The sequence below is a fragment of the Rutilus rutilus genome (genome assembly GCF_951802725.1).
Source record: "Rutilus rutilus genome assembly, chromosome: 1".
In the NCBI taxonomy this organism is placed as follows: Eukaryota; Metazoa; Chordata; class Actinopteri; order Cypriniformes; family Leuciscidae; genus Rutilus; species Rutilus rutilus.
Window position 1 is genome coordinate 13,276,452 of NC_140209.1, and position 60,948 is coordinate 13,337,399.

General features: G+C 38.3%; 2 protein-coding genes across 4 annotated transcripts; one reads left to right on the forward strand and one right to left on the reverse strand.

Moving 5' to 3' along the window:
• Nucleotides 1-18,173: 18,173 nt before the first annotated feature.
• On the forward strand, nucleotides 18,174-31,879 carry LOC311294077 (uncharacterized protein). 3 transcript variants are annotated; one of them, XM_084414739.1, is made up of 3 exons: nucleotides 18,174-18,288; nucleotides 23,281-23,569; nucleotides 24,090-25,955. In XM_084414739.1, the coding sequence occupies exon 3, from the start codon at nucleotides 24,106-24,108 to the stop codon at nucleotides 25,375-25,377; it is 1,272 nt and encodes a 423-aa protein (XP_084270865.1). In that variant the 5' UTR covers nucleotides 18,174-18,288; nucleotides 23,281-23,569; nucleotides 24,090-24,105; the 3' UTR covers nucleotides 25,378-25,955. The 3 variants fall into 3 exon arrangements, with proteins under 3 accessions (XP_084270865.1, XP_084270864.1, XP_084270866.1); XM_084414738.1 differs by having other exon boundaries at nucleotides 24,101-25,955; XM_084414740.1 differs by lacking the exons at nucleotides 23,281-23,569; nucleotides 24,090-25,955 and adding an exon at nucleotides 30,333-31,879 and having other exon boundaries at nucleotides 18,189-18,288.
• Nucleotides 31,880-43,329: 11,450 nt separating this feature from the next.
• Nucleotides 43,330-45,321, reverse strand: LOC311304134 (zinc finger BED domain-containing protein 5; the record flags this gene model as incomplete). The annotated part of the gene is made up of 1 exon (XM_084430994.1): nucleotides 43,330-45,321. The coding sequence occupies one exon, from the start codon at nucleotides 45,319-45,321 to the stop codon at nucleotides 43,330-43,332; it is 1,992 nt and encodes a 663-aa protein (XP_084287120.1).
• Nucleotides 45,322-60,948: the final 15,627 nt, after the last annotated feature.

Here is a 60,948-nt window from a genome sequence, read left to right on the forward strand (position 1 = left end):
GCTTTTAGACAAGCAGATGAGATGCCGTCTGGGCCTGAAGCTTTCCTAGTCTTCTGTTTTTTGAAGACTCTGCTCACGTCCTCCACACAGACCTTAAGCTCAGGTTGGATGGCAGAAGGGGGGAGGAGAGGGGTTGCAGGAGGTGATGGTGGATGTGTGAAGTGCACATCAGGGCGGGTGTGAGTCTGGGCTTCTCAAACCTGCAATCTGTTATGCTAACATTATTTAACCTATGTTTTGACTTTTTTTACAAAAGATATTTTAAACATTAAAATGGACAGTTTACTTGCATTGAATGTGTTTTCCTATGTGTCCTAACTGTCACAGTGTCTGGTGGTTCCCTGGGTTAAACACTAGAGGTCCTCAGTTTTCACGGTGTCTATGCATTCTCACTACAATTCCCATGATCCTGTCTGTCACTGATTGTTCATTGCCTTACAGCTGTTTCTCGTCACCTTGTTAGCACTTGTGTATATATACCCTGTCTGTTTCAGTGTTTGTCACGGAGTCCTTGTCTATTGTCCCCACACTTCTGTTGTTAATTCGAGCCTGTTTCTAGTGTTTATCTTTTATGTTTTTGGATTGCCTTTTGGATTTTGACCTTTGCCTGGACTGGTTGTGAGTACGGATTACCCTTTAATAAAACACTGCTTTTGAATCTCTAATTCCCTGTGTGTGTCATGGCACTAACATATTTAGTGTTTTGTAAACATTTAATAAAAATTGTAGTATAAAAAAACTATACATACATTTATCATCATGATTTTAGAACTGGGTTCTCATAATAAACCCACTGGAATAAAAAGTTTTAACTTTTATAATTTACACGTTATGTAATTAAGTGCAGAAATGAAAGTAATCTTACCTGAAACTGATATTACAGTAGCCAGTCTTAACAGTTTACGTGATTTGGCTCTTCTTGTTGATTTCATTTTTTTATTTCTTCGCAGAACACACCGAACACATCTACATCCATTATCGGTGCGCAAAAAGCAGAAACTTGAATACCGACGCGATAGCGAGAGATTGTACGGTAGTTCATGTTGACCAAAACACATAAGAAAAATCACAGACATTCGCATTCGGAAGGGATTAGATTTCTCTGAGGACCGCCGAGTTTGACGAAAAACAGTAGGTAATTTTCTCTGGAATTTTTACAGAGGTCGTGTGAGAAAAAGACAGACATGGCAGATTCGGACAGGATTAAAATCTCAAAGTACGTCTGTGAAACAGAAATTTCTCTAGCATCCCCCTGTGAAACTAGTCCCATCCGAATAGGGCTTTAGTTACTGATATATTTTTGATTTTGGCAGATCATCTCCTCCAACCAATCTGCAGTTCAGTCAGAGAAGCTCCGCCCACAGCAGTCATATGGACAGTGAAGCTCCTCCCACAGCATTTACATCATCAATGAAGCTCCTCCCACTGTAATTCCTGAATAAATGCTGTAAATTCCCATCAGCTTCAAGTGAAGACGAGCATCAGAGCATCAGGAAGAGCTGAAATCTGCAAAGACTGAGTTTATTAAAGAGGACAGTGAGAACATGAGTGATCCAGAACCCTGCAGAATGAAACACACACAAGATCCTGAAGAACAAAGAGGTTGGTGTTTATTCTTCATTCATTCATGATGCTGAAGAACATTCATGTTAGAAACATTCAAGCACTTCATCACATTTAGATAAACAGTTCAACAATGAAATAGGTACTGAATTTTCAACAAATGTTCAGTAGAGGGAGGTTTCAGAAACTTTCATATTGATTGTCAACATAAGGGTCAAACTAAGGATAATTTTAGCTCTGGTTTATGGTTCACATTTTTTTTTTTTTTTTTTTTTTGCAACCATGTTGGAATATACCAAATGTTATTATGAATTCCAAAAACCAAATGAATTACCAAAATGTTGGATATTTCTCAGTATAGTGAGAGTAAACTGTATCAAGTAAATAAACTTTCCATGGCTGACAGGGTTGTAAGTGTAACTTAAGCAAACATGATTTATAGTTGCTGATAAAGTTGTATTTTACATAAATTATAGACGTTATTCTAATTTTATTTCTTAATAATAACTTTGATAACAGGGTTGATGAATGTGATAAACACGCTACATTTTCTGTCAAAACTGAGACAATGGATTGAGATTATTTGTTGTCCTCCCATCATGCAGCAGAAAGAGTCCAGATGATGTCACTTCCTGAGTGTCACAGGTTTAAGAAAAACGCTGTTTTTAAAATGAAGAAAATCTTCTTTTTTTTGTATCCTTTATTTTGCCAGGAAAATGACAAAACAAAAGCTACTTAAAACATGCACAGGTTTCCTCTATATTGGTCCATGTCAGAAGTAACAGGTTGAGTGAAACATGTAGGACACAGATAAATTGGTAACGCTTTAGATTATAGCCCGTAAAGTACAAGTAATTATGACGAATTTACAAACGAATTCTGTAATTATAGTGTACCTATAAAGTCCTTACTTGTAAGTATAAGCAAACAATATGTAAAGTATTGGGAATAAAGGGGGAACAACTAGGAGATTTGACAAATTATTTATACTGTAAGGATATTAGAACTTTTTAGAATTTAAATCTCAATAATTATATTAAAACATTTAAATTCAACACTAGTTAAAGTTTCTACGGACACTTTAAACTTGAACTATAACAGAGAGAAATTCACTTGATCTTGAGTTTCTGGTGTCCCACATTCACATTAAAAAGTATTTAGTAAAATAAATACAGAAGAATGGAATATATTTGTGTTTTAAAAGTAATAATTGGAAGTAGAGATGCACGGATGGGCTATTATTTCATCCGCAATCGCATCACAAAACTCATCATCCGTCCGCCATCCATCCGCACCAACGTTTTTGACCAATTTTCAAAACCACGCCCGCCATCCGCTGATTGGGCGATGCAAGGCGCTGCTGATGACAGCCGCGAGACTAGAAAGCTCTTACCTCAGAATATCAGCAGTGAACTGCCTGTAAATCTAATAAATAGCAGTGAAAATAAATGTAATAACCTGATTGCTTATTAAATCAGTATATTGTTTGTGTTTACAAGTTAAATAACACTGGGGTGTTAAATGTTTTTTTCTACATGGTAATGTACATTATTTCATGTTTTGATGGTAAAACATATATGTTAAAATATTAAGGAATTTCATAGTTTAGTTGTAAGTTAAAAACAAATCTGTATTATTCTGTTTATTCCATGGTGATGCTTTGTGTGCGCTTCGCTAGATGGAAAGCGTAGAAGAAGAGACATTGCCGGAAGCGTAGAAAGGGAAAAAAAATAGAGAATACGGGAAGGGAAGGAGAGAGATGGCGTGTCGCGCTGGTGCATGAAGGTGACACGTGCACGAGAGAAAGAGAAAATATTATATAGCTCAGTGACTTTAGGCCTGGATAACTTACCTCTCGTTTCTGTGGACTGCGGTGGAGTTTACTAACGACCCGTACCGCGAGAGAGTGAGCTGAGTGGCGTTGCTAGGCCAGAACTGAACTAGCTGAGTGAAGCTAACGCTACTGAGTCGGAAGGATCAGCCTCGTCAGAAGTCGGACGGTGAGGAGAGACGGTGTTGCCGCCCGGAGGATCAGCACTCATCTGCGTTGAGGACAACGGGACAGAGAGAGGTTCTGCGTGCAACAAGCTTGCTCATCTGATCGTGAGGACAAGGTTCTTTTCATTCCTGACTGGTAGGATTATTGCTTTCAATTTGTTTCCAATGGATAAGAGCTCCAACGCGCGCCAACGTTTCTAAAAACTAAAGAGTGCACTCTATAAAAAAAATAACTGGTTCAAACTATTTCTTTTCTCTAAAAACTGTATTGTTTTTTTCATTGTTCGATCTTTGAATACAGTAGACTAACAAGTCTGAACCGCAGTTATTGTGTGTGTGTTAATCATTTCATCATTTAAGTGGGCTACACTGTAAAAATACCAATTCTTATTTTTACTAGTGACATTTTCACATTGGTTTATTCATTGATTATTATTTCGGGGAAACCTCTTATTATCAGATTTGTAAGTGAGTATCATATTTTATCCTAGACACAGGTTTTATACATTGGAATGTCTCTTTTGCCATAGGAATGATTCAGTAAGGGTGGCAGAAGGGTTACATAAATAAATAGCCTAAATTAAATGCACTTCGGCAAACCTGACCTTATCTGATAGGCTACTGTACAATAATTTCATTGTAGCCTAATAGAAAACGCATTTTGGCACATCATTTCAACATGCTGCTATTTAGCCTACTACTAATGAATGCCTATTTCACTTTATTTTTTAGCAAATAGATAGAAAGCTCAAATAAAATAACAAGTCATGTACATTATAGGCTAATTAACTCTATGCACTGTCATGTCAGGGTGACGACTATAGGACAAGCCTGTTCTGAAGACTCCCGTTAATCTTGAATGCACGGGAAGAGAGCAGAGAGCGCGTCGTTTTCAAGCACAGTGCAATTGATTTTATACCAACAACAGGCCTAACAATCATATAATAAACTATAGAGCCTCGATATTAAAGAAACGCCGACTCTATTCATTCCGAAATTCGATGAAATTCCACCGCACAACAGTGCATGTTCACATTTGTAATTCTCAATAAAATGGTCGGAAAACTGTGCCCATTAATTAGATGTGCAAGGCAAGCAGGTAAGTATTTGAGGTTGTTATGGTCCATAACTAGTCTTACCTGCTTGCCTTGCACAGCTAATTAATGGGCACAGTTTTCCGACTATTTTCGTATTTATTTATTTTTGCCGTGGATTTTATTGAGCTTGTAGAAATCGGAAACAATTTTTCATTTGATTGTTTCAACCACCCGCCACCCGCCCGAATTTAATTAAAATATTATTTTTCGTCACGTCATCCGCCCGATCCGCGGCTGTAACCGCCAACTGCGCATCTCTAATTGGAAGATCAATGTACCTCATTCATGGAAGGTTTCAGGGATAATAATTTAAAAATGCATCAAAATTATCATAATATTTAACAGCAGTTGTCTATTACTGAATTATTTTGATGTACTGAAAATAAAAATGTATTTCTTTCATTTCAGACCTGATGGAAGTGAAGGAGGAGAGTGAAGAACTGAGTGAAGTGAAGGAGGAGAGAGAAGAACTGAGTGAAGTGAAGGAGGAGAGTGAAGAACTGAGTGAAGTGAAGGAGGAGAGTGAAGAACTGAGTGAAGTGAAGGAGGAGAGTGATAAACTGAGTGAAGTGAAGGAGGAGAGAGAAGAACTGAGTGAAGTGAAGGAGGAGAGTGAAGAACTGAGTGAAGTGAAGGAGGAGAGTGAAGAACTGAGTGAAGTGAAGGAGGAGAGTGAAGAACTGAGTGAAGTGAAGGAGGAGAGAGAAGAACTGAGTGAAGTGAAGGAGGAGAGTGAAGAACTGAGTGAAGTGAAGGAGGAGAGTGAAGAACTGAGTGAAGTGAAGGAGGAGAGTGAAGAACTGAGTGAAGTGAAGGAGGAACATCATGTCAAACCTGGAGAAAAACCTTTGAGTCGCTCAAAGACTAAAAAGACATTTTTAAAGAAAACAAGAGTCAAGAAATCTTTCACCTGCACTCAGTGTGGAAAGAGTTACACAACCAAACAGCATCTTCATGTTCACATGAGAGTTCATTCAGGAGAGAAGCCGTTCACATGCGATCAGTGTGGAAAGAGTTTCACAATCAAACAAAGTCTTCATGTTCACATGAGAGTTCACACCGGAGAGAAGCCCCACACATGTGATCAGTGTGGGAAAACATTTATTGTGTCGTCACACCTTAAGAGACACAAGAGGATCCACACTGGAGAGAAACCTTATGCATGCAATCAGTGTGGGAAACGTTTCCCATTCAAAGAAAGTCTTGATGTTCACATGAGGATCCACACCGGAGAGAAGCCGTACACATGTGATCAGTGTGGGAAAACATTTCTTAGTACATCACACCTGAAGTCACACCTGACAGTTCATACAAAGGAGAAGCCGCATTCATGTTCTGTGTGTGGAAAGAGTTTTTCATCGCTGCAATATTTGCATATACATCAGAAAATCCACACTGATGTCAGAGAGTACATGTGCTTTGAGTGTGGAAAGTCTTTTATTTCAGCGTGCAGTTTAAAAGAGCACCAGAGAATTCACACTGGAGAAAAACCTTACAAGTGTTCACACTGTGACAAGAGATTCAGTCGGTCAAAAAGTCTGAAAACACATGAGAGGATCCACACTGGAGAAAAGCCTTACAATTGTTCACACTGTGACAAGAGATTTGGTCAGTCATCATCTCTGAAAAGACATGAGAGGATCCACAGCAGAGAGAACCCAAACACGTGTGATCAGTGTGGAACAAGTTTCTCTTTTAAAACTCACCTGAAGCGACACATGAAGATCCATACAGTATAGACACCACTTAAGCTGCGTTTACACTGCAAGTCTTAATGCATAACTGATGGTTAGACCTTATATTTTTATATCTTTAAAATGATTTATAATTCACGTCAAGTGGTTATGATTACTTGCCAGAATTGATGTTAACCACTGTCACAGATGTTTTGCAGTGTGAAATCTGAACCGATATAGACCGGAAAATAAAGGTCATTTTCGTTTGATATTTTATAGAGATGCACTGATGTCAAGTCACCTTCATTTATATAGCGCTTTTAACAATATCGATTGTTTCAAAGCAGCTTTACAGTGATAATAGGAAATTAAAGTAACAGAGATTGTTTTGGCTTTACAGCCGCTCTAGAATAAAGTCATTGTCCAGCTAGTTATTTTTTTATTTATTCACTTCCGTTGCAAAGATCATTAGTTATTAACTTGTTTTAACTAAAAAGAGAAACTTTTAATGTGCTCTGGCTGTTCATTTGCACAACAACGGTGTTTGGTGGCTTGAGAACGCAAACTTTGAAATAGGTTCCTTTATTTTTGATCACATTTTACAGTATACCATATTTTATATAGTTTTGAATACATATAACCTACATTTAATGTACTATATACATGTAACAGGGCGGATATCCGCCGTCTATAATCAATGGGGGAATAAACCCGCTCAAGTTGTTCAATTAAATGAAAGTATAGGCACTGGTGAGGTACACGGTCTCTTTATTTCTTTAAAAGAAATCTACACAACATGTGTAAAAAGCATTAGTTGAAACAAATACCAAACAAAATAACCTTCACAAACAAGAAAAAGGGCCACAATACGGAGGGGGGGCAGATTGATTAGGTTAGACAATTATTGGACTGGAAGTAACAGTCTCCGCTATTTAAGTGCAACCCGGGAAAATTGTAACACACGTGCCAAATGTAATACACAACCATCAAATCAATCAAAGGATAGTGCTATCACTGCATCACACCAACTCCTAATAAGGGAGATATGGGCGCATCCAGTACCAGGCCCCCTAAATGGCCAAAAAAAAAAAAAAACCCTTTGGGAATCCCTTCAGCATCAGCGCTCCTGAAGTCACGTGTAACTTAGTCCAATCCTGATTGGTGCAATGCCATCCCATGACGTGTGCCAGCGGAATGCGGAAGCTATAAAGAGAGCCGGCATCACAGCTGCTTTCAACCCTCTGATGACTGAAGCAAGCCACTCTCAGGTGTACAGAAGCATGGCAGAGGGACGCAGCGTCTCGTTCCCTTCTCAGGGAACCATGGTTACATGAGTAACCTGAGACGTTCCCTTTCGAGGGCACTTGCGCTGCGTTGCTATGATGACACTTTGGGGAATGATATGCCCACTTCGCCATGCTGACAAAAGTCTATCCCGGTGTGAAATGAGGCACACCTCAGGACATAATTGGTTGAGATCCCGGAGTCGCCGGAAGGTCCAGGCTGTAAAATCTTACAAAGGTGTGTGGTGAGGACCACCACGCCGCATCACACACGTATATCTTGGACTGATGCCCCCGACCACAGAGCCTTTGAAGAAGCCATGCATCGAGTAGAATGAGCTCTAACTGACAGAGGTGAGGGCAGCCCGCTCACCTCATAAGCCATAGAGATGGCCTCAACAATCCATCTGCTTACGGTCTGTTTAGTAGCTGGGCAGCCCTTCTTAGGGGGCCCGGAGCATACCAAGAGCTGGTCAGTTTTTCTCCACTGGGATGTCTTCCTAACATATATCTCAAGAGCTCTAACCGGGCAAAGAAACATGAGCTTCTCTTTGTCCGCCAACACCTGAGGAGGATGTTGCGCAAAATCTTGCGCTGACATGGTGCTCCTAGCACAGGGCCTTGGGCTAAGAACCAAGTTTTCTTCCACGTGACCAAGGAACGAAGGCACCTGCGCATAACCTAGTGACTATTTTTAAAAACTCATTCTCTGTGCGATGTCGGTCAGTTCCTGTCAGTGCATTTTCTAGTTTTGAAGCTCAGCTACTTCATTTAGACTGGAATGGCCCTATTTTACAGGGGTGATTTACCGCCCTCCACACTCACTACAGGACTTCATTCAGCAGAATTTACACAATTTACAGAATTCATTGGTAATATCACCACAACCTATGACCGTTTTTTATTGGTGGGTAATTTTAATATCCACGTTTGCTGTCATTCTAACACCCTATCAAAGGATTTCCTCAGCCTCATTGAATCTTTCAACCTAGTCCAGTGGACTAATGACTCCACTCACATTCAGGGTCACATTTTGGACCTTTCGGACCATAAGCCGATATTATTTTCTACATCTCTTCCCTGCATTTCTCACTCCACTATTATAGATGTAAGACTGTCTCAGTCCTATTCCCCTCAGTTTGGATCTAATTTTAATGAGCACTTTATGAAATTCTCCTCACATTTGCTTTTGGATTCAACGCTATTAGACCTAGATGCCGACCAGCATCTCGGTCTGTTAAACTCTGCTTGGCTGAATGCCCTAAATGAAACTGCTCCGCTTAAGCCTTATAAACCTAAACCTAAATCTGAACCATGGCTCAACGTGGATATTCGTCAACTAAGACAAGTTAGCAGAAAGGCTGTGCGCAAATGGAAAAAGGACAAGCTACATATTTCACTCCAGCTGTTCAAAGCCAGTTTGTCGACCTACCAGAATGCTGTAAAGTCAGCTAAAGCCACATACTTCTCTGACATGATTATGGCTAACCACTCTAGACCTAAGGTTCTATTCTCTGTTATCAACTCTGTTTTAAATCCTCCGGTAAATACAATGCTTGGTGCTTCTGATGAGCTTCTTGAGATTTTTCATTGACAAAATATCCAATCTGAGATGCAAAGCTAGTCCCTCTCATACTGAACACTATAGTCAGTTGTCGAATTCTGTTACATGGGATACTTTTGAGCCAATCACTCTGAATCTCCTCAAAGAAATTATAGCAAATATGAAACCTTCGTCCTGCTCTCTTGACATAATTTCTCCTAAATTTCTTAAATTAATTGTTGATTCAGTAGGGCCAGGATTGGTGTCTTTTGTAAATAAGTGCCTCCTCATTGGCTCCATCCCTGCTGCCCTTAAGGTGGCCACGGTCACACCGTTACTCAAGAAGCCTTCACTGGATCCTGCCGTGCTAAACAACTTCCGTCCTATCTCTGCATTACCTTTTGTTTTGAAGGTGTTGGAAAAAGTCGTTCTTGGCCAACTCCAGTTTTTCCAAAAGTGCAATGATATTTCTGAAAAATTTCAATCTGGTTTCAAGTCTGCTCACAGTACTGAATCTGCCCTGTTGAGAGTTTTAAATGACATCTATTTATCCACAGATACTGGTGACTCTGTGGCTCTTGTACTTTTAGATCTATCAGCAGCTTTTGATACTGTCGACCACTCTATCCTGATATCAAGACTAGAGCATTATGTGGGGCTAAAAGGTATCGTCCTCCAGTGGTTCCAGTCTTATCTAAAGGGTCGAACTTTCAGAGTAAAGTTAGGAAATTGTTCCTCTTCCGTTGCGCATCTAACCTGTGGTCTTCCTCAAGGATCTATCTTAGCGCCGTCTCTTTTCTCTCTCTAATGAGTGTATGTTCCTCTACAAAGATATGGGATTTTTACATTATTGTAAGCAGGAACTGCAACACTGAAATACGTATTTCTCCCATCTCAGGGTAAAATGAGGGAATAATGCACGACCATTCAAGAATATGACTGGGTTTCTAACGATACAAAGCTTAATGCAAATGAGTGAAGTGTCCCTTTAAGTTTTAAGTGGTCATTGATCCTAAATGCCTGATTGTTTTTTTGTTTTGTTTTTTTGCTCTTAATACAACCCTTTACCTCCTTTGTAATATAAGGCTTATTATTGGGAAGACTTTTAGATTCCGTTTTGGGATCACAGCGTCAGAACAGAATTGTATGTAATCTTTGGGAACTTCTGAGGAAAGGTCCAGGCTTCGCTCACTAGAGAAATGTCCCAGTCTGTGCATAAAAAAACAGTCTTTCAGTGCTTCTACACGGTCTTCTGACCATACATTGATAGATTTAACCAGAGGTTTGCAGCTCTTTAGGGCGGTCTTGGAAATAGGGATCAAGTGAACAGTATTATGGTCAGAAATTGACAGAGGTGATAATGTGTTTTTGACTGGGTTTTTTTTACAAGAAATTACAGCATTTTCTTTCAATAGGGCAGTTACACAGGCTTTTATCATCTATCCTGACTCAAATAAAAATAATCTGTTTTTAACGGTTAAACACTCTGAATAAAGTGAGATGATCTGCTGATGATCCCGAATGGCTTGTTGAATGAGTGTTGATAGTCTGAGGCTCATCAATATGAACAGATCTGCTGAAAACACTCTTTATTTCATGACAATAGTTCCTGTTTTCACCTCATTTATTATGCTGATGTCTTCAGATCTCCTGTAAATTGACACTTAAAGCTCATTTCATTGGTGTCAGCAGACTGGGGGGATTTGTTGGTTACAAATACAAATGTATTTTTTTCGTCAAAAATTTTATTTAAATAAAGAAACAGAATAATATTAGAAATATAAATAAAAATGTGTAAAATTGCATATATTGTTTAACGATAGACAGACATATACATTATATATTGTGCCAATTAGCATATGGATAAAAGACAAAAAAAGAGTATACAGCAAAAAATAAAAATAAAAAATTAGATATATATAAATAATTTTCAGCTGCTGCCATGTTCTTTTAATGCCTGCTGGATTGCATCTAAATGAAAATGAAAATTAGGTTGAATAACATACTGTTCTTCCAGTTTCACCTCTGATATTATAACAGTTGGGTAAGTTACTCTAAAATAGTTATTACTAACTACAAATGACACATTCAACAATTACTAGATTAATGTAATAATGACTATCTTTATAAGGTGTTGGTCTACTAATTACTAATTACTAAATCCCATGTCAACCTTAAACACTTGAACAATACAAGGAGAGACAAGAAACTGCACTTTTATTGCTTTCAAATAAACAATATACAATTGCATGAATTATTCTTGAACTGACCAAAGTGTGTAGAGGGAGAAGGTTACATTAAAAATATACCTTTTAAAAATGTATGTTAAATATACAGAATTGTTCTATAGTCTAATGCAATTACATCAGATTTAACTTTAAATTACAGAAGAATTATGAGTAATCCCTTTAATTAAATTACAGTATTTAGATTACTTGGTAATTAATTACACCCAACACTGCATAACTAATTAAAATGTAAACGTATGCATTGACTCGAGCAACTATTTTCTCCCTAGCTAACTCTCTGTCCTTCGCTGCTGGAGCCGATATTTAAAAAAAAAAAATAATGTTCGTACTCTCCATATGCTTGCAGAAGCTCATCCAGTTTTGCTGGTTGCTTTTTATAGTTGAAAATATATTTTAAACATTAATATGGACGGTTTACTTGAATTTAATGTGTTTTTTTTTTTTTTTTTACATCTGGTCTTTGACCCTATAAAAATAAACTTAGTTACTGATATATTTTTGGTTTTGGCAGATCATCTCCTCCAACCAATCTGCAGTTCAGTCAGAGAAGCTCCGCCCACAGCAGTCACATGGACAATGAAGCTCCTCCCACATCAATTACATCATCAGTGAAGCCCCTCCCACAGAAATTCTCCAATAAATGCTGTAAATTCCCATCAGCTACAAGTGAAGACGAGCATCAGAGCATCAGGAAGAGCTGAAATCTGCAAAGACTGAGTTTATTAAAGAGGACAGTGAGAACATGAGTGATCCAGAACCCTGCAGAATGAAACACACTGAAGATCCTGAAGAACAAAGAGGTTGGTGTTTATTCTTCATTCATTCATGATACTGAAGAACATCACTTTTAGATAAACAGTTAAACTATGAAATGGTACAGCTTTTCAACAAATGGTCAGTAGAGGGAGGTTGATATTGTCAAATGTTCTAAGTTGCACGGGTCCCACACTTGAAAGCGGTTCCTTACTTCTGAATTGAACACAAGAATGAGACTTAAGTTTCCTTTTCTCAATTTATTGTAGAATTTTCAGTAGGTGAAAAACCTTTAAAACCACACACAACAAAGCAGTGTAAATATTTACAGCAATGCACATGAATTGAACCACCACAATTTCACATCGTACATCATTTATACAGGTTTAATTTAGTAAGTGTTAGCACAATACTATTTATTTTTATTAATACTATTTTACACCATAGCAAATAAGTTTTCAAAGAGCTAGCTCTTATCACCAGATTTGTATTTCATTTGAAGGGAATTTAACCATGTTTACCATAATAAATATTCTAACAAATGAATTGATTTCACATTAAGACAGTGAATTTTAGACCGAACATTAATTGTAGCAAAAAGCTAATATATTAATCATTTCTTGATAATATACTTTTTTAAATGATTGTTAACACTACTAGGCGTTTAGGTTCAGCAATTTAAACACTAACCTAATCACAGATACCAAAATAACAATGATAAACACCCAAGTCCATAACATGCACATTTACACGAAGCCACCAAACGCAGTTATTAGTGCTTAGATTTCCTCTTACCGGCAGTCTCTTCATAATCAAAACCATCCCGTTGTCATTAGCTCTTTTATATTTGGTTTGTGTGACGTTCAGTTTTATACAGTAAGTTCCATTAGTGACTGGATTCTGTGATTCTGCATCTCAGGAATCAAATGCTCTACATGGTATTTGCAGTATTAAAGAGAGTTCGTTTTTGTGTTATTTATTGTTGTGTTATAAAGTTGTTAATATTAGTGTAAGAAGGGTATGTATTTAATAGCGGTCCGCTCTCTACACACTCTACATAGCGCTCTTCATGACCATTGAATAGATACAGCATCTGTTTCAGCAACGCACCGGTATGAGTTTATGAAAAATACATATCGTCTCGAAACTGAAACCGGTTTACCACCCAGTATTAGTCATAACCTCCGACTAATAATCAGACTTATGAGTTTGTGACCATGAGATCAGCATTATTGGCCGGGGTGAAACTCTAAGTGACTCTGGAATCTGAATGAATCAGTAAAATATAATGTAAAGAGTTGAATAGAATAATCAAGAGTCTATTTAAACTATGATATAAATGACTAATAATGAATTGGCGTTCCAACTAGAACTGGAACGCAGCGAAACTTGTGTTTCTGGTTTCCCACGTTCACATGCGAATGAATGGGAGTCATTGAAATTAAAAGTCTAGTGTGACTGGACTGTAATAATTAAAACGTTTTAAGTCAAATAAATTACATTTTACATTAGATAATTGTGTCATTGATCAAATATATTTAATAGTTCTCTCTACAGAAACATGGGATTTGTGTCTATAATGTTTTAAAAAAGAATTGTCAATGAACCTCATTTATGGAAAGTACTTTTTGCTATTACATCAGAGCTCTTTGTATGTTCTTTCACTTCATATTCCTCTCTTTGAATTATTTTTGTTGTACTGAAAAGGAAATAACTTTTTCTCTTTCATGTCAGACCTGATGGAGAGTGAAGAACTGAGTGAAGTGGAGGAGGAACATCATGTCAAACCTGGAGAAAAACCCTTAAATCGCTCAAAGACTAAACAGACATTTTTAAAGGAAAGAAGAGCCAAGAAATCTTTCACCTGCACTCAGTGTGGAAAGAGTTTCACAACCAAACAAAGTCTTGAGCTTCACATGAGGATCCACACTGGAGAAAAGCCGTTTAAGTGTGATCAGTGTGGAAAGAGATTCTCAAACAAACAAAATCTTCAGATTCACATGAGAGTTCATACAGGCGAGAGACCGCACACTTGTGATCAATGCGGAAAGAGCTTTAAACAAAAAGTACATCTTGATGTTCACATGAAGATCCACACTGGAGAGAGGTCATATGAATGCAATCAGTGTGGAAAGAGTTTTACAACCAAACGAAATCTTGAGATCCATATGAGGATCCACACTGGAGAAAAGCCGTACGCATGTGATCAATGCGGGAAGAGTTACTCAGAAAAACAAACTCTCGACCTTCACATGAGAATTCACACTGGAGAGAAACCATTCATGTGTGATCAGTGTGAAAAGAGATTCTCAAACAAAAAATATCTTAAGATTCACATGAGAGTTCATACAGGAGAGAGACCGTTCACGTGTGATCAGTGCGGGAAGAGCTTCACACAAAAAACTAACCTTGAGAAACACATGAGGATCCACACTGGAGAGAAGCCATTTATGTGTGATCAGTGTGAAAAGAGATTCTCAAACAAACAACATCTTGAGATTCACACGAGAGTTCATACAGGCGAGAAACCATTCACATGTGATCAATGCGGCAAAACATTTCTTAGTGCATCACACCTGAAGTCACACCTGACAGTTCATACGAAGGAGAAGCCGCATTCATGTTCTGTGTGTGGAAAGAGTTTTTCACAGCTGTCATATTTACATAAACATGAGAAAATCCACACTGGTGTGAGAGAGTACATGTGCTTTGAGTGTGAGAAGACTTTTATTACAGCGGCACATTTTAAACTGCACCAGAGAATTCACACTGGAGAAAAACCTTACAAGTGTTCACACTGTGACAAGAGATTCAGTCGATCATCAGATTTGAAAAGACATGAGAGGATTCACAGCAGAGAGAAGCCGCACACGTCTCTCCTGTGTAAGTTAGTTTCCTAACAGCCATGATGAGCAACAGGACATTTGGATTCACATTTTTTACATTATTATGAGATACTGAGTTATAACTATGAGAAAGTTTCTCATTATTATTAGAACATTTCTTATTATGAGATGTTTAGTCCTTATTATGAGAAAGCATCTCGTTATTATGCAATGTTAAAGGAGACATATCATGCTTTTAAATCGTTCCTTTTTACATATAAATCATACATTTGTGGTCTATATAAAGCGGAACTGCAATGCTTGGGTCTGAATTCCTCATTATTATAGCTCCACAGGCCCCTTTTTTACCCCTCTTCTGATGTGCCTCTGAGAGCAAATCCAAAGAGGAGGATGAAGGGTCTGCTGCTTCTCCACTCCCTGATGTGACAGTTTCTGAAACTGAGGACCATGTGTTTCACAATGTTAAGTTCTGCTTCTACTAAATCTGACACTAGGTAAATATAATGTTGACATAATATCTAGCAACCGATGAGCTACCAAGCTACCTATGACACGGATTTTGGATAATTTTAGATATTAGCCAATTCATTTAAAATTAAACCGGTTTCAAATTAGGCTATTATAATGGTGTTGTATGCAAACAGCATTGTTAGTGCCTGTAGTCTTGAAGAGGGTGGGGAGATTCCTTCTGATAGCCATCACATCAAGCCATTCATGAAAGATGTTTGAGTTAAGCCTAGACGAAGCTTCATCAGGACCACAAGAAACTGCTCATAAGTATGGTTGATGATGCGTTCCATATTGTTGTCAGGTAAGTGAGGAGGGTGAAAAACACAGAAGCAGATGGTAGACCAGTGTAAAAATGAGTGTGCTTATCATTTAAAATAAAACCGGACGGACTGCCAAACATATGATCTTGTAGTCGTTTTTCTTGAGATTCCAGTTTCTTCTCCAATAAAGCCATTTTTCTTTTTAATTCAATGTTTTCATTTTGTAGCTGGTCAATGTCCGCCATTGACAGATCTGTACCCACAGCAGTGCATCCTTCTTCAGGGTCAGCATGGGTGACCTCTAAGGAAGGTGAATCAACAGACTCAACCACAGATGGTCTCCTCTGGTATCACTCCAACTTCTGTGAACCATCAATGGTGTTTTTATGAGTGTTACTTCCTATGAGTGTCTAGGGTTAACAGAACGTAACATTTTAAGATTTTAAAGAGCATTTGTCTGGGCCCTGCCACAGCACCACAACAACAAGATTATTTTTAACTCTTTCATTCAAAGGCTCTTAACATATAACAACTTACTCAGAAAGTAGAGCTTTAGGGAAGAAACGAAGGCTTCGGAAGGGGGCAATGCCAAAATAATAAACAAAAGCCAGATCTACTTGGTTTTTAAATTCTTAATAAGCCTCACAAAGAATATACAAAGAAATAACAAATCGACCCTCACTCCCTACCTAGCCACAAAACAGGAGAAAAAGGGGTTACAAAATAAAATGGCACCCACCTCCCTACAGTTCCCAAGTAACAAAACAAAAGAAAGTAACAACAAACAATCAGGAGAATAACAGCTTTAAAAGGAAAAACAAATCATAAGGTGGCTTTACAATGTAAAGGTTCTAGACTGCGGCGTCTCACAACGAAGCAACAGACCCTTCAGCAACAGCATTCAACAATGAGCAGGCCACAGCACATATCCTCAACAAGGGCTCAACAGCTCCAAACAACAGGACCGGGCAGGACACAGACCATGCTCTGAAGAAGAGTTATCCACGATTGAGAGTTATGCTGGATTTTATGCTGCTTCCCTCCTGGATGGTAAGCAGGTGCAGCTGGAGACGCAATCAGCTACCTGCCAGAGGAAAGAGTGGAGGAGCCAAAGGAGAGCAAGAGACAACAAAAACAACAGAAAGAAAAACATTCCACAGTACCATGTAGCTCACAAAAATATACGTCTTCGGACGTAACATGAGTGAAAATTGATGGAACATAATCTGGATGGCATGGGTCCACTGATGGAGCTTTACAGATTAAATATATCAGTGATAATGTAGTAAATTAGTCAATGAAAATGTAGTAAAAGTCCATATTTAGTACTTCATTTAAAGCTTCATTAGCTTATTGTATTTGTTATGTCCCCAGGGAACAAGCCAAAGGCAACTGTTAGTTAGATTGGCAAATTCGCCACTGGCGCCCTGAACTCTTCATAGATGAAAGCAGGTTCACACTGAGCACACTGTAAAACCTAACAATCAAAATCATTAATTGGTTTGAGTAGGACAAACTTAAAAGCAAAAAACTTTTACAGTTTTATCTGAACTCAGATAACATCAAAATCAAAACAAAAATGTGTCACTGAGCACAAAACCAAGCATCTGCAATGGCCATCCCAGTCCCTGACCTGAACCCTGTAGAAGAGCAGAGGGCTGAACTGAAGAGAAGAAGCGCCAACATGGATCCGGGAATCTGAAGGATCTGGAGAGATCCTGTATGGAGGAATGGTCTCTGATCTCTTGTCAGGTGTTCTTCAAACTCATCGGGCATTATAGGAGAAGACTCAGAGCTGTTCTCTCTGAAAATAGGAGGTTGCAAAATGTATTTAATAAAAGGGGGCAAATAATTGTTCCCAACGTGTTTTGGAGAAAATTGAATTACTTCAGTGAAAGGTTAGATTTGTATTAGTTTTTTTAAATAAGATTTATTTTTTACAGCCATCTTTTCATCATATTTACCAAGGGGGGCTAATAATTCTGACCAGCACTGTGTATATATAATGTGATAATCTGTATGTGTACATATCTCTTTTATAATTATAATTACACAATTACTTTGTTTTGAAAAACAAGTTTCGGCAATGTACTGTCAGATTAACTTCAAACTACTTTTTTGGCATTAATGTTTCATAATATATAATAAAAAATAAATAAAAAACAAGAACTATCACAGAGGAATGATTAAAATAAGTCATATGTAAGGTGCCATTAATGTTTACAGTAATTTTGCAATATACACAGTGAAGTAAAGTGCAGCAGATTTTGAAAATAAACTTTAAATAAAATACCATGTCCAGGACTGAATTTATTTAGATTTTTCAGTGGATTTATCATTGTGTAAATATGTAGTCTAGTGAGGACTTTAATTTTGAAAAGCAGTCACTGACAACCTCTTAGTTCAGCAAGCAGGAAGTACTAGTAGCACTGCAATAGTTCAGCAAAATGTGTTAGCTGTGTGACATCTCTAAACATTACCTTTCTTTTCATCTGTTAGACGCAATGTCTGTAAGTACACAGTGTTACATTTATTGTGTGATACGTTTGAGAAGGTTATTTGATATTAAGATGTATATTTTCTTAGTAATTATCCTTGCGTTATTGTCAATCTGTGGGAATCTGCGTGCATATGGTGACGCAAAAGTGTGTGAAATTCAATGTAGTATGCACTCCAGGCGGCAATGTGAAGCACTGATCGGTGCCTTCACTGTCTAGCAGACTTTTGCGTTTTTACCGTTTATATGGAAACGCGACGGTGGAGCGTGTTTAACCCTTGTGTTATGTTGCGGGTCAATTTGATCCGTTTAGATTTTATAGTTGCTGGTGGAAATAGGGTAGAGTGGGGGAAAACGCCCCCCTTAAGGAAAATGTGACATTACAGTGAAACAAAACATAAATTTGACTAGAATTGCCATCCCGGTTTTGAGTGACTATGGCAGGAGTTATTCACCAAATATTAAAATTGCTTAGCCTTCATAATTAATTAGTATTTTCACTGAAAATATTTTTGTAAACACAACAGCGGTGGGGTAAAATGCCCCCTTTCTTACCAACCAGTTTGCTTCATAGATCAACAGCAAGGCGTTTTACCCCTCAGCGTAGGGGGCGTTTTACCCCACAAGCTATGAGTTTAAAAAAAAAAAAAAGTTTAATTTTTAAAATATAATTATATTCCTTATAAATAATATATGATCTCAAACTACAGACTTCACTATTCATCTATCATACATCACTGCGATATCCTGCAGAACAATATTCTCTTAAACACTTATTTACTAATATCTGAAAATTATAGCATTTACCATGTAATCCTCTTCTCTTCAAATGTGTCACTGGTGTCAGCTTATCCATAGAGATTTGTATATCCCCGTTATCAACGTAGTGCATAGCAACAGTAAAAATGTATCTTGACTACTTTTAGTGGTTATTTTGGGAAAAACAGGTGGGGGGCGTTTTACCCCAGGGGGGGGCGTTTTCCCCCACTCTACCCTACTGGTTAACCTATGTTTTTTTCTTGATATTTTGTGACTTTTTTGCATTTATTATCATGAACATGCATGCAAAGTTTCAACATGCTGGTGTTTTTTGACATATACAAACAAAATTACTGTTCTTTCGTTCGACCCGCATATTTTAACGCTCTAAGTCTAAGGCAACTGTACGGACCCAAAATAATAATATTTCTTGGTTATACTTTATTTTATTTTTTTACTACCTTATGAAGCAAAAAAATTAGGTTTTCCACACTTATTTCAATACAGAAAAATATTTTGTCAGCCACAGATGGTAAAAATTACCTATCATTTATTTTTTTTCAAGCTACCTGAAATAATATTAAATCTTTTTTTTTTTTTTTTTGATATTTTGTGACTTTTTTGCATTTATCTTCATGAACATGCATGCAAAGTTTCAGCATGCTGGTGTTTTTTTTTTTTTTTTTTTGACATATACAAACAAAATTACTATTACGTTTGTGATGTTCGCAGGTCAATTTGACCCCCATAGGCAGCTATTCAAAAGCAACTGTACAGACACAACATAAAAACATTTATTTTATGTATGTCAGGGCATCAACTCCAGTTCTAAAGTGTAAGTGTATCTAAAAGTGCTCTAACCCAAACCAAACACACTTGAAAAAGCTAAATCATGGTGTTCAGAATTAATTGCAAATTACAAATGAAAATCTTTGACAGACGCAGATAGTAAATTAAGCTCTCATTTATATATTCAAGATATCTGAAATATCTTGAGACTTCGACATAGACTGCAGGAAAAATTTGCTCAGATTAATTGATTAATTGTTCAGTTATGATGTTCTAAGCAAAAAAAAAAAAAGCATATGGATACAAGACAAAAAGAGTATACAGCAAAAAAATAAAAAATAGAAAATTTTGTAGGGGTGTAACGATTCATCAACTACATCGATGTATCGATTTATATTCTTAATGATCCAACTACATCGATCTGTGCTCCTCGCAAGTTATATCGATCTAGACTAACATCGTTTTAAAAGGTAATGAATCGATTGTATCGATACTAGGAAATAACGCATTGGATTTAAGCACGTCAGACTTTATAAGGATGTTTTTTTCTTAGCACTTTTAATGATAAAGGCGTTAAACGTTACTCGATTCAGTCTGCCTATCTGTGACGTGATCGCCATGCTTGACACATCTTTCCTCAGAAAAACGGACTTTCCTGTCCTCTCAGCCGCTATACTGCAGTAGCGCGCACTCTTCCATTGCACGCGCAAATGTGGCGGTGCACGCTGCAGGCTTATATCGTTCACTAGCCTATATATAGAGCACAAAATAAACTACAAGCATGTAACGTCGTTACGTTTTAAATTAGAAAAAAACGTGTTGCCCAGATTCAGTATCTGTGGTCTGATGATGTTGTCAGGCTATATGTTCGTGTCATTATTCTATCATTATTTTCATAACTTTTAACGAAATAGTCTCTCACCTCAGAAAAAACGAAATCTCATGTCCTGTCATCGTTATACTGTGCTCGTAGCGTGCACTCTTTAATTGCACGTGCATAATTAATTGATACCTGATTCCCTTTCAATAATTTTTGGCTAAAAAGTCACTGAATCGATTTCAAGTCACTGAATCGTTTCGGATCGGATCGTTCTAAATTAACCAATATCGTCCTTGAATCGTATCGACAACTACGAATCGCGATACGAATCGAATCGTTGTTAAAACGAATCGTTACACCCCAAATATTTAGGCATATTTAGAACAAAAATCATTTGATGACATATTCAAACATTGTATTCAGGGCTTGACTGTAGTATTTTCAAAAGGCATCTGAAATAAGTGCTACAACTCCCACGAGTATTAGGGCTGTCAACGAATATTCTAAATTCGAATATACACTCACCTAAAGGATTATTAGGAACACCTATTTAATTTCTCATTAATACAATTATCTAATCAACCAATCACATTGCAGTTGCTTCAATGCATTTAGGAGTGTGGTCCTGGTCAAGACAATCTCCTGAACTCCAAACTGAATGTCAGAATGGGAAAGAAAGGTGATTTAAGCAATTTTGAGTGTGGCATGGTTGTTGGTGCCAGACGGGCCGGTCTGAGTATTTCACAATCTGCTCAGTTACTGGGATTTTCACGCACAACCATTTCTAGGGTTTACAAAGAATGGTGTTGAAAAGGGAAAAACATCCAGTATGCGGCAGTCCTGTGGGCGAAAATGCCTTGTTGATGCTAGAGGTCAGAGGAGAATGGGCTGACTGATTCAAGCTGATAGAAGAGCAACTTTGACTGAAATAACCACTCGTTACAACCGAGGTATGCAGCAAAGCATTTGTGAAGCCACAACACGCACAACCTTGAGGCGAATGGGCTACAACAGCAGAAGACCCCACCGGGTACCACTCATCTCCACTACAAATAGGAAAAAGAGGCTACAATTTGCACGAGCTCACCAAAATTGGACAGTTGAAGACTGGAAAAATGTTGCCTGGTCTGATGAGTCTCGTTTTCTGTTGAGAAATTCAGATGGTAGAGTCAGAATTTGGCGTAAACAGAATGAGAACATGGATCCATCATGCCTTGTTACCACTGTGCAGGCTGGTGGTGGTGGTGGTGTAATGGTGTGGGGGATGTTTTCTTGGCACACTTTAGGCCCCTTAGTGCCAATTGGGGATCGTTTAAATGCCACGGCCTACCTGAGCATTGTTTCTGACCATGTCCATCCCTTTAAGATCTTAACCCAATAGAGCATCTTTGGGATGTGGTGGAACGGGAGCTTTGTGCCCTGGATGTGCATCCCACAAATCTCCATCAACTGCAAGATGCTATCCTATCAATATGGGCCAACATTTCTAAAGAATGCTTTCAGCACCTTGTTGAATCAATGCCACGTAGAATTAAGGCAGTTCTTAAGGCGAAAGGGGGTCAAACACAGTATTAGTGTGATCCTTTAGGTGAGTGTATATTCGAATAGTTTTAAAAGACGAATGTGAAATATTAGAATGTGGAAAAACGCCCGCGGTAAGCACAGGGCAAAATAAATATGTTGCTTAATTTTTACACAAGTATATCTGTTACGCTAACATTATTTAACCGATGTTTTGAATTTGTTTACAAAATATATTTTAAACATTAAAATGGACAGTTTACTTGCATTGAATGTGTTTTTCTATGTATTTAAAATCACTTTTAAATTGTATTTGATGCAGACACTAACATTTGACATCTGGTCTTTGACCCTATAAAAATAAACTTGTTTGAGATGCGCCTTGCCTCGCCTGAAATGTATGCGAGAGTAGGAGCGGCTGCAGTGAGAGGAGGAGTGAAAAAAGCGCAGGCATTAAGCCAGACAGTTCTCTCTTCTCGCAGTGGATCTGACACCTGTGAGAGCAAAGATGGATATCGCGGGATTCACGCTTGTGCAGTGTTGTTATAAACTGGATGTAATTCAAGTTCTGTTGCTTTTATATGAAAATAAATAAAATGAACAAGACACCCAAAGTACTTGTTATTTAATTCCATTCCAAATACATGTTTATCAATATTTTTTTCTTTAATACAGACATATGTGTTTTTATTTTTTAATGTTTTTATAAAAATTAAATTGCATAACCCATAGAGATCGCACTAGTTTGTGAAAATTCACACATAACATATGCACATAAAACATGAGATCAGAGTTTTAAAATCAAACATTTTAAAAGAGAACAATACATCACGGTTGTTTAAACCAATGAGCATTAAGCTGTGTCGTCAGCAAGTCGTTTCCCATCATGCTTTTGATCAGCGGAGTCGGTGGAGAGCAACTGCGCTCGACTGCAGAATCCGACACGTGCGCCTTGCGATCGCGAGAGACTTTTGACATACGTCAGCATGACATCAGAGCAAGGCGGACCTTACTCGGACACATTTCTAACCGGCATGCATCTCGCGCTGATCACCGGTGATCGGTTCTTTGCAGATTTTGCTCATCTCAAACAAGCCTATTTTTTTTTTTTTGCAGATCATCTCCTCCTACCAATCTGCAGTTCAGTCAATGAAGCTCCGCCCACAGCAGTCACATGGACAATGAAGCTCCACCCACAAAAATTACATCATCAGTGAAGCTCCTCCCACAGCAATTATCCAATAAATGCTGTAAATTCCCATCAGCTACAAGTGAAGACGAGCATCAGAGCATCAGGAAGAGCTGAAATCTGCAAAGACTGAGTTTATTAAAGAGGACAGTGAGAACATGAGTGATCCAGAACCCTGCAGAATGAAACACACTGAAGATCCTGAAGAACAAAGAGGTTGGTGTTTATTCTTCATTCATTCATGATGCTGAAGAACATTCATGTTAGAAACATTCAAGGACTTCATCACTTTTAGATAAACAGTTCAACTATCGAATAGGAACTGAATTTTCAACAATCTCAATATTTTTTGTTGTTGCTGCAATAAACAGTAAACTTTATCAAGCAAATTAACTTTCCAGAATGGCTGACAGGGTTGTGAGCATAACTTAAGCAAAATATGATTCATAGTTACTGTTAAAGTTGTATTTTCCATAAATTATAGACATTATTCTAATTATATTTCCTTAAAAAATGACTTTGGTAGAGAGCAGAGCGGGAAATGAGTTCGCCAAACTCGAACTGGAACACAGGGAAACTCACTTTATTTTTTTTATTTAACTTATTTAACTTATTTAATTAATAATAAAAAATAATAAAAAAACAGCAAAATGGTAATATTTTATAGCAGTTGTCTAATGTTCTTTCACTTAATTTATTTTCTCTTGTATTATTTTGATGAATAATAATATTTTAGTTTCACTTCAGACCTGATGGAAGAGAGCGAGGAGAGTGAAGAACTGAGTGAAGTGAAGGAGGAGAGTGAAGAACTGAGTGTAGTGAAGGAGGAGAGTGAAGAACTGAGTGAAGTGAAGGAGGAGAGTGAAGAACTGAGTGAAGTGAAGGAGGAGAGAGAAGAACTGAGTGAAGTGAAGGAGGAGAGCGAAGAACTGAGTGAAGTGGAGGAGGAACATCATGTCAAACCTGGAGAAAAACCTTTGAGTCGCTCAAAGACTAAAAAGACAGTTTTGAAGAAAAGAAAAGCCAAGAAATCTTTCACCTGCACTCAGTGTGGAAAGAGTTTCACAGTCAAACAAAGACTTGATGTTCACATGAGAGTTCACACTGGAGAGAGGCCGTTCACATGTGATCAGTGTGAAAAGAGTTTCACAAGCAAACAAAACATTGAGATTCACATGAGAGTTCACACTGGAGAAAAGCCTTGCACATGCGATCAGTGTGGGAAGAGTTTCACACAATCATCATACCTTAAGATTCACATGAGAATCCACACTAGAGAAAAGCCGTTCACATGTGATCAGTGCGGGAAGAGTTTCACACAATCATCATACCTTAAGATTCACATGAGGATCCACACTAGAGAAAAGCCGTTCACATGTGATCAATGCGGGAAGAGTTTCACACAATCATCATCCCTTAATGTTCACATGAGAGTTCACACCGGAGAGAAGCCGTTCTCATGTGATCAATGCGGCAAAACATTTCTCTGTGCATCAAACCTGAAGTCACACCTGATAGTTCATATGAAGGAGAAGCCGCATTCATGTTCTGTGTGTGGAAAGAGTTTTTCAACGCTGCCATATTTAAAAGTACATCAGAAAGTCCACACTGGTGTGAGAGAGTACATGTGCTTTGAGTGTGAGAAGACTTTTATTACAGCGGGCGGTTTAAAACTGCACCAGATTATTCACACTGGAGAAAAACCTTACAAGTGTTCACACTGTGACAAGAGATTCAGTCAGTCAAGAAGTCTGAAAAGACATGAGAGGACCCACAGCAGAGAGAAGCCGCACACGTGTGATCAGTGTGGAGAGATTTTCTGTTTTAAAACTCACCTGAAGCGACACATGAAGATCCATGCAGTGAAGAAACCGGACCACCATGATCCATGTGGAGAGAGTTTCCTTCAGTTATCTTCAGTTACTCACTCAAATGGAAAACAACGTGACGTGAAAAACAGAAGCCAAAAAATCTGTCACCGCTTCAGGTCTCCTGCCCTCAGTGTAAAAAACGCTTCAATGTAAATCAAGTCTGAAGATTCACATGAGAGTTCACTCTGGGAAGAAGCGGCTCAGGCTTTCACTCTGAAATCACATCTTCTCATTCTGAAGAAAGACCATTTAACTGATCAGTGCGGTAAACAGTTTCATTGAGCATCAGTCCTGAAGAAACACCTGAAGATTCACACAAAGGAGAAGATTCATTAGTAATATTACAGCAGAAAAGACACGGCAGTGTGTGTTTCAGTGCTGAAGTCCTTTACTACAGAAGATGAACTGAAAGAGTGCCAGAAAATTCACACTGGAGAAGAAGGCCATAACACTTTTAAGAGAGACATGAATCTGATATTAATTTAACTCGTTCTTCATTGTTTTTCATCAGAACATCTAGTTTCTCTTCCACTTCTACTCTTCCATGCAAACTCAAGATATACTTTCATGGATCTTTGAAACTGGACGCTTTTCTTCTCTTCTTCTCTTGAGATGATTTGGCTCTTATAAGTCTGTAAAGAGAGAGATCTGTCTCATTCTCCTTCACTTTTACTTAATGTTTGTAATTGCATCATGTAATGATTGATTAAACGTTATAATTTTTATCAACACCTCATTGTTATTGTCTGTTTTTATTTTCTGCTGATTCTGCTTGAATCAGGAATAATTTTAGATCTGAAAGTTATGAAGTATCCTGATATGATTGCTTTTTGAGCTTTCCATGTTTTAATTTTCTCAAAAATAGCTTTTAAATGGCTAATAAATTATATTTCACCCACACATGACTGACACTGAATGAGATTGCTGTCTGTCTACATTATTAACAGTTTCACCCTTGATATCCAGTACCATACATACATTTCAAAGAGTTTGTTCTGGTCAGTTTGATGTTTCATTCACACCATGAGGCTTCATGAAGCCAGAACAATTACTATGAATTTAAAGGTAAAAAAAAAAGTTGGGAACCACTGATCCATGTGATAAATTGATAATTTGTGATAAATAACGGTTTTGTCTTTCACTAGAGCAGTTTAACAGGCTTATATCATGTATCCTGACTCAAATAATGTGTTTCTAACAGCAAACACTCAGAATAAAGTGAGATGATCTGCTGATGATCCTGAATGGCTTGTTGAATGAGTGTTGATAGTCTGAGGCTCATCCATATTAACAGATCTGCTGAAAACACTCTTTATTTCATGACAATAGTTCCTGTTTTCACCTCATTTATTATGCTGATGTCTTCAGATCTCCTGTAAATTGACACTTAAAGCTCATTTCATTGGTGTCAGCAGACTGAGGGGATTTGTTGGTTACAAATACAAATGTATTTTTTTGGTCAAATGCTTTTCTTACATTTCTTTACTACTTTCTAGATATTTGCCCTTATAGAAATAAAGAAACAATAATATTAGAAATATAAATAAAAATGTATGAAATTGCATATATTGTTTAACGATAGACAGACAGATACATTATTAATTGTGCCAATTAGCATATGGATATATATATATATATATATATATATATATATATATATATATATATATATATATATATATATATATAAGGCATTAAAAGAACATGGCAGCAGCTGAAAATTATATATATATATATATATATAATTTTCAGCTGCTGCCATGTTCTTTTAATGCCTGCTGGATTGCATCTAAATGAAAATGAAAATTAGGTTGAATAACATACTGTTCTTCCAGTTTCATCTCTGATATTATAACAGTTAGGCAAGTTACTCTAAAATAGTTATTACTAACTACAAATGACACATTCAACAATTACTAGATTAATGTAATAATGACTATCTTTATAAGGTGTTGGTCTACTAATTACTAAATCCCATGTCAACCTTAAACACTTGAACAATACAAGGAGAGACAAGAAACTGCAGTTTTATTGCTTTCAAACAAACAATATACAATTGCATGAATTATTCTTGAACTGACCAAAGTGTGTAGAGGGAGAAGGTTACATTAAAAACATACCTTTTAAAAATGTATGTTAAATATACAGAATTGTTCTAATGCAATTACATCAGATTTTACTTTAAATTACAGAAGAATTAAGAGTAATCCCTTTAATTAAATTACAGTATTTACTGTAGATTACTTGGTAATTAATTACACCCGACACTGTATAACTAATTAAAATGTAAACGTACGCATTGACTCGAGCAACTATTTTCTCCCTAGCTAACTCTCTATCCTTCGCAGCTGGAGCTGATATTAAAAAAAAATAATAATAATGTTCGTACTCTCCATGCTTGCAGAAGCTCATCCAGTTCTGCTGGTGAGAAATATGAAGACCTCTTTTTGTCTGGCGCTGTTGCCATGGTGACTCAATATCTGCGCTCCATTGATAATGGCTTTTTATAGTTGAAAAAATATTTTAAACATCTGGTCTTTGGCCCTATAAAAATAAACTTAGTTACTGATATACAGTATTTTTGGTTTTGGCAGATCATCTCCTCCAACCAATCTGCAGTTCAGTCAGTGAAGCTCCGCCCACAGCAGTCACATGGACAATGAAGCTCCTCCCACAGCAATTACATCATCAGTGAAGCTCCTCCCACTGTAATTATCCAATAAATGCTGTAAATTCCCATCAGCTGTTGTGAGCATCAGGAAGAGCTGAAATCTGCAAAGACTGAGTTTATTAAAGAGGACAGTGAGAACATGAGTGATCCAGAACCCTGCAGAATGAAACACACTGAAGATCCTGAAGAACAAAGAGGTTGGTGTTTATTCTTCATTCATTCATGATGCTGAAGAACATTCATGTTAGAAACATTCAAGCACTTCATCACTTTTAGATAAACAGTTCAACTATGAAATGGTACAGATTTTCAACAAATGTTCAGTAGAGGGAGGTTAATATTGTCAAATGTTCTAAGTTGCACGGGTCCCACACTTGAAAGCGGTTCCTTACTTCTGAATTGAACACAAGAATGAGACTTAAGTTTCCTTTTCTCAATTTATTGTAGAATTTTCAGTAGGTGAAAAACCTTTAAAACCACACACAACAAAGCAGTGTAAATATTTACAGCAATGCACATGAATTAAACCACCACAATTTCACATTGTACATCATTTATACGGGTTTAATTTAGTAAGCGTTAGCACAATACTATTTCTTTTTATTAATACTATTTTACACCATAGCAAATACTTTTTCAAAGAGTTAGCTCTTATCACCAGATTTGTATTTCATTCGAAGGGAATTTAACCATGTTTACCATAATAAATATTCTAACAAATGAATTGATTTCACACTAAGACAGTGAATTTTAGACAGAACATTAATTGTAGCAAAAAGCTAATATATTAATCATTTCTTGATAATATACTTTTTTAAATGATTGTTAACACTACTAGGCGTTTAGGTTCAGCAATTTAAACACTAACCTAATCACAGATACCAAAATAACAATGATAAACACCCAAGTCCATAACACGCACATTTACACGAAGCCACCAAACACAGTTATTAGTGCTTAGATGTCCTCTTACCGGCAGTCTCTTCAGAATCAAAACCATCCCGTTGTCATTAGCTCTGTTTTATATTTGGTTTGTGTGACGTTCAGTTTTATACAGTAAGTTCCATTAGTGACTGGATTCTGTGATTCTGCATCTCGGGAATCAAATGCTCTACATGGTATTTGCAGTATTACAGTTTTTCTCGATTGTTTACACACATTTTCTGGTACTTGAGACACAATGACCACAACATGTAACTCATTCACCAACCCCATGAGCCAATTCTGCTAAACTACAAGCACAATTCCTGCTTTACACTCAAATTGCAGTTCTAAAACACACCTTTTTCAAAACACTACACACAATTCTCTGCTTTTGGCACAATTTTCATGCAGAAAATCTCTTGTTTTCACAAGGAACACACTGCCATTCAAATATGCACACTGACTCTTCACATGGGCAAACACCCGTCACACAGTTTTACAATTAGCAATCAGAGCTTTAGCATAAAAGAGCAACAGGTGAGCTCTTCACTGGAGCAATGGATGCCAACATTGGAATTTTTTTTTTTTTTACTGTAACTTTATACAGTAAATTATTCTGTTGTTTTGTATGTAGACCACTGTATGTCCTACTTTGTGTTGGTTGGGATGTACACTGTGTACATTGTTTTTGTGGGAAAAATTTAATATATTTGTTACCGTGTATTTGTGTGTTCTGAGTATAAAAACAATATTCTCAAATATTTTACAACACACTTATGTATGTACTGTCTGTAGTAAGTGTAACACTGAACAAAAAAAGGCCTAAGTCATTATGATGAATGGAGAAGAAGTGTTTTCCATTCATCATAGTGTTTTACATTGAGCACATCAGTGTTCATCTTGTGAAAAGGTTTGTGAGGGGGGAACCACAAGCAACATAACTTACCAGTTTTGGAAATGTTGTTTTGAATTTATTGGACCAGTGTGTTAGACTATGTTGTAGTGTGTGTGATTTTGAGGGCTTGTGTGTCCTCCCTGAGGGCAAAGTTTGGTTTTTCAGCAAGAGTGAATGGTTTTGAGTGTAGAGCTTCATTTTGACCTGAAAATAGGATGTTTGGGGAATTGGGTGAGACGTTATGGATTTGTGTTTATAGTTTTGAGAATACGAGGCATAGTTTCAAGAAATGTGTTTAAGCAATCGAGAAAAACTCTAATAGCGGTCTGCTCTCTACACACTCTACATAGCGCTCTTCATGGCCATTGAATAGATAAAGCCGCTGTACATTAGATACTTGTGTCATTAATCAAATATATTTAATAGTTATTTCTACAGAAACATGGGATTTGTGTCTATAATGTTTTAAAAAATAATTATTATCAATGTACCTCATTTATGGAAAGTACTTTTTGTTATTACATCAGAGCTCTTTTTATGTTCTTTCACTTCATATTCCTCTCTTTGAATTATTTTTGTTGTACTGAAAAGGAAATAACTTTTTCTCTTTCATGTCAGACCTGATGGAGAGTGAAGAACTGAGTGAAGTGAAGGAGGAGAGTGAAGAACTGAGTGAAGTGAAGGAGGAGAGAGAAGAACTGAGTGAAGTGAAGGAGGAGAGTGAAGAACTGAGTGAAGTGGAGGAGGAACATCATGTCAAACCTGGAGAAAAACCTTTGAGTCGCTCAAAGACTAAACAGACATTTTTAAAGAAAAGAAGAGCCAAGAAATCTTTCACCTGCACTCAGTGTGGAAAGAGTTACACAACCAAACAAAGTCTTGAAATTCACTTGAGGATCCACACTGGAGAAAAGCCTTTTAAGTGTGATCAGTGTGGAAAGAGATTCTCAGACAAACAAAATCTTCAGATTCACATGAGAGTTCATACAGGCGAGAGACCACACACTTGTGATCAATGCGGAAAGAGCTTTAAACAAAAAGTACATCTTGATGTTCACATGAAGATCCACACTGGAGAGAGGTCATATGCATGCAATCAGTGTGGAAAGATTTTTACAACCAAAGGAAATCTTGAGCATCACATGAGGATCCACACTGGAGAAAAGCCGTACACATGTGATCAGTGCAAAAAGAGTTACTCAGAAAAACAAACTCTTGACGTTCACATGAGAGTTCACACCGGAAAGAGACCGATCACGTGTGATCAGTGCGGGAAGAGCTTCACACAAAAAACTAACCTTGAGAGACACATGAGGATCCACACTGGAGAGAAGCCATACGCATGTGATCAGTGTGGAAAGAGATTCTCAGACAAACAAACACTTCAGATTCACATGAGAGTTCATACAGGCGAGAAGCCATTCACTTGTGATCAATGCGCCAAAACATTTCTTTGTGCATCCCACCTGAAGAGACACCTGACAGTTCATATGAAGGAGAAGCCACATTCATGTTCTGTGTGTGGAAAGAGCTTTTCACTGCTGTCATATTTACATAAACATCAGAAAATTCACACTGGTGTGAGAGAGTACATGTGCTTTGAGTGTGAAAAGATTTTTATTACAGCGGACAGTTTAAAACTGCACCAGAGAATTCACACTGGAGAAAAACCTTACAAGTGTTCACACTGTGACATGAGATTCAGTCGATCAACAGATTTGAAAAGACATGAGATGATCCACACTGGAGAAAAACCTTACAAGTGTTCACACTGTGACAAGAGATTCAATCGGTCAGCAGATTTGAAAAGACATGAGAGGATTCACAGCAGAGAGAAGCCGCACACGTCTCTCCTGTGTAAGTTAGTTACCTAACAGCCATGATGAGCAACAGGACATCTTGGTGGTTGCTTGCTATTGGATTCACATTTTTTACATTATTATGAGATACTGAGTTATAATTATAAGAAAGTATCTCATTATTATTAGAATATTTCTTATTATGAGATGTTTAGTCCTTATGAGAAAGCATCTCGTTATTATGCAATGTTAAGTTATTATGAAAGTTTATAATTATTATGAGATATTAAGTCATCATTTTGAGAAGCTATCTTATTATTACAAAAAAACATTGAGATATCAAGTCATTACTAGAAAGTATCTCATTATGAGATGTACATCATTATGAGAAAGTATCAAGAAAGTATTTGATTATGAGAAATTATCTTTTATTATGAGTTGTAAGTCATTAATATGATGTAGCTGATTATTATGGGATTTACTGTATGTTTTTATAATGAGAAGGTATCTTATTGCAGGAAAGTGTCCCATTATCAGGGCTTAATTTGAGCCGGAACACGCCGGAACATGTTCCGTCACCTCCGACATTGGATCCGGAACTTTTTTTATTGGATCCAGCACCTCCTGTGTCACTAAAATGAATTGCCTAAATGAAAAAAATAAAATTACTGTTTGTGTAGTGTTCAATGTTTGTGACACATGACTTGCGCGCTTGTTGTACTAGTTGAGATTGCTGTTAGCCTCGATCGTTTCACTCGGGAAAAATGTCAAAAAGACAGAAAAGTTTGCTTAACTTTTTCAAATACGATGGCCAGTCAGATCCCAAACAAGCAAAAATCGTTTCCGCTGATCAAGAAGGAGACCATGGTGGACACAGTAGCCTAGTATCGACATAATATCTCGTTATTTCGACAAAATAAGGGGACATTCTAATCTGCATTAAGCCACATTAAGCATTCTTATAATGGTTTTCTATGGGAGGAAAATGCTTAACGTGTAATTGCGTTCATATTCTGGGCTCATCTGATTTTTTGTACATAGCATAGCCTACTTCTGTTATGATTTTAGTATCATAATGATTAAAAAATGCACGCACAATTATCCGTGAACTTGATTTGAACAAATGCCTTTCAACTTGTGTGTGCAAAATTCAGAATTAAACGAATGTGCAGCAATTTGTACAAATAGAGAGTATGTAGGCATAGCCTACTATTGCAGCCATTAAAAAAGCGAATTTAGTTTCATATTTGTTAAAATTTTCGAATGTTATTTTTTTTTTCATTTATTGTTGATTTATGAAAAGTGAACAGCACGACCGAGTGATAGGATGCGCAAAAGTGGTTCAGACATGGTTTTGACCACTTCATCAAGTTGTTTTGTAGAAAGCCTTTCTTTAAAGTGAATTTCGTTTTGTATAAATTGTATTTTAATTTTAATCAATTTTTCACCAACCAATTGCCTGGATTTAATGAATAAGAAGCAGACATATATGGATTTAATGAATAATAAGCAGACATACATAAATATAACAGACAATAATGGAGGCACCCGCGCGGTCACTTGCATTGCACGTGAACTGGAGCACATCTCATCCTAACTTAACGAAACTCAGTGTATGCCTCACACAGACATGAAAAATACATCAAATACACAAAGCTTAAAATGTCTTTAACCCTCTGGGGTCTGAGCTGTTTTCTGGGCCCTGGAGGTGTTCTGACATGCTCTGACATTTGTGGTTATTTCTGTTACTTGTAACATTTTCATGGCTAAAGTCTAATTACACTGTATTCAGCACAAACTCTGCTACAATAATATATCAGCAGCATGTGTGTAAAAGTTTGTAGTTTTGAGATAATGACATTTATGCGTGGTTTGTGAAAATACAAAAAAAAATTCTCACTGAAATAAGGTCATGAAACCCATACTGATTATTTCTTCACAAGACTTTTGAAAATTGTATGACGTAGCCTAGAATATTTGCTCTAAAACTATGTGAAAATCACCCTGACTGCTCATTCAGATAAGACAATATATTGATTTAAAAATTTTATGACGTGTTTTGTGTGATAAAGCTTTATGCGGGAGGGGCGGATCACCTCATCAATATGTAAGCTTTCCACACCTGAGAAAGACAAAGACACTCCCTAATGGCCCTATTAGGAGCTTATCAGGGCCCATCATTCTGACCAACCTTGCACAAAGAATGAGGAGATTTAAAAAAGAATGGCTTTTAAAATTGTTTGGATTTATTTACAACACAACATAATCCAAAGATACACAACAAAAAAACACTTATTGATAACAATGATCCAAAGAAAGAGATCTTTGTGCCATTCCTAAAAACATTGTACATACCTTTCATTTCCAAGGTGTTTGATTTTCACTTTACCATGTTCATGTACAGAGACATGTACTGTGAATGTTGAAGTGAGCAGGACTCAGTGGCATCTGGGCCCTGAAAAAAACAAAAAAGTGAACATACTGATATCAAGAGAAAGGCCTGCACGATTTTGGGAATACATTTTAGATTTTTCTGGTTAAAATTGCTTTTTAAAATTCACAGAATACACACACACACTCACACAAATGTTTCCAACAATATATTATATAATGAACACCAGGTTTGTTGTGCCTTGTAGGTATAGGCTATGCGCAGTGCTGCAAAAAATAATAACAATATAGCAGCCTATATACATTTTCAAAAAGATTTCAGTAACAACTAAGCTAGAGAAAAATATATTGTTTATTATGTTACTTCAAATGTTTCCATTCGTTATGATGATATGAAATGAGATAATAGTAAAAACATGAAGCCGTTTGGAGCGTTTTGCTTTTCCAAAATATGATGCATTCAAACGCGATCGCGATCAAAAATATGATACATGTATTCAAACGCGATCAAAAATATGATACATTCAAACGCGATCGCGCTCAAATATAAAACATTATGGTTAGGCCTACCATATACATATCTACGTTTGAGCAGATATCCACAAACACAGTAACAGTAAACACGGGTCTAAATATTATAATATTCACCATATATCTAGCAACAGTTCAACTGCAATGTGAAATTTATGCAACAATAACAAACTAATATGTAAGAATTTCTTACCTTATCTTTCTTGTCTTCAAATCGCATTCTTCTTCTGGGGTAAAGCCAATGTAAGCTCACGTCTTTCAAACTCGACGAAAAGCAGAGACTGATGAAGTGTTTTGTTTCTGAGGTAATGAGCGCGTTCGCGTTCCATGTGGAGATTTGCATGTGAATCTCTTTTGCGCGAGTAGGCGTGGTCAAATTAAAACTAATTAGGAAGCGTTTGAGAAGCTGGACATCTTGTTGGTTTTATACAAATTACTTAAACAGAGAATATTTGTTTTCAGTTTGAATCCGATCATTTAAAAGTACACACTTAAATGTTTATAAAGGTATATGGCTCATAAATGTGTGACAAGTATTCGCTGAGTTTTGTTTCAGTTTATAGACGTGCTCAAGAAAAAAAAGTTCACCGCGACGGAGAGGCAGAACGCACACCCTGTTTATTTTCTTTATTTTACAAAAGCACAATGTTTTGATTTGATTGTAAGTGGACACATACAAAAGTAGAAATATCACAGATTCTTTTTTTATATTTCTTTTTTTCTGTATGACCATAAATGACGGAGTAATTTAAGTTTAAAGTGCTACAATGTAAAAAAAAATCCAGCAAAACGCGGGGCCGCGTTTTTCGACCTCAGAGGGTTAAACGAAATAATTCAAAAAGAAAAAGGCTACTCTCTGATTATGTAATCCATTAGGCCCATTTATGTGCATTTCTCTCTATAGGCGCGTTCACACGGAGATGGCGATCGTCAACTTCATCTTTGCAGCCGAGTCGACACTGTCAGAGAAAACACTTGTTTATTAATACAAATCAATACACGCGTCACCGGATTTACAAATGCACATCTTGCTTGTTGCACGCACACATATTATGTCGAAATAACGAGATATTGTGTTGAAATAACATTATTATTAATAATAACCTACATCTTTTAGAATATTTGATTGAATGCTGAATGTTGCGCTTGTTCAATTTAATAAAATTAAAACTTTAATTGTGATCATTAACATAACTGAATATTAAATATTTAGTGGCCAAGTTTTGCGCAGCTCCCCCGTCAATGATCTAGCACCTCCTCAGCACATGCATTAAAAATTATCTGGCGCCGCCCCTGCAAAGAAGCTACGTAGGCAGTGTAAATTTTTTTCCGTTACCTCCGACCCCTGTTTTGAGTCGCCTGATCCACCCCCCCTCTGCGCTCCGGAACCTCCCACTTTACAAATTAAGCACTGCCCATTATTATGTGAAAGTTTATTATAAGATCCATCCATCCATCCATCTTCTACCGCTCATCCGAGACCGGGTCGCGGGGGCAGCAGTCTAAGCATGGATGCCCAGACTTCCCTCTCCCTAGAGGGTCATGGAGGGTCAAGGGGAAAGGGGGAGTTTAGCGTGAAGAGATGGAAGGGGAAGCGTAAAGAGCACCTAATTATGGATTCCGTGGTATGTACAAAAACTGCCAGTGAAAGCGTACTTTTGCGCCTAAATATTTCCGCCTTCTAAAAGCAGGTGTTAAATGCGCTTTGCTGTTAAATGCGTCAATAAGAAAACCTTTCAAAGACAACATAATCGCTATTTAGAGCACCAGTTTTGCGTCTTTGTACTATATCAAAAGTAACCGTAACTTTCGTTGGTCTTTCGAATGTCTTACTTTCACGTCACCCACTTAAACTTTCCTACTTGCTAGATTTGACCAATCTTCCATAGCCTACGTGCACAAGTAGTTTGAGTAGAACTACTGATCTTCATTATCTCCCTGCTTGTTGACATCTTATCATGTATTATTTATTGTATTATTTCATGATCGCTAAACGTTTGATTCTTTTTAATGTTGTCATCAGTTAACTTCATTCAGCTGCGCTTGTGTCACAGGTCGGGGCGGGCCAATCGGGCTGCACCCACCCCTCGAGACCCGTTACCACCCTTGGGGAGTCGGACAGAGGACAGGCAAGGATGACAGACAACAAGACTTCAAAGAATCAGTATTTTATTAAGTATAAAAGTGGATAAGAAAGTTCAAATGGGTGAGTCTTCTGGGCAGGGTCGTTCCGTCCTACGAACCCACCGAAGGCCCACAGGGTGCAGTAAAGGGAAGTGCTCTGGTGAGTGGCTTCGCTGTCTTCCAGTGGAAGAGACGAGTCGAGGCTCACGACTGGGAGGAGGCTGCAGGACGGCTCAGGTGCGTGTTTCGGGTACGTACTCTTCTTCGCAGCGGGTAACAGACAGAGGACTTACGGCTAGGGAGCTTCACTGCAAACAGTCAGATGAGTGGCACGTGATCCTCTTCCTCTACAGGTGACAGACAGAGAACTTACGGCTGGAGAGCTTCACTGCAAAGCAGACAGGTGAATATACAGGCACGTAATCTTCTTCTACAGGTGACAGACAGAGAACTTACGGCTGGAGAGCTTCACTGCAAAGCAGACAGGTGAATATACAGGCACGTAATCTTCTTCTACAGGTGACAGACAGAGAACTTACGGCTGGGGAGCTTCACTGCAAAGCAGACAGGCGAGTATACAAGCACGTAATCCTCTTCTTCTACAGGTGACAGAGAGAACTTATGGCTGGAGAGCTTCACTGCAAAGCAGTCAGGTGAGTGTACAGGCACGTAATCCTCTTCTTCTACAGGTGACAGAGAGAACTTATGGCTGGAGAGCTTCACTGCAAAGCAGACAGGTGAATATACAGGCACGTAATCCTCTTCTTCCACAGGTGACAGACAGAGAACTTACGGCTGGGGAGCTTCACTGCAAAGCAGTCAGGTGAGTGTACAGGCACGTAATCCTCTTCTTCTACAGGTGACAGAGAGAACTTACGGCTGGAGAGCTTCACTGCAAAGCAGACAGGTGAATATACAGGCACGTAATCTTCTTCTACAGGTGACAGACAGAGAACTTACGGCTGGGGAGCTTCACTGCAAAGCAGACAGGTGAGTATACAAGCACGTAATCCTCTTCTTCTACAGGTGACAGACAGAGAACTTACGGCTGGGGAGCTTCACTGCAAAGCAGACAGGTGAATATACAGGCACTTAATCCTCTTCTTCTACAGGTGACAGAGAGAACTTATGGCTGGAGAGCTTCACTGCAAAGCAGACAGGTGAATATACAGGCACTTAATCCTCTTCTTCTACAGGTGACAGACAGAGAACTTACGGCTGGAGAGCTTCACTGCAAAGCAGACAGGTGAATATACAGGCGCGTAATCTTCTTCTACAGGTGACAGACAGAGAACTTACGGCTGGGGAGCTTCACTGCAAAGCAGACAGGTGAGTATACAAGCACGTAATCCTCTTCTACAGGTGACAGACAGAGAACTTACGGCTGGGGAGCTTCACTGCAAAGCAGTCAGGCGAGTGTACAGGCACGTAATCCTCTTCTTCTACAGGTGACAGACAGAGAACTTACGGCTGGAGGAACTTACTGCAAAGCAGTCGGTGAATCTTCCGGTATGAAATCCTCTTGAAGGGCTGGCAGACACAGAGCTTACGGCGGGAGAAGTTCGCTGCAAAGCAGACAGGTGAATATACAGGCACGTAATCCTCTTCTACAGATGACAGACAGAGAACTTACGGCTGGGGGAATTTACTGCAAAGCAGTCGGTTAAGCATTCACCTAGGTGTCTCTCTTCACAATGGGCTGTCAGATAATACACTCAAATATCTATAGGTTTAAGTTCACACTTCAAGACAGTGCATCACATCACTTCATCACTGCAATTCAGCACACAGTGGAAATTACATATATAGATGGCCGTCGCCCATTTTCTGACCTGGCATTCACATCAGAGAGTCCCAAGACAAGAGAGAGCAGATGAGATCAATTAGACTACTCAGTCTCTCACAAGCGATCTTACTGTACAACAATTTCCTTCCTCCAGTTGAGTCAGCGTGCTCTTTCTCCCACACTCACAGTCTCGCGTCCATTTGCCAGCCCCACTTCCTCTTCTCCACCGCTCACGCTTCCTCCGAGATACTCAGTCCCCAAACACCACTGCCTCCTTGGTCTGCACTCTCTCCTTTTATCCTCCCCTAATAGCAACGTGTCCCAATCACGGGGCTTCAATCCCCTCGTGCACAGCTGTTGCTCGTGCATTTTTGTTGTGTACTTGAATATTTATCATTATGAATTAATTTATGTCAAAACTGCACATTAGTCACTCAGAAATAAATTACCGTTAGGTTTATTTCACAAAAGAAAGGACACACTTATTTCTTCAGTCGCGTCTGTTTCTGTTTATCGGGTAGGCCTAGTTACAGGACATAATACATCACATTTAGAAATAATGAAAATTTCTATAAATATATGGCACCAAAAATACGACCTGGGGAGCTTTAGCACTCTCTCGACTCCCATACAGATATTTTCAGTCAGAGAAACAGAGGAAGCTCCCAAAAAAAAGTTGCTTTATTTTATGATAGTCCGGTATAAAGAGACGAGACGTAGGCTACTGACAGATAAAATAAAAACATGATAGCCTTTATAATTGGTCTGATTTCTTCAAGCGTTCACTGTTTTTTTACTATGCGTATCTTCAAGCGTTTACTATGGGAATGTTAGCGCGCATAGTCTTTTGCATCACAAACAGAAGGCATTCAAACATGAACGCAAGTTAAATTATTTTAAAAGTCTTTAATGCTGACAGAATCATCCGGCGCTGCCATCTCCAGACTCAGGTAAACTCCGTCTCTGTTCGTAACCACTTCTCTAGCCCGAGCTGGCCCGCTTTGGCCCAAGGTATTCGACGGGCCAGAAATCCTGGCCGTTGGCCCTGAGCAAGCCCCGATCAAGCCCCGGAAGTGACAGTGGAAACGCGACTGGCCCTGGCACGCACTAGCACGGCCCGGCCCTGGCCCGACAGTGGAAACGCGGCTAATGTGGTGCATTGTGGGAGTTGTCTATCATACAAATGCGTCCTGAAGTTAATGTCTGTCTTTCCTCAGTCAAGAAGGCACCAAATTCTAAACTTATTTTACATTTCGACTACATGACCCACTTTCAATAAAGATCAATGTTCCCATGGGTGAAATGCTCCTTTAAAGATATATTTTGTTTTATTTTGAAACCCCCAAATCGCCATCTCTTGAATATGTTGTTAAATTTCTTAATTTAAATCTCCATTGTTTTCCTTTTTTTCCTGTTGAATTTAACTCTCATTTTATCCTTATAAATAGCAAACAAAAAATGCATTATCTTTATGTATTATGGTGAATTATTCAAAGATATTTAACCTGGTCATTTTGCTTTTTTACCCTGTGTATATAATCTTATATTATGATGTACACAAGCTGATCTATAGTATTTATGTTTTTTTTTTTGTTTTTTTTTTTGTCATTATGATGGCCATTGTTGAAATATTCAACCATGGTATCTTTTCCTGATCTTTATGTAACTATAAGTTCTGCAATAACAAAATGATATGAGCGACAGGTGCACTAACATCAGTAACTCAACAGCCCTACCTAGAATGGTTTTCCTTTCTAAACTTTTCCATTTCCTTTCTAACCTAAGCGTTTGTAATGTTTGTAGTGTCTGTACAAAGGAGATGGACACCTGCTCGAAGATCTCACCTTTGGAGAAGACTTGATTGTATTCTTGGAAAATGTAAGCATCACTCCAAAAAAATTAAGATTACCCCAAAATGAATTGCATTGCTAGCCCACCCCAACACTTACTCACAATAATCATTTTTAAAAAATTGAATTACAATTTTTTTACTGAAAATTATATATTTTAGTAGAACAAGCAAAATGTGTTTTGTTTTGTCATATGACTATGCATGACTACACTAGATAATTGCAGTGAACAAATCTCAATTTTCAGTCAAGCAATGAATTAATGCATTATTTAATGATTAATAATGATTTAATGATTAATGATAATATTTTATTTACTGACACCAATAAGAAACATGGATAAAAGATTAAAAAAGTAACCATCACAATAAATAAATATATACAGTATACAAGTCAACAACACATGAAACAAAGCTTTATTCATACTTATTGTCCTAACAATCACATATTTACAGGTGGGCAACTCCACACCCCACACTACTGCCATCTCAACACAGCGGTTCTTATTATTCAGCTTTATTCTGATGAATCAGCTGACCACCGCTCCCACCTTCACCCGTCTCTGCCGTCCATCATGTCACTCATTGCTGCAGTCATACGCACGGATGGGAAAGGGACATCGAGGCTATCTTTGCCTGAGTGCACCGTCTCCCTCATCACCTTATACAGAGAGCCTGTACAGAACCTGTGAGACTCGTCTCAACAACAAATACTCCTGTTAGCGAAGCATAATAGAGTGAGGCTTTCACATGCTGAAAACAAGCTGGTGCTCTATTTTCTTCATGGCCAGAGGGGAGCCATGCCTTTGTGCCTGAGGTTGGTGCGTCCTGCGCTGTGCTTCAGAATCTGAGGCAATAAGGGCCAGTGGACTGAAGGATGGTCTCATACGGACGAGTGGAGTAATGGAGGGTCTCGTAAGGGCAGGTGGAGTGATGGAGGGTCTCATAAGGACAGGTGGAGTGATGGAGGGTCTCGTAAGGGCCGGTGGAGTGATGGAGGGTCTGGTAAGGACAGGTGGAGTGATGGAAGGTCTCATAAGGACGAGTGGAGTGATGGAGGGTCTCGTAAGGGCAGGTGGAGTGATGGAGGGTCTCGTAAGGACAGGTGGAGTGATGGAGGGTCTCATAAGGACAGGTGGAGTGATGGAGGGTCTCGTAAGGGCCGGTGGAGTGATGGAGGGTCTGGTAAGAACAGGTGGAGTGATGGAGGGTCTGGTAAGGACAGTGGAGTGATGGAGGGTCTCGTAAGGACGGGTGGAGGGTCTCATAAGGACGGGTGGAGGGTCTCATAAGGACAGTGGAGTGATGGAGGTTCAGGCAAGGACAGTGGAGTGATGGAGGGTCTGGTAAGGACAGTGGAGTGATGGAGGGTCTCATAAGGACGGGTGGAGTGATGGAGGGTCTCGTAAGGGCAGATGGAGTGATGGAGGGTCTGGTAAGGACAGGTGGAGTGATGGAGGGTCTCGTAAGGGCCGGTGGAGTGATGGAGGGTCTCATAAGGGCAGGAGGAGTGATGGAGGGTCTCGTAAGGACGGGTGGAGGGTCTCATAAGGATGGGTGGAGTGATGGAGGGTCTCATAAGGGCAGGTGGAGTGATGGAGGGTCTTGTAAGGGCAGGTGGAGTGATGGAGGGTCTCGTAAGGGCGGGTGGAGTGATGGAGGGTCTCGTAAGGGCGGGTGGAGTGATGGAGGGTCTCGTAAGGGCGGGTGGAGTGATGGAGGGTCTCATAAGGACAGGTGGAGTGATGGAGGGTCTCATAAGGGCAGGTGGAGAGATGGAGGGTCTCATAAGGATGGGTGGAGTGATGGAGGGTCTCATAAGGATGGGTGGAGTGATGGAGGGTCTCATAAGGGCAGGTGGAGTGATGGAGGGTCTTGTAAGGGCAGGTGGAGTGATGGAGGGTCTCGTAAGGGCGGGTGGAGTGATGGAGGGTCTCGTAAGGGCGGGTGGAGTGATGGAGGGTCTCGTAAGGGCGGGTGGAGTGATGGAGGGTCTCATAAGGACAGGTGGAGTGATGGAGGGTCTCATAAGGGCAGGTGGAGAGATGGAGGGTCTCATAAGGACAGGTGGAGTAATGGAGGATCTCGTAAAGGCAGGTGGAGAGATGGAGGGTCTCGTAAGGACAGGTGGAGTGATGGAGGGTCTTGTAAGGGCAGGTGGAGTGATAGAGGGTCTCGTAAGAGCGGGTGGAGTGATGGAGGGTCTCGTAAGGGCAGGTGGAGTGATGGAGGGTCTCGTAAGGGCGGGTGGAGTGATGGAGGGTCTCGTAAGGACAGGTGGAGTGATGGAGGGTCTCATAAGGACAGGTGGAGTGATGGAGGGTCTCATAAGGACAGGTGGAGTGATGGAGGGTCTCATAAGGACAGGTGGAGTGATGGAGGGTCTCATAAGGGCAGATGGAAATACAAAATTTTTATGTTGAGGTTGTTGCTGATGTGTTAACTCACTTTATGATATTTTATAATATCATAATACAAATTTCGGGAGGTGTAAAAGAGTATGTGTGCTTTGAGTGTGAGAAGACTTTTATTACAGTGGACAATTAAAAAAAACACCAGAGAATTCACACTGAATTCACATATAATAATTTAATATTATAATACAAAGTTCGGGAGGTACTTAACAGTGGAGAGCACTCAATCAGCAATCAATGATAAGAGGTGTATATATATATATACTCTAGGGCAGTGGTTCCCAAACTTTTAACAGGCATGTACCCCCTGAGACATTATAGATCTTCCGGAGTACCCCCAACACCACCAATTGTTAACAACAAGTTTTTTTTTTATTATTAATATTTATTTTGATCAATTTTGTCGAGAATAGTGAATAGAATCATAAACAAACGATACAAATCTCATCAAAAGTCAACATATGATACAAATGTGCTGAATATAATGATTTTAAACACATATCCAACATCTCATTAAAGTTATTGTTAACTTTTCACATACTGATAAGTATTGCTTTTCACATATGATAACATTGTATATTTTCTTAACTTCTCTGCTGTAAAATAATAATAAAAAAGAGAACACATTAACAATAGTAAACTAAATAGTAAACAGTAAACTAAATTGTAGTAAACCACACAGAATAGGCCTACCACTTCTCCATCCACATCACCAGTTTAATCAATGTGAGGGATGTGCCTGGATGTTCTTACATAATGCAGCGATGTTAGGTCGAATTGGGGACCGTTTCAGTCTTAGATCATTTTCCACAAACAGTCTGTACCTATACTTGGTCTTAAGGCAGACCAAAGCTGAGAATCCAGTCTCGCATAAATACGTTGTAGCAAAAGGCATCAACGTCTTAATCGCTCGGTTTGCCAGGTCCGGATACTCTGCCCGCAAACTAATCCAGAAATCTGTCAGTGTCTTCTGACCGAACTCAATTCTGACCGACCCGTTCGTGGATATTTCAATGAGGCTCTCTCTCTCGAGCATAGGAAGCTGGCATGTGCTGGGTGACGAAAAAGGATTACGAATCCATGTGTCGTGGTCGTCTGTTTCGGGGAAGTATTTGCGTAATTGCGCTGCCAAGTCGCCAAGGTGTTTCCGTATGTCACATCTGACACTGTCGGCAAGCCGTAGTTCGTTTTCCCACAGAAAATCCTGCAGTGATGGGAATGCGCCAATGTCGTTGTCTTTGACACAGTCAGACCAGAAGTTCAGCTTTTTAATCGTGGCCTCTACCTTGTCTCGCACATTGAATATTGTCACAGAGCGACCTTGCAGCCCAAGATTGAGCTCATTTAGACGACCAAAGATATCTCCCAAATAGGCCAGTCTTGTGAGCCACTCATCATCATGCAACCTATCTGACAAGCGAAAAGGATTGTCGATGAAAAACAGTTTCAGCTCGTCTTTCAGTTCAAAAAAGCGTGCTAAAACTTTCCCTCTGGACAACCATCGCACTTCAGTGTGGAGCAAAAGCGTCAAATGGTCACTGCCCATCTCACTGCATAAGGTGGAAAAAATGCGTGAGTTTAGGGGTCTTGATTTTACAAAGTTAACCATCTTAACTGTGTCGTCCAACACCTGTGCCAGGCTGTCTGACATTCCTTTGGCGGCAAGCGCTTCCCTATGTATGCTACAGTGGACCCAAGTGGCATCTGGAGCCACTGCTTGTACACGGGTGACCACTCCGCTGTGCCTCCCCGTCATTGCTTTGGCACCATCTGTGCATATACCAACACATTTAGTCCATGTTATTCCGTGTGATCGTATGAAACAGTCTATGAGTCCAAAAATGTCCTGCCCCGTTGTCCTCGTCGGTAATGGTTTGCAAAAGAGGATGTCCTCATGGATTGAACCTCCATATATGTACCTGACGTACACCAACAACTGAGCCAGGCCTGCTACATCTGTTGACTCATCTAGCTGTAATGCATAGAATTCACTGGCATGTATGCGACATAGTAACTGTCTCAAAACATCTGCTGACATATCACTGATCCGTCGGGACACGGTATTGTCTGATGAAGGCATTTTCTGGAAAGTATGTTTAGCCTTTTCCCCCAACATTTTCTCAGCCATGTCCATAGCAGCAGGGACAATCAGTTCCTCCACAATAGTATGAGGCTTGCCTGCCTTAGCCACTCTGTAACTGACCATGTAAGACGCTTCTACTCCTGCCTTATTTACAGCATCTGGCGCGATCAGACATTTCTTGGTGTTAGAAAGCAGTCTCAATTGTCGCTCAAAAAACTCACGTGGCTTATTTTTCAAATTGCCATGTTTCGTTTCTAAATGCCTTTGTAAGAGTGAAGGCTTCAATGAGTTATTAGACAGAACTTGCGCACATATGACACACTGTGGCTGAGGGAAATTCGCATTGCCTGTGTATGTGAAGCCCAGAGTTATATAATCTTCGTTATATCTTCTTATCTTTGAGTGTGCCTCCCTACCATCACCTTGTTGTCTTGAGGGAAGAGTCTGTGTCTCCCCGTCTCCATCACTGTCCATGTTAATGGTTTGGCTAGCATCAGGCCTCTCGTCAGAGTTAGGATTTGCTATGATAGTGTCTTGACCTGAAAAGCTTGTCCCGACAGCAGGTGACTCCTGTGAAGTTTCTGTTGTCGGTCTGGGTATGGCCTGAACCCGTTTCAGCCATTTATCCATCGATTGAAATTGATTTTTTTTTTGTCAAATAGACGTAACTGGGATGATTTCTGACAGGATTTTTTTTTTTTTTTCATTTGCGCGCTGCGCGACAAATACTATTTGTAGTCATAGCAACGTTTATTATGACGCAGAGCTGGAATCAGCACTGCAGCAGGCTGCAAAGATCATTGCAAAGATCATCATAAAAGCTCTACTTTTACCCTCTCTGTCACTCTCGAATATTTTGTTAATGCGGAGAAAATAAGTTTTTAATGTGCAGTGCAAATGCGGAAGTTAAGGCCATCCTTAAAAATATTTTTGTTTGCCGTAACCCGATCGACCCTGTCAATTTAGGGCCGACACAAATAATATTTTTTCCCCCTTTTAGTCCGACCGACTTGCCGGTTGTAAATTTGCGTTAAGACCATAGACTGTTAAAAAATAAGACCAACTGATTTTTTTATTTTATTTTTTACTCTTCAAACAATTAATACAAATTCAATAAAATTATATTAATTATATTTTAGTAAGTATTGTCAATATAAATGACCCATACTCATACATACAAACGTAGGCTAGGCTCTTAAAAAAAAAAAAAAAACCTGTGGCGTCATCTATGATTATAAGGGCTGTAGGCTAGGCCTATGCGAAATGAAACCGAAATCGCGACACTCAGGGAGAAAAATGCGTTCATCAGAAAATGCGTTTAATATATTGAAACGTCTGTTTATACATCCATACTGCCTTAACAAAGGAGCCAAGACGTTAAAAATAAAAAATCAGTAGTAGGCTATACATGCGTTTAATATTTAATATGAGAAGCGGGAACACTGGCGTTACGGTCCGGACTTGACACAAAAAATCTTTAACTTTTAGGTGGTAAAATATGTTTTAGTAGTAATTCTATGAATTACACTGGCAAACCTAAAGTAATATACCCACCGGATGAAGAAGGGTTTGCTCTCCACAGAACGTAATATATTCATTTTATTTAATTTTTCGTGTTCGCATTTATGAGGAACAAACAATGTTACGGACGTGAGCACTCTGAAAGCGACACTACAAAACTGCTTTAAAACTTTCACAGAGATCTCAAACATGCATTTAAAACACCAAATATTAAGAATTGGAATATCAAGCAAAATAATATTCGATGATTGAACGAAAATCGTATCTCTCCCCACATGCTCACCGGTAAGACGCTCCGACATTAAATTTCTCTGTAGCCTCTATAGGCTACTTTAGCCTATGCATTGTAGCCCAGTCATTAAAAAACGATTTAGTTTCATATTCATGTTTAAATAAAATAATATATATTTATTTTATTTTATGTTGACTATATTAAAAGTGAAAAGCATGAATAAGATGATCCCGAAAATATCGAGAGACAAATGGAGTGGGCAGACAATATTTTGACCACTTCATTGAGATTTTGTAGAAAACCTTTCTTTAAAGTGAATTTCGTTTTGTATTAATTTTATCTTAATTTTAATCAATGTTTCATCTACCAATTTAATACATTTAAGAAATAAGATTTAATAAATAAGAAGAAAATATAGCAGGCAATAAATCAGGAGTCGCCGGCGCGTGAACTGGAGATCGTCTCTTAAATTAACCGAAACTCAGCGTATAAGCTACTTGCCTCACAGACCTGAGAAAGGCCTATATAGAAAGCATGAAATGTGTACTTAAACATGTTTAACAAAACAATTCAAAACGAAAGAAAACAGACTGCTCTCTGCTTATGTAGGCTAATCCGTAAAAATGCATTTCTCTCTGGCGCGTTCACTGCTGCGAAGATCGCGAGTTCATCTTTGACACAGAAAACACTTGTTTATTAATAAACAATTGAAATGTCTCCTTGATATATTTGACATATTAATAATCTATCATTACTTTTCCCAGTTCTTTGTGGCAGCTTTTAGGGGTTATTGGCAGCACCACCCGCATGAACGCGTCCCCACCGCTCAATAGTTAATATTATTCTTTGGTGTTCAGTCTATACAGGTTTTCTAATTGTTATTTAATATATGAATATGAATGTTTTTTTTATTTTATCAAAATCTCTTCTTTTTTTTTTTCGCATATGAAAAGTCATATGACTTAGATCTTTTTTCGCGTACCCCCTGAAATCAGTCCACGTACCCCTAGGGGTACGCGTACCCCAGTTTGACAACCGTGGCTCTAGGTTACTCTAGGTTCGGGCTGAACTCCGGCTCGGAGCCCTCCCCCCGGACAGCACGCCAAATACGCATTAAACTTTACTCCCTCTAATTGTTTGTAAGTGTGAACTCGTGAATTATACAACATAAATGTTCCTCAATTTATCAACAGTGCCAATGGACACTAAAATACATAATGTATGTTTAGTTACTTCATATAGATTTGTTTATCAAGTAATATTAACAGTGTTGACAACAGTGAATTATACTACACAATAACCTTTTTTAGACAGCTTTTTAGAACTGTTACAATGGGTCGGTCATGAACGATTCATTCATTTTTAATTAATTTTTAATATGACTCAGGACTGACATCATTGTCATTGGCAGTCAACAGTAGATTATCAAAAATTCGCCAAAAACTATTTATATTATTATTATTTATAAGCTCTATTGAGAAATTGTAAACATGGAAAGCTCAAAAAGCAATCATAATATGTTACTTCATGGGTTTCAGAACTAAATTATTCCTGGTTCAAGCAGATTGAGCAGAGAATAAAAATAGACAATAACAATGAGATTGATAAAATGAGTAAAGAGTTTAATCAATCAGTACATTAATCAAATATGAAACATTAATATTAAAATAAAATTAATAGTAAATTACATTACAATAAAAAATAAAATAATTAAACATTAAGTAAAAGTGAAAGCGAATGAGACAGAGCTCTCTCTTTAACCCCTTCCCCTTCACCCCCAATTTTGGCAAGTGCTGCATACATGAAATGCCCAAAATAAAAAGGTTACTGCTCATGAGTAATTCTGAATAGAAACATAACACACATACATTTAGAAGGCCAACACTTGAGAGTTTATAGTTCAAGACTCAAAATTAACCAGACTGTTATTAATATTGAGATATATAAGCTCAAACATATTTTGAACTAAAATAATCTGGGATCACCAGTGATCCCTGACTGGTAAGGGGTTTTAATGACTTATAAGAGCCAAAGCATCTCAGGAAAAAAGAAGAAAAGTGTCCAGTTTCCATGAAAGTATATCTTCCGTTTGCATGGAAGAGTAGAAGTAGAAGAGTAACTAGATGATCTAATTAAAAATTATAAAGAACATTTTAATAAATAATATCAGATTCATGTCTCTCTTAAAAGTGTTATGGCCTTTTCTTCAGCTCCTGAACTTTTGCCTTCAAATGTTTTAATTTTCCAGTGTGAATTTTCTGGCACTCTTTCAGTTCATCATCTGTAGTAAAGGACTTCAGCACTGAAACACACACCACCGTGTCTTTTCTGCTGTAATATTACTAATGAATCTTCTCCTTTGTGTGAATCTTCAGGTGTTTCTTCAGGACTGATGCCCAATGAAACTCTTTACCACACTGATCACTGTTAAATGGTCTTTCTTCAGAATTAGAAGATGTGATTTCAGAGTGAAAGCCTGAGTGAAACTCTTCCCGCATTGAGGTCTCTCTCCGGTGTGGATGCTGTCGTATTGGCAAGAGGCCCAGAAGAGAATTCTTCTGATAAATCTCTAGAAATCAGATCTTCTTTAACCTGTAGGTAAGGGCAATTTATAATTGTAACATGTTATGGGAATGTTTTAGAATGATTTATAAGGTTACAGTGGTATACAAATACAACAATCCTCATATGATTCCCAAGTTTGCGTTTACTTGTGAAACTGTTCCCACACTGACCACATGTATATGGTCTTTCTCCAGTGTGGATCCTCGTGGGTCTCTTAAGGTTTCCTTTATCCGTGAAGCTCTTCCCGAATTGATCACGTGTGTAAGGTTTCTCTCTGGTTCTCCAATCAGGTCTAAAAGAAACATGAAATCATGTGACATTTCAAATGAGAGAAAAAATGTGAAATTAAAAGTGAAGCCACAAGTCAAGATCACTAACGAGTTCAATAGTAATTTTAAACCAGTCGAATCTGGTTTGAGGATGGTTCCAAACATGACAGAATGTTTCAGGAACATCATCCTAACCTTTAAATAACATTCTATTAACATTCAGGAAACTGGACATTTGTATGTTCTTGGAATGTTACAAATCAACGTTCCTAGAATGTTGAATTTTAAATTTAAATTAAGTTGAAAGAACGTTTGAGGAACATTTTACATTTTAAAACACATTCCTCTAACATCAAGAAAACTGGATATTTTTTTATGTTCCCAGAACCAACATTTGGTTCTGAATATTTGGAGAACGTTCTTATAAAAACGTCTGTTAGCTGGGGAACTACTTACCGTGACTGTGGTGAGGTGGTTTCTCCACTGTGTGGATCTTCATGTGTAGCTTCAGGTGAGTTTTAATACTGAAACACTTTCCACACTGATCACACGTGTGCGGCTTCTCTCCAGTGTGGATCCTCTCATGTCTTTTCAGATCTTCTGATCGACTGAATCTCTTGTCACACTGATCACACTTGTAAGGTTTTTCTCCAGTGTGGATCCTCTCATGTGTTTTCAGATGTGATGAGTGACCGAATCTTTTGTCACAGTGTGAACACTTGTAAGGTTTTTCTCCAGTGTGGATCCTCTCATGTGTTTTCAGATGTGATGAGTGACCGAATCTTTTGTCACAGTGTGAACACTTGTAAGGTTTTTCTCCAGTGTGGATCCTCTCATGTGTTTTCAGATGTGATGATTGACCGAATCTCTTGTCACAGTGTGAACACTTGTAAGGTTTTTCTCCAGTGTGAATTCTCTGGTGTTTTTTTAAATTGTCCACTGTAATAAAAGTCTTCTCACACTCAAAGCACACGTACTCTTTTACACCAGTGTGAATTTTCTGATGTGTATGTAAATGACACCGCTGTGAAAAACTCTTTCCACACACAGAACATGAATGTGGCTTCTCCTTCGTATGAACTGTCAGGTGTTTCTTCAGGTCTGATGCACTAAGAAATGTTTTGCTGCATTGATCACATGTGAACGGCTTCACTCCGGTGTGGATCCTCATGTGAACATTAAGGCTTGACGAATTTATGAAGCTTTTGCCACACTGATCACATGTGTATGGCTTCTCTCTGGTGTGGATCATCATGTGGACATTAAGGCTTGATGATTGTGTGAAACTCTTCCCGCACTGATCACATGTGAATGGCTTCTCTCCGGTGTGGATCCTCATGTGACGCTTAAGACATTGTTTGTCTGAGAATCTCTTTTCACACTGATCACACATGAATGGTTTCTCGCCTGTATGGATTCTCTTGTGAACATTAAAACTACGTTTGCTTGATAAACTCTTTCCACACTGAGTGCAAGTGAAAGATTTCTTGGCTCTTCTTTTCTTTAAAAAATTATTTTTAGTCTTTGAGCAACTCAAAGGTTTTTCTCCAGGTTTGACATGGTGTTCCTCCTCCACTTCACTCAGTTCTTCACTCTCCTCCTCCACTTCACTCAGTTCTTCACTCTCCTTCTTCACTTCTCTCAGTTCTTCACTCTCCTCCTCCACTTCACTCAGTTCATCACTCTCCTTCTTCACTTCACTCAGTCCTTCACTCTCCTCCTTCATTTCACTCAGTTCTTCACTCTCCTCCTTCACTTCACTCAGTTCTTCACTCTCCTTCACTTCCATCAGGTCTGAAATCAAAGAGAAAAAGTTATTTCATTTTCAGTTCAACAGAAATAATTCAAAGAGAGGAATATGAAGTGAAAGGACATAAACGAGCTGATAATTGTGTTAGATGTTAGTTTTATGTGTTAGAATAATCAAAGTTTTGTTTGTATTTTAAAGAGAAGTGTTACTTGTGTTATGTGCTTACGAATTTAATGTCTTAAACTGCTGGTCTAAGTTTCTTGCTAATAAATAGTGTGTTCACTAGTTTGGATATTTTTATCCGCTGCAGAGCTGATACTGAACGCTGGACGAGTCATTTGCTCAGCCGTAATAAAGCGATTCTTTCACCATTCTCTATGAATGAATAATTCCCTTTGAGCTAAATTGATCTGTCAGACCCTTACAATGTAATAACTAAAGTACTTTAGATAAATAAGGTACATTGATCTTCTAATAATTATTTTTATTAGACATTATAGACACAAATGTCATGTTCCTGTAGCAAATAACTATTATATAATGTAATGTGTTAGAATTAAAAATTATACTAGTATTATATAAATTATAATAGTTTCATAATGCTGATACCAAAGTTTAGATTGATATTTAATTTATTTTACGTAAAACTTTTCAATTATTACAGTCCAGTCACACTAGACTTTTAATTCCAATGACTCCCATTCATTCGCATGTGAACGTGGGACACCAGAAACACAAGCTTCGCTGTGTTCCAGTTCAAGTTGGAACACCAATCATTGGTCATTCATTTGGATTCCAGTGTCACTTAGAGTTTCACCCCGGCCAATAATGCTGATCTCACGGTGACAAACTCATAAGTCTGATTATTAGTCGGAGGTTATAACTAATATTATTTATGATTAATTAATACAACTTATACAAATAATCAGATATTGCTTAAGTTACACTTACAACCCTGTCAGCCATCCTGGAAATGTAGTTTACTTGATACAGTAATAGTTGCAAAAACTTGCGAACCAAATATAAACCAGAGCTAAAATTATACTTGGTTTGATGTTGACAATCAATATTAAAGTTTCTCAAACCTGTTGGAGAATTTTCCCTTTTATTCATGTATAAGTATGATATAATGAAAATGACAAGCATGAAAAAATAGGTCTGAAAAAGGATGAGAGAATGGAAAATAACCAGTATGCATAAGTAACCCAAAGTGTTGAAATACTGTATGAAACAAAACACCATTATGTGAGGTTTGACCAATAGAGAAGACGACTAACTGTGCCAAAGTCACCAGGCGTGACAGAGGGGAAGAGATAGGTTTGAGGGTACCCGTTGGGGACTTTGATATGAAAAAGGTATATAAAAAAAGAATGTTGGATATTATAACTTCAGATGACCAGCTGGCTTCTCCTTTATTGTCTGTACAATAAAGTTAATTATTTTGACCTGGAACCTCGACTCTGAGAAACTTCTTTGAGACCTGAACCAAAAAGAACTTTGAATTTGCCACAACATAATTGGCGAGCCAGCCAGGAGGGACAAGGGGTCGAGGAGTGACCACAGTGGGCGTGCTGGCAGTGGCCTCACAAAGCAAAGGTGCACCAAAAATAAGGTAAGAAAATGTTTGCTTATATTTGTTTTGTGCTGCCCCTGGTAAGTCAACGCCTGGTTGGTGACTGCCTTAAAAGACTCCACCAAAAATAACCTAAAAGTGATAAAAGATAGGGAGAAAAAGGAGGGTAGGTTCCAGGTTTTGAGAAACAGTGCATGCAGCAATTGTTTGTCTGTTTGCAAAATTATATGTTGTATTGTCCCCAAACGCAGAAGGTGCGTTTTAACGTGAGAAGCACGTTATTTGTGCACGTGAGAAGTGCGTGCCCACGCGAGAAGTGAGTGCCCACGTGAGAAGCACGTGATCTGTTAGTCTTATTTGTTGTATTGTGTGCGTGCAACGCCCTACGTGAAAAGTGCGTTTGAAATGAGAAGCACGTGATCTGTTTTATGTGAGGAGAAAAGTGGTTTTTGTTTGTATGTCTAAGTGATTTTTCATCTTAAATATAAGGAGAAAAGTCATTTCGGAGAAAATCAGCAAAAGTGATAATACTAATAATAATAACTTTTATTTATAATGTGTTTTTCTAAAAAAAACCAAAGTGTTAGAAACTAAGAGTTAGAAATTAGGCTATGAGAAAAAAGGGAGTAATTAGGCTGAGAAAGCTGAGACAGACAAAGGCACATAAAATAAAACTCTTATAAGAAATCATTTTTTAATCAGTGTTATTAAAAGCTTAATGGATGATAAAACAAAAATTTATGACAGGAAAAAAAAATATTCAAGATATCAAAGAACAAAGAATATTCCCCAAAATTGGCTTTGTCGGCTGTTTGGCCATCTTCCGGACTGTAAGCGTTGTGATCCGGATAGGGGGAAACAGCCCATATTGTCAAAAGTTTGATTAATTGACTTTGTCTTTTCATTTGTTACACGAAAAAGAGGAAAATAATAAATAAGTGTGGGAGAGCGGCTCTGTCTGTGTGTGTGTGTGTGTTTAAATGGGTGAGAGAGCAGCTTTGCGTGTGAGAGCAGCTCTCTCTGTGTGTGTGTGTGTGTGTGTGTGTGTGTGTGTGTGTGTGTGTGTGTTTGGTAGTGACTCTAAATGTGTGTGTTTCAGAGTGGTTATGCGTGTGTGTGAGTGACTGCGCGGCTGTATGTATGAGTGTACGTTATAGCAGACTGAAAGAGTTTATATTGAAATAAAGAAAAAAGGAGGGAGAGAAGTGACAGATATTTTTTTCTCACCTTTTGACACCTGAAGTACACATGTGGTCTAAAGCGAGAGATCTTTATGAGGCAGAGGAGACTAGATTGCAGAAAAGAATAACTCTTGAAGCCCTGAGACCACATTTGAACAAATTTAATCTTCCAAAAACAGTTCTTTTGAACCCACAGCTCACAGCCATCGAAATCAAGATAGATTCAATATGGCTTCCATATATAAAAAGGAAGGAAAGGAGGGACTGGACTAGAGACTTGAAAGTGGCAACCATTCTGAGAAATGTATACATAATGGTGGGTTCGTGCATTAGATCAGTGAAATGGGAGAGTGACACAATCTTTGAAGTCAAGCAGGGAGGGGAAATCAGGCCAGTCTTTGTAGATAATTGGACATTGGAAAGACTGGCAGTGTTGATTGTTTTGAAAGACAATCCAAGAGATATAACTCGGTTGTGGGTTGAGGTTCACCAAAACAGGCAGGTGATAGAAAGACAGCCTGCATTACCCGAGAATGCCGCAGTTCTGGAAGAGCGGGAGGGGCGCGAGGGGCAATAGAGGAAGAATCATTTTAAACAAAAGAGGAAGAAAGACTCTAATTGATTTATTTGAACCATTTGAATCAGACACTTGTAGCAAAGAAGAGTTGAATATTTCGGTCATCATGTTGAGCGGTCATCTCTCACTTATCTGTATAGGGCAGGAGAAGTAACTGCACAAGGACGGTGGTTTGAAAATAACATTATCTGGAGTTTCGAACTGGTGTGCCTGGGGGAGGACATCATTTGGAAACAAAATATACACACCCTGCTAGAAGTGACGCCGAAGCCATTGTCTGAGGTACAAATACAAACCATTTTGAGGTATCTTCAAAAAACTAAACAGAAACCAGAATTTTTTACAGAAAACTGAGAACACAAAATTATAATTTGATTAACCAAGTGAAAAATAATTGAGACTTGCAGCAATGGCTTCGATGTCACAGCAACAAGAGACCCCTGTGGAGCAGATTATATCACAATATCCGATATGTAGAGATGCTATTAAAAACTTATCTGGGAAGTGGGAAAAAAGGACCAGAAAGTTAAACACTAAAGCCCCTTTCACACAGCGCTTTGAACCCGGCAAATTGCCAGAGTGCCTTCTGTGTGAACGCAAACACACCCGGGGGATTGATGCCGGGATCGATGCCAGGTTAGGGACCTAGTAACATTGCCGTGTTCAGTCCCGGAACGCGCGCTGTGTGAACAAAAGCTGTAATAATGCCGTGTCGTAGCGATGACGCTGAAGCGCGGGATCGTTCGCCAGCTGTGAAACGGTACGTTGTGCAAGTTTATGATCGAATCAGAGAAATAATACACAAGTGTGGTTTCTCGAGAGAGAAATCGCAGCTCATAAGCAAACTTAAGACGCTGCTGAGACATTAAAGTCACATCGATGTCACGTGACTTTACGGGTTGTGTGAGAACGCACTCTCTGATTCTGGAAAATCACTCGCAGTGTGAAAATCAAACGAACCCGGGTCAAATCCCGGGTCACTTTATCCGTGTATTTTCCGGAATCTCTGTGTGAAAGGGGCTTATGTGGCCAGCAGAGGGAACATTTGATTTGGCTATGTGCAGGGAAATGGGAGCACTAATAAAGAATCACAAAGCCCAAGATAGAAGCAAAAAAGAGTATAGAAGAGAGAAAAAGAGCAGGAAGTGTTGAATCTTTTTAGAGACTTGGGGTTAAAATTAATTAAGGGAATTAGGGAGAAGATAGAAAATAAAAGTGATATAATGGCAACCCCAACCCCACCCCACCCCCTTATGATTCAACTGGTAAACAACTGCCACTAGTGAGTGCAACTTTAACAGTTCAAGGTAAAGCAGATTTTGAAGACGAGCCAAACGATGAAGCAAGAAGGGAGGGAGGAAGGAGAGGATGACGACAGTCCTGTAAGGAGTTTTGGTGAAGGAGTACGGAATGGGGTACCTTGTTACTTTTGATGTCTGACAGTTTGATTCTGTTTTTGATAGAGAGGGAGGTAGTAACACTGTGCATTTTATTTTTGGGGTAAAATTAGATAGATCTTTAGACCATGAGTAGAGCAGGGAGTTAGTTAGAGGGGTTTTAATTGTTTCTCTGATTTTTATAAAGGAATCTGATTTTTATACAATTATAATCCTACTAAGAATATTTTTACATATAATCACATTAACAGTCACAAATATGAATATGTGAATGAGAGGGGACGATACAAGGTTTGAAGCAGGTCATTGCCCGTGGTACGAGGTAATGCAACCAGATATAAATGGAAAAGATAAGAATGTTTTTTTTACTATTTTTATCACTTACTAATCATTTTACTCTTATTACAGAGTTCTTTTAATACTTTAAAGTTTTATGAATCAAAAGTGAAGTACATGCATTAGACCAGTGGTTCCCAATTCCAGTCCTCGTGACCCACTGCTCTGCACATTTTGTAGGTCTCTCTTATCTGACACACTCAGTTCAGTTCACGTTGGGGACTTGATGATATGAAAAAGGTATACAAAATGAATGCTGGATATTATAACTTCAGATGACCAGCTGGCTTCTCCTTTATTGTCTGTACAATAAAGTTAATTCTTTTGACCTGGAACCTCGACTCTGAGAAACTTTGAGACCTGAACCAAAAAGAACTTGCCACAACAAACCTCCCTCTACTGAACATTTGTTGAAATATTCCCTGTACCCATTTCATAGTTTAACTGCATATCTAAAAGTGATGAAGTGCTTGAATGTTTCTAACATGAATGTTCTTCAGCATCATGAATGAATGAAGAATAAACACCAACCTCTTTGTTCTTCAGGATCTTCAGTGTGTTTCATTCTGCAGGGTTCTGGATCACTCATGTTCTCACTGTCCTCTTTAATAAACTCTTTGCTTTGATGCTCGTCTTCACAACAGCTGATGGGAATTTACAGCATTTATTGGAGAACTGTTGTGGGAGGAGCTTCACTGATGATGAATTACAGTGGGAGGAGCTTCACTGATGATGTGAATGATATGGGAGGAGTTTCACTGATGGTGAATTACAGTGGGAGGAGCTTCACTGATGATGTGACTGATATGGGAGGAGTTTCACTGATGATGAATTACAGTGTGTGAGCTGATCTAGCAAAATCAAAAATATATCAGTTACTGATAGGGATGCTCATTTCGATTAATTTTCCCGACCGACAACCGGCACTCTTTAATCGATTATTAACCGTTAACTGATAAGATTTGACGCGTATCTGTGACCCTTTAAAAAAAAAAAAATATATATATATATATATATATATATATTATTTTTTTTTATATTTTTTTTCAAATGGTTTATTTTAACGTGCAAAGTGCAAACAGCAGCATACAGAACAGATCAACAACAGAACCTGGATTCAGTTTAAAATTTCACGCACCTGCAGCATTTCTGACAGTGAGAGAAAAACAGAATAAAATAATACAAATAAAAAACAAAATAGGCCTACACTAAATATATTTTTTAAACTTAAATAATTAACAAAAGTAAGATGACAAAAAGAAAACACTGAATCCGTTTGAACAAAGCTTTCAAAAACCGGATTTTTTTTTTCCTTTAGACTAAGATTTTTCGTTAAATAAAAATAGCAGCCCTACCTCAACACCTTGTCTAATTTTTATTTTAAAAAAGCAACATATCAACGTGATGTGCATGGGGTCAGTCTGGAGCGCAGCCTGTTGACAGTCAAACGCGAAGTGTATATTCGCATCGCCTTAATTACTCGCAGATTACCTGCAGATTACTCGCGGGATGTTTTTCTGGTTTTCGCGTCACTCGCGAATAAAAATAAACCGCGAGAAGGAGTGTGTCATCATCATCAACAACAACACAATTTCTTTCTGCCATAATTTTTCCGTCATGTCTGAAATAAATGATATGCTACTCTGTAGCTACTTGTTGTGGAAGTCCCAAATACGGAGGAAAGCCAAACGCCGACGTGTCTGGGTTCACATCACCATCCAGAGGCGCACTCAACTCGGTGAATTTCACCTCTTCACCAATTTTCTGCTCGAGTTGAAATTTTTCAACTTCTCTTGCGCGGAAGACGCGATTGAGGCGATTATCGAGCTTTCGCGGCAAACGCGTCGCCCAATTCGCGTCATTCGCGTCTTTGCATTGACATTGTATGTAATCTACTCGCGCAAATAATTAAATTCGCGTTTGGTGTGAACACGCCATTAGACCCGCGGCAGAAAACACCCTCTCCTATGGGACGGATCGATGTCCCGGGAATACACAGGTGTCTCTCTAGAGACGTGTGTGGTTGCGCGTGTCTACGCGCTCCGTGAGTTAATATAAGGCTAAGCTATATAGGCTAGTATTTTATTTTTAAACCATGCAGCAAAAAAAAAAAAAAAAAAGCTTAAAAAAAAAAAAACGTTTTAAACCGTTTAACATAGTATTAATCGGTCAAAATTTTTACTTTCGGTTAACGGTTAAACGGTCAATATGAGCATCCCTAGTTACTGAGATTGTTTTTATGCTCATGGACAACAGAATATAAATTGTGTAAAATTGTCCATGTATAAACAATGGTAAGAAAAACAGTTAAGCATAAACAAGTAAATGTACAGATTTGTCACAATGACAAAGTGTCCAATTTACAAGAGATCTGCAGACATCAGCATAATAAATGAGGTGAAAACAGGAACTATTGTCATGAAAAAAATAGTGTTTTCAGCAGATCTGTTAATATTGATGAGCCACAGACTATCAACACTCATTGGTAACACTTTATATTACGACCCGCAAACAACTGCGTAAGTAAACCGAAATTACGGTGTACGTTTCTGTAATTATAGTGTACTTCCGTGTAGGTATAAGGGAACAATATGTTAAGTTTTGGGTAATAAAGGGGTTAGGGTAAGGGTTAGGGTTATAATACTTATTTGCAGCTGTATCATACAAATAAATAGTTAAAAAATCATATATTGTGATTTCTGGATTTTTTTTTTTTTAGATTATGTCTCTCACAGTGGACATGCACCTACGATGACAATTTCAGACCCCTCCATGATTTCCAAGTGGGAGAACAGGCAAAATAGCAGGGTGTTCAAATACTTATTTTCCTCACTGTATATCTGTCTATCGTAAAGCAATTTGTATTTCTAATTCTAACATTATTCTGTTTCTTCATTAAAAGAATGGCATATATCTAGAAAAGTAGTAAAGAACTGTAAGAAAAACATTTAAAAGCATAAAAGACAGAAATAATCATTCATATAGAAAGCAAAAATTACCCTCAGTCTGCTGACACCAATGAAATGAGCTTTAAGTGTCAATTTACAGGAGATCTGAAGACATCAGCATAATAAATGAGGTGAAAACAGGAACTATTGTCATGAAATAAAGAGTGTTTTCAGCAGATCTGTTAAAGGAGTCATAACCTAGTATTACATTGGATACCTACTGCTGTATTATAGTCTTTCAGGCCCTTCTAAAAAAGAAAAGTGGAAAAAAAATAAACACAGACCTACTTTTACCCTTATTTCTGAAGGCATTATTGTCTCGCGAGATCAATGCGATGTTTTGGCTGTCGTGGACGCTCTATATGGCTCTGCACGCCAGTTGAAAGGGTTGTTGGGACAGCGTCATTAAAAATGAATTTCATCCACTGGTCCCTGATAGTTTCGTCCGATTTTGGGAGATAAAACACATTTACATGTTTTTTATGGCAATCAACCACAGAGCAAGTCCGGTGTGCTTTCTCCATCTTTCTCGACTGAACTGAATATGAGGGGGAGAGGGGAAGGGGGGCTTCCTGCTGCGGTGTCCATATATGGTATATGCTACTAACTCATGACGTCAAGAGGGAGCTGAAATCAAAATCTCGTATTTGAGTGCGCGTGCACGCGCGCTGGTTTATTTACCCTGAGGTAAACAAACGCTTCACTTTTAAATATCGGCTTCCCGGCCAGTGTATAATCGTTAGTCGATCATAACATACATTGATTCTCGTGGAAAAGTGAAAATTGCAGGTTATGACTCCTTTAATATTGATGAGCCTCAGACTATCAACACTCATTCAACAAGCCATTCAGGATCATCAGCAGATCATCTCACATTATTGGAGTCAGGATACATGATAAAAGTCTATAAAACTGCTCGACCCTGGTGGGAAAAAAATGCTAAGTATACTTGCAGATCAGTTTATAAAACAAGGAAACTTGCCTAGCACCATTCAGGTGATTTAAAGTATTTTTTTCTAAAGGGGACAGCTCTGGTAAGAGAAGAGAATGCTGTGTTTTATTGATAAAATTCCTAATTTGAAGATATTTTAAAAAAATGGGTTTTAGGCAAATCAAACTTTTGTCCTAATTCCTGAAAACTGAGCATAGTTTCATTGCTAAATAAATCTGCCACCTTGTTCAAGCCTTTTGATGCCCAGATTTTAAAACCACCATCATGTGTCCCTGGTGTAAACATAGTGTTTCCCCAAATAGGGGTAAATTGTGATAATTGTGGAATCTGTCCAATATGTTTTAAAACGTCATACCATACCACAATAGTATTTTTAACAAAAGGGTTGGAAGTGGCTTTTTTCAGTTTGGGCAGGGGTGCTGAATACAGATTCAACGGCAATTTTTGAGTTGTGCTCGCCTCAATCTGTACCCAAGGGATAGAATTATCATTTGTAAACCAAAACATTGCTGCTCTTAGCTGAGCTGCCCAGTAGTACCACTTAAGATTAGGCACCTGCAACCCTCCTCTCTTGTATGGTAAATACAAAAGAGAGAGCCTCAGCCTGGGACGTCGATTTGCCCAAATAAAATTGGTGAAAAGCTTCTTCATATTACAGAAAAAATTATGTGGTGGAGGCAGAGGAATTGATTGAAATAAATATAAGAATTTTGGGAGAACATTCATTTTTAATGTATTGATACGTCCATTCTGAGAAATTGGTAGGGATGACCATTTATTAATTGATTCAGTGATTAATTTAGTTGCATTATTATAATTACTGGTAGCCACATTTTTTATGTCCGCGGTGATATTAATACCAAGATATTTAAAATCTTCATGAGCATGTTTAAAGGGGGTCTGAAAGGGAGGTGTGAGACGTTCCATTTCTTTTAGAAATAGGATCATAGATTTTG

What these genes read in the sequence shown, in the direction of transcription:
- LOC311294077 (XM_084414738.1), top strand. Translation starts at nt 23,512, where the DNA reads ATGAGTGATCCAGAACCCTGCAGAATGAAACACACTGAAGATCCTGAA. An exon ending in AGATCCTGAAGAACAAAGAG is followed by an intron (nt 23,570 to 24,100) that starts GTTGGTGTTTAT and finishes GTTTCACTTCAG; the next exon opens with ACCTGATGGAAGAGAGCGAG.